Source organism: Carassius gibelio, chromosome A4 (genome assembly GCF_023724105.1).
Source record: "Carassius gibelio isolate Cgi1373 ecotype wild population from Czech Republic chromosome A4, carGib1.2-hapl.c, whole genome shotgun sequence".
In the NCBI taxonomy this organism is placed as follows: domain Eukaryota; kingdom Metazoa; phylum Chordata; class Actinopteri; order Cypriniformes; family Cyprinidae; genus Carassius; species Carassius gibelio.
The window spans coordinates 2,382,842-2,454,930 of NC_068374.1; the positions used below are offsets into that span (position 1 = coordinate 2,382,842).

At 39.9% G+C, this 72,089-nt stretch overlaps 3 protein-coding genes across 6 annotated transcripts; 2 read left to right on the forward strand and 1 right to left on the reverse strand.

Annotated features, from left to right (window-relative positions):
* The first annotated feature begins 4,400 nt into the window (after window positions 1–4,400).
* Window positions 4,401–7,476, forward strand: LOC127968016 (uncharacterized). Its single transcript, XM_052568854.1, has 4 exons — window positions 4,401–4,639; window positions 5,366–5,560; window positions 5,652–5,731; window positions 6,199–7,476. The coding sequence occupies exons 1-4, from the start codon at window positions 4,610–4,612 to the stop codon at window positions 7,166–7,168; spliced, it is 1,275 nt and encodes a 424-aa protein (XP_052424814.1). The 5' UTR covers window positions 4,401–4,609; the 3' UTR covers window positions 7,169–7,476.
* Window positions 7,477–7,559: 83 nt separating this feature from the next.
* On the reverse strand, window positions 7,560–33,510 carry LOC127967841 (gastrula zinc finger protein XlCGF8.2DB). Of its 3 annotated transcripts, XM_052568581.1 has the most exons (6): window positions 33,445–33,510; window positions 31,738–31,859; window positions 21,621–24,835; window positions 9,071–11,923; window positions 8,759–8,876; window positions 7,560–8,487 (listed from the first exon to the last, which is right to left on the reverse strand). In XM_052568581.1, the coding sequence occupies exons 2-3, from the start codon at window positions 31,814–31,816 to the stop codon at window positions 23,820–23,822; spliced, it is 1,095 nt and encodes a 364-aa protein (XP_052424541.1). In that variant the 5' UTR covers window positions 31,817–31,859; window positions 33,445–33,510; the 3' UTR covers window positions 7,560–8,487; window positions 8,759–8,876; window positions 9,071–11,923; window positions 21,621–23,819. The 3 variants fall into 3 exon arrangements, with proteins under 3 accessions (XP_052424541.1, XP_052424549.1, XP_052424534.1); XM_052568589.1 differs by lacking the exon at window positions 8,759–8,876 and having other exon boundaries at window positions 33,445–33,499; XM_052568574.1 differs by lacking the exons at window positions 21,621–24,835; window positions 31,738–31,859; window positions 33,445–33,510 and having other exon boundaries at window positions 9,071–9,977.
* On the forward strand, window positions 11,180–37,797 carry LOC127968179 (gastrula zinc finger protein XlCGF7.1). Of its 2 annotated transcripts, XM_052569179.1 has the most exons (3): window positions 34,235–34,410; window positions 34,500–34,609; window positions 35,960–37,797. In XM_052569179.1, the coding sequence occupies exons 2-3, from the start codon at window positions 34,519–34,521 to the stop codon at window positions 36,772–36,774; spliced, it is 906 nt and encodes a 301-aa protein (XP_052425139.1). In that variant the 5' UTR covers window positions 34,235–34,410; window positions 34,500–34,518; the 3' UTR covers window positions 36,775–37,797. The 2 variants fall into 2 exon arrangements, with proteins under 2 accessions (XP_052425147.1, XP_052425139.1); XM_052569187.1 differs by lacking the exons at window positions 34,235–34,410; window positions 34,500–34,609 and adding an exon at window positions 11,180–11,305.
* The last annotated feature ends 34,292 nt before the right edge of the window (window positions 37,798–72,089 follow it).

Here is a 72,089-nt window from a genome sequence, read left to right on the forward strand (position 1 = left end):
CTGAATGAAACTACAACAGTGTTAGTAGCCTAGTGAGAAGGGGGTGTTGGGGGAATCACCTTTTTTTCTCTATTTCATCAAACTGCAGTTTTCGCAAGTTCTCGCAATATAATTTGGCTCCACTGTCAATTGCTTCGCGCGTTCTTTTGCACTTACTTTTGTTGGCAAATAAGAATGATTTGCACGCTTACCCTGTGGGGTTTGCAGATGATGTTCACGTCACGTAATTACGCCACTTCATAAGGTTCCTATGGCAATAGGGGGAAAATGTTGCTTTACTTGTGTGAAGTAAACGCAACATTTTTCAACTTTCTGCTAATATATATGTGAGTTTTTTGCAACTAAAATACAGGGATTGTGAAATCATGCTAGCCCCGCATATTTTGCTTTCTGAGATCGGCAATTTATGCGGCAAAAGAGCGGCGTATTTGAAAAAATGCGACCCCGCATAAATATGCGGCCTTTGGCTGATTATGCATTAAATCAGGCGATCGTATAATCACGTTTTTCTGGAGGGACTGAAATATACAAGGAGAAAAGCAGAGGACCTAATACAGAGCGCTGTGGCACTTCATGCTTTGTATAAATGAAGAGATGTCTCCTGAAACATGAGTGGTAGGGATCAGATCAATAGATAGGGATTAAATCTTTGGCTTTGGTAGCAGGAAGTGTATAGTGTTGGTGTATGATGCTTAAATTTCTATGTTTTGATGTCTCTTGCTTTGTGCCATTAAACCAAGGTTAACATATATTTGTCTTTTTTGCCTTAGACCAGATTGTGCAGAAAGAGGAGAGTCAAGATTTGAATACAACAAGAGAAATATCTGCATGAGAAACACCCTGATTTCATTACTGGAGAAGAATATTTTTGTTGTTCAGTGAGTCTTCATGCTGGAGAGAATCCTTACACTTATATACTTTGTAGAAAAACATTGAATTGACAAGGAAATCTTAAGACTCACATGAGAACACCGCAGAGAAGCTGTTCACATGTGATCAATGCAGAAAGAGTTCCTCACTTAACTTGATGCCCACATGATGGTTCATCAGAGCTGTTTTAATGTCAGCAGTGTGGAAAGGGCTTCACAGACAAGAGACTCCTAAAAAGCCCCGTGAAAACTCACATCGGACAGGAGACTTTTGTGTCTTCACTGTGGGAAGAGCGTTCTTAACGTTGAAACAGCGTTGATACAACGTTTAATGCTGAACGGTTGAAAACCAGCAAGCACATGACCAATCTTCAATGTTGAAATATGGTTGAAATAAAGACAGTTCAATGATGTTTAATTTATAAATGGTTGAAAAAGATTAACAAAAACACTTGTAAATCAATATAATTTTTTTAAATAAGATAAATGTTATCACCATTAACAATAACACTAAATACATTTTGCTGCGTTATCACACTGAAACAATTCCTGTTTGTAAGAAATGGTAGAAAATGAAATTCTGCTTTTTAAGAACTTGTCATTAAAGCATTTCTTCTTTCCCCTTGTAGAGTCATTAACGATCCAGGTTATTATCTGCACATTGGTAAGGAATTGTTCATCTGCTATATTGCACTGTCACTTCTGGTAAAGAGAGCAAAATGTGTGATCTCGTGATGGAAAGTGTTTGAAGTGCACAAAGAAAAATAAAGACCTTCAAAGATTTACACCTACTGCAAAGAATTTTGTATTCAATTTCTTTATTTTTAAGCCTTATGAAGACTCTTTTTTTTTTTTTTGCAATTTTTTAAATTAGAAAATAATTAGTTTACTCTCAAACACAGTATTTTTGACCCAAAAACAAAAGAAACTCTCTCTCCACCCTAGGGACTTAAATCATGTAACACCAATGGTGGGGTCAACACCATGTATTGACTCAGCCTGCATCATCAAGAGAAAGAGAAGAGAAAACCAAATCTTAAAGTTATCCAATTTATTCACTAAGAGGAATCAATTATCCCCCCCCCCCCCAAATGTATTACCTTGTATGTAATTCTGTTGTTTTCCAAAACCTTAGGATAAGTTTCTTTGCCACAATAAGTCAATAGGACAGCCACTGCTGTTGAGATTTTTGAAGCAACATGATTTTATCAGAACTACTACTACTACTAGTAGTAGAACCCAGAACCTCGCGCAGATACACTACGTAAACAACTGTCAAGCACAACACGAGTAAATGGATATTGGAATAAATTCATTATTTTTGTTTGTTTTTGGCACAAAAAACTATTCTTGTCGCTTGATAAATGGATGGTTGGGCCACTGGAGTCACTTAGACAATTTCAAACAATGTCTTAATACGATTTCTGATCGAGCAAGTTTAAGCCCCTTGGAAGTCAATGGAAGACTTATCCAGCGCTCAGATTCCATAATAAATATAATATTTTGTGATGCGATGGTTAATGGAAGTGTTACTGACTGGACAGCTATGTTGCCCAGAGAAATCTATGTAAAGAAAAAAAAAATCACATTAACATACCAAAAACAAACAAACAAAACATTCTAGTAGGGTCTGTAAAAAATGTAATCTCTAGACTGAACACTGGCTACAATACCTGTCAATCATTTTACAATTAGGCAGTGTCTAAACACAACCATAATAATTTTAAATAAAAATAAAAATTCCATCCAGTGGTTTTGTTTCAATTTATTCATTGTTCCCCTTCATTATATTGAGCAGTTTTATATTGTGACTTCACTATATCAATCCCCCTCCCTCGATTGTTGATTGACAGCAGCGTTTCAACACAGACCCGCCCTGAACGAGCTTGAGCTGTCATCATAGTCCAACATGTTGGTACGTTGGAGCAAAATGGTGTGTAGGCTAATTACCGGTAATAACGAACATATCAGACATTTTGATGTTCCTAAATTTGAACTGAAGACGCAGTGGCTGAGTTTTGTTTTCAAAGGGAATATTCCACAAAATCAACATCAATGCTTTCATGTTTGGGTGAATCATTTATCACCAGACTGCTTTATAAACGAGGGTCAGTATATCGCTGGTTTTGCTAAGAAGCTGCTGCTGAAAAAAAGAATCAGTACCAACTATTTGTGTTCTTGCTGCACCTCCAGAAGTAGTAAGTGTGACGGTTTATTAACCTTTATAATTAATCTTTGCAAATCACTTGCATGCTTCATGATAAATGCGACTAATGTAACTCAGGGTAAGTTACAATACTGCATGTTTTATCTGTACGATGTTCTCAATATAATTCATAATCCCACGTTTATAATGAGCAATGCGTTATGGTTATTAGCTGTGACATCAATGTGTCAATGTACTGACGTTTAAGTTACATCATTAAACAGATAGCGTTCGTATCTCACCACTCTGTCGTTATCTTGCCAGGACGTACATACAAAGTAGGGGTGTAACGGTTCACAAAATGCAAGGTTCTGTTCGATACGATACACTTGTCTCACGGTTCGGTACGTTTTCAATAGGCTAAAGCAAAAAGAAAGAAATGCCAGAGAAATTTGTTTTATTTATTTTTAATTATTTTTTCATTAAAACTACCAACATAAAGTATGATTTTTTTTTTTACTTACAGCTCCATCATTGCTCAAATTTTTTTTTAGGAGCATATATAAACAAAAACAGCTCCTTGAAAAAAATGAAATATAATATTGTAGTAGCCTACAATAAGGTTTATTTTAGTTCAGATTTAACATTTTAGGGCAGCACTGTTGTTGCCTAACTGACTACTTTGTTTAGAGAAGCTGCAAATCACAGCTGTCAATCATGACATAACATTCCCGTTCATATATATACATATATATATATATTTGTTTGTTTTTTGTTTTCTCCATTTTGTATATATTGCAATTCTGACTGTACAATGTTTTTTTTTAAACTGCATTAAAAAACAAACAAAAAATAATAATACTAACTAACTTATTTAAAAACACAAAAATTTACAAGTTAGATGAGAATCTGTTCCTGACTATTACTGCCAAACTTCATGGTTGTAGTTAGTGCTACCACAGTAAATCAAAGGTCAACTGTTGCTGATCTGTGGATGCCACGTCAGCGCTGTTTGATCCGTTAATACATTCTCACAGCATTGTTATTACATTATGAGCACACTTGCAGGCGCGACGTGCCAACATTTGAAATAATGAAATGTTTGTTGGTAGGAAAAATGGTCCAACGAACCATTCGGTTCTTTAATGCGTACCGCGAACCTAACCGAAAGCCTTGTACAGAACGATTCAGTACAAATACGCGTATCGTTAAACCCTTGATACAAAGATAGATCAAAGTGACGTTACGTTAACTAACCATTCAGAAATGTCTTGTTTAAGCCTTAATTGTTGAACTTCTTCGGAGTCGTCATCTTGTTCGGTGTCCAAATTCGTTTTTTAAATTGACACGTTTGTACAGATAATCTGAGAGACTCCCGCTGCAATAGGCTATATGCACACTCACTTCCGCATTCCAAGTCGGCCAGCCAGGTTACATCCGGCGTCGACGGCGCACATAGCGTCAATAACAACTATGGCATTTTTCACTCGGTCCCTTCAAGATGTCCCAAAGGTAACGGTCAACGACGTGAGTCGAATCATACAAAAGTTATGTCACACTTCGACAACCAAGAAAGAGAAGGGCTTCAAATTGTATGTGTCAAGCTACATCCACAATTTTGAAGGTAAGATCTGGACGTGTTCTGTGTTTACATGCCCATAGCATGCATGCTATCTAGTGCTAGCGCAGCAGGTGCAGCGTAGGCTATGTTTACTATTATGTGTCAATCACAGCCAATTTTCCTAACGCCTTTGTCAATGTCAGTTTCAAACAAGGATTCAAGCACAGGAGAGGTAACGATTAGGGCTGAGTGCTACAGATCTATGAGGAAAAGCCAAAAGCCTCACAGCTTAAGCGTAAGAGAAAGTTATACTGCAGGTTCAGCGCAGATTGGTTCATGGTTCATGGTTCATGAGACAGGTTACGTTTGGCAGATCAAAGTTTCTGTGAATCATTGCATCTAATAATGCTAAAGGTTATTTTAAAGACAAATTTCATTTACCATACCATAAATAACACTGGTGTGTTGGAATATTTATCGATATTTAAATATGTACGCTAATCACTGGGATTCACAGAAACTGAGTTCCGTTTTGTCACTGCATTGACACACGTTCTGTGTCCACTGTTGGGGATGATGAGTAAAGTGAGATAAATAATAATATAAATAATATTGTGGCTACAATTTTAGCTCATACAAATTGTTTAGTAGTTATTGTTTTAGTAGTTAATAATTATATGTCGATGGTTCAAATTTGTTTGTTTTGTTAAACATTCTCACTGTACTCATGTATTCTCTTTTTAAAAAACTGCACTTTTATTCTATTATAACAGATTTGTGTATTTTCAGATTGTGCTTGGGGATGCCCGTCCTGTGCAGCTACAAAGCTGCCAGTGTACCTGTGTGGCAGGTACAGCTGTGTGTAATCATGTGGCAGCACTGTTGTACCAGACTGCACATTATTGCCAGCTTAGCATCACCTCTGTTCCCCCAACACACAGCTGCACAGAGACTGAACAGAAGTGGCATAAGCCAAGATCCATGGTAACTAATGTTTTTAACAGGGTACTTTTCTACTTAATTTTCTATTTATGGATGTTTGTGTTTATTGAAAACCTTTTTTGTTCAAATGCAGGGTGTTAAACCTGGTCTTGTAAATGACATGGTGATTCTTTCAGCCAGACCCAAGGAACGAAAACTGATGGAAGGCATTAGGTTAGTATTATTTTTATTATCATTAAAGGAACACTCCACTGTTTTTTCATATTAAACTATGTTATTCCCTTAACTAAGATGAGTTGATGCATACCTCTCTCGTCTCAGTGCGTGCACTTAATTGCTCTGGATAACTATAATGGATAACTATAATGTATGGCAGAATAGCACTTGGGAGCACTTTGACTCGGCGCAGTAATATCATCACTCCTAAAAGGATATTTCTGTGGATATTACTGCGCCGAGTCAAAGTGCTCTCAAGTGCAGATATAGTAGTAATGCATTTTCTGTAGTAATCAGTGAGACCTCAGATAAAGTAATAATCTCATCATATGATACATTGTATGTTTAAATAAATAAAGCTTTTTTTTTTTGTTATTTTGTTCATTCAACTTATATGTAACTTACTTTATGGCTCATTTTAAAAAATTAAATAAAAAAAAAACATTATTTTGTTTTTTCCATAGGAGCAACTTGTATAAGGGTGTCAGTTCAGCTCTGCCTGAACTTTCCACACTCAGGGTGGATGAAGTCTACCATGATGTTCCAAGTGATGTGGCTCCACTGATAACAACTATGGCTATGGACATTAATGTTCCTCTGGTTGACTCTGCATTTGGAAAAGTGCAAGAAGGAAGTGTGTTATCCTATCATATGCCAGCAAAAAGAGTTCCAAAAACCTGTCCCCACACAGATGCTCCTTCTCCCCCACAGCTGCCACTTCAGGGTTACAGGCTGGGACCCGCTACCTGCTCTTTTGTCTGCACTGAACATCAGCAGCACCACATGATGTCCCTGGAAACAACATTAGAGAACGCACACAAAATTGCCAACAGCACAAAAGAGCAGAGTTCCTGCATCGAGTGGCACCAACTGAGGCGGCCCCGCATCACCTCCTCCAAGTTCAGAGAGGTATGTCACACCAGGGCACAGAGCTCTGCTGAAAATCTTGCCAAAAGACTTCTGAGACCTAGCCATCAGACTGCCGACATGAGGAGGGGGCTTGACATGGAACCTGCAGCAGTAGAGGAGTACTGCAGAGTAAGGGAGGTTAACCACTATCCCTGCGGCTTTCTTATCCACCCTGATGCACCCTGGATGGGGTCATCACCTGATGGCATTGTGTACGATCCAAAGGGGCAGACAGTGTTTGGCCTTGTTGAAATTAAATGCCCCAATGTTGCAAGCTATGTTGACTGCCCATATATTAAGATCAGTGAGGGCACACACACATTAAGGAAATCTCATTCCTACTTTTGGCAAATCCAGGGCCAGATGTTGATTTCTGGTTTAGACTGGTGTGACTTTGTTGTCTACACACAGGAGGACATGTTTATTCAGAGGATTCCCAGAGACAATGAAATCACAAAAACAATGAAAGTAAAAATTGATTTTTTTTATTTTTATTGTTACCTCTTTGCTTCCCTAAATAATTAGATTCTGATTGCCTGTCACACTTCTTTATAGAGTGCTGTTAATTTCTCTTTTCTCCATTTCTCTTACTGGCAGTAACTCTTATTAGTTCAATCCATTTCAAAATATTTGTACATATATATTGATTCAAGTTTTTATATTTTTTCTTAATTGTATTACTATGTTTCTTGTTGTATTAATACTAATCTATTATTAAATTACATGTTACATGTTCTTCCGATTAATTTTTTTGATAATTGGTTACCTAAAAATAGTATTTTATAACTGTTGTTTGTAAATTGGGAGCCCTAAATAAATGTTATTCAGTAAATAATTCACTGTGCATTAAAGTATTATTCTTATATTACAGATGGCTTAAAAGCATTGGTGAGGTAAAGTACATATAACATGCAAATAATTCAGTAGTTCTTTATTCAAAGAGTATGTGCAATGTACAGCAGTGCATACATAACATTAATTATAAAATTCAATTTATACAAAGTAATTTACAAAGGTACATTTAAAGAAAGTAGTTATACAAATGGTCATAGGTTATTAATTTTAATTTTTTTCTACTGCTGCTACTCTGGCTTCTTTGCCCAAGCCTTTACAAGAGGCCCGTTTTCATAGTTCGTCAGAAGACATGCAACAGTATACAGCTGATTAATGTTGCCAAAAAGCCGAAGTGGAATCTCTGTGTCAAAGAACTTGTGTTCCTTAACACGCCGTATGAGGCGCTCAACATGCACCCTGAGGCGTGCAATTGCTTGGGTCTCCCTGACCTCACAGGCAGACATCTGGGATCTTCCAGAGAGAAATGCTGGCCTATAAATCTTGCAAGGTACAAGGTCATCAACCAGAAAACCTCGGTCGACCATGATGGCCATTCCAGGTCTCAAAAGGGAGAGAATTCCAGACTCACGCGTGATCTGTTTGTCACTGATGGAACCAGCGTACAGTTGAGAAATAAATGTGACCGCCCCATGAGGAGCCACTCCAAGCAGCCCTTTGAGAGTACAGTGGGACTTGTATGCTGAGAACATTTCACTTTGGAGAAGAGGTGATGAAGGGCACTGGCACCTTAGCTCTGTGCAGTCCAGGATGACTGTAGTGTCTGCATAGTCCTTAAACTCAGCTGGCAGATGTGCCCTTATTTTCTCCTCTGGTATCCAGATCCTCACAGACCCTAGCACAGTGTACAGAAAGTTGCTCCATGTTGTAATGATCCGACTGACTGTGGACTGGTGGACTCCATACCGGTCAGCAAGATCACGCTGTTTTGAACCCAGTGCCAGGTAATTGAGAAACATGAACATCTCATCAATGGGCTGCAGGAAACGAGTCTGTTCAAAAGAAAAACAATTTGCGTTATGTTTCTCTCAACCTCTATTAGCCCTGATCTTTGTTAAAGGGATAGTTCACTTCAAAATGAAAATCATATACTCAGTGAATTTCTTTCTTTCTTCAAAATATCTTCCTTTGTGTTCAGCAGAAGAAAGAAATTCATACAGGTTTGAAACAACTTGAGGGTGAGTATATGATGACAGAATTTTAATTTTGAAGTGAACTATCCCTTTAAGTTTTATTGTATGGGCCATGTAAATAACTACTTACTACAGTGGAACTTGGCTCTGTAAAGGTGCCTCTCTGTGCTTGTGTCACACTGACCATATTTGGCAGTGATGGCTCTATTAAGGCCCAGAATCTCATCAGCAGGTCATAGGATGCAAATCTAAATAAATACAATTCAGATATAATCATTTAAATATTATATCAGTGTATACTATGATATTACTTGGAAGCATTTCAAATATACAACTCTGTTAGCCTTCCTCTCTCCCTCTCTCTCTCACACACACACACACACACACAACTATATCTGTTGTTGCAAAAGTAACGTTACTACAGAACAATCTGATATCTTACCTTGTGAAAAAACGTATGTCCTTGTCTGAGGCAGCAAAACGATGAATTCCAAAGCGCTGATTCATTGTCAGCTTCTCGACGTGTTCCCTCAGCTTGAGAATCTCATCTCTGAGAGACATGTTGTCATCAAGGGCTAAATCAACAACTGCAGGATCTGAAGCCGAAGCGTAGTCGTGGTCCATAGGGATATCAGCTTTCTCGCCTGCGTCGCCGTCATCCTCCGTCATCGGAGGCGGACGCTCTCTCCTCTCCCACACCCCCGGTCGTGAAGTGGGAAGGGTGAAATTGTTCCACTCAAACAGTGCTGGGACAGCTCCCTTGTTTAATAGCCGCCTCCCCGTCTCTGATAAGGGCTCACGAACATCATCCTTGTTAAAATGTCGGCTACATACTCGGGTATGGGGAGTAACTGTGAATTTGTCCCTCCGGATAGCTACAAGCCATTTTCGCCTGATTTCCGCGTCAGATGGAAATGTATGAAAACTAAGTAAACTGTTGTACTTGCTCGAAGCTTGACACAGAGGCACACAACAATGCTCGGCTGTACTATAGATGGTTCGCTGAAATTTGAACGTTTTCTTACTAGTCATATTGTAGTTGCTGTTATATCGCTTTGTAAACAATCGCCTCAGCGCGAGCGGAAATGGCTTAGCAGGCTGAGATTTTAGCGGAAGTACGTCATCACCTCCGTGTGCATATAGCCTATTCTTTCTCCACAATATACACTCAACTGTTGTCATGGCAACACTACATGTGCACTGTTGTAGCCCCACACAGAACAGAGGGGGCAGAGTGAGCAAAGCTCATTAGCATTAAAGGGATATGCACTGAATTGGCATACTGAAAACAGAGCTGTTTTTGACCAAGTAAAATGAGAATATGTTTTCTTACAATACTAATGAGAATGTTAACTTTTACAAAAATGACATTATATGACCCCTATAAGTTGTGCTTGCTTTGAATAATGTCTGCTATAAAGTAAAAAAATATATAAGTATTCAGTTGTTCTATAAAATGGATAAGGCAATAATTAAACTTTAATTTATGAAATGGTGAAAAAAAAAAAATTGTACAAGGTGGAAAAAAAAACTTTTCAACATTTGGCTTCTGCTAAATTTTTTTTATTTTGGTGCATCCCTACTGCAGGGTTAACCAATCAGTGTTAATTTTGTTGACGAAACTAATGATGAAAATTATTCGTCAACGACATTTTTTCACTGACGAAAATAAGAACGATAACTAAATAAAAACCAATTTTAAATGACAAAGACTATGACTAATATGTATTGACGAATAAAAACTAGAAAATGTTAGGGACGGACGATTGGGGAAGAGATCCATTCAGAACTGATTTGAGTGTGTGGTAGATGAGCACATTTGAATTGTAACGTGATCTACCTGGCGGGACAGGAGTTAGCATGCGCTTGATGCATGTCTCATAATCGTTAATCATTGTGTTAATCGACGGCCAATCTCAATCAGTTCGCGACCGCGGCACTCCTCTCATGGGGCTTGCAAGAGATCTCCAAGGAAAAGGTAGATATAAAACTTAATCAGTTAATTTTTAACAGTACTCCTTTATGTGACCCACAACATGTGAGCAGTAACGTTAGCCTGGCACGATAAAAATATAAGTGGGAGAATATTAACATAGCAAAGTAGTCAGGCTAACGTTAATGTTTTGTTTATTCCACAATACTTATGGATAAGCTGTTTGATTTATAATGATTCGATTATTTTCTAATTTCACTTACCCTGCTGTGAATAAACATAGCTTTTCCTGTGTGTTTCAAATTTGAACGGTCAGTGTATATACGAGACGACTGCTGCTTGTGCTGGGACTTAAAAGCTTTAGCTTCAATTTTGATGAAATTATTCTCTAATCGGTTGTATATTATGTCATGAATATATCCCTCGAATGCATACTTCAGTCCATTTTGTTTTGCTCTCTCAGAGTTAGCCAAAAATGACTAATTATCTCCTTGAGAATGTATGAAACCACTGCATACACACTCTAATTCGGTTGTTAAGTCTGACGTCACGTGGCTCTCGTGGGTCCAAGCGCTTCTCCAAAACAATGAAAGAACTTGTACATTTATTTACGATCACGTCCTTCTTACATTACCCTCGGCGGTCAAAAAGGATTTAAACTACTTTAAATCCAACAGAGTGCAGGTGGCATAATTAAGGACAGAGTCCAGGCATCAATGAAAAAGGAAGGTTTATGAGGTTGAGGTGAGTAAGCTAGCATCCATGTTCTTGATGAGGTATTTTAAAAACTGCTGTAACTGTGGATGTAATTGAACGAAGATTAAAAATTAAATATGTGACAGCCAGGTTTTAGATGGTTAGCAGCACCAACTGATGCCAAAGTTTCTTTATTTGTTTAATATTTTTAACTTACGTTATCAACTGCAGCCATTTCCTCTTGTCTTTCTCGTCACAGGGAACAGTAAAATGACTGTTGACAGTCACTTGTTCTTTTAAACTCTGATCTATTTAGACAACACGGGACGCAGCACTACTGTATGGTAAAACCATAGTAAAACTCATGCAAAAGCAGTAGAAAGGCGACGGCCTTAGGACCCGGAAACAGCAGTGGTTACGTCACAACTTAACAACCGAATAGATGTGGCAGGCGTAGCAACAGTATCTAAGGAGGGTGGAGCTTAGCTAAGAGTCAATTACTAGTTAAAATTTTTGTTTTGAATGATTAGTATTTCACAAAACACATACAATAACATACCATCTCTTGGGCTGAGCTGGAAGACCCTGAGCTTGTGCTTGCTGTATCGATCCCTCTGTTCATTGAGGATATTAGTTCCTTGACACACTGCACTAAGGTGGGAATTTCTGCAAAAAAAAGAGGAAATGTATTTTATATACTTTAAAGCTTAAAATGTACTATAACTAACAGATTTTGAGGACATACCAATCATGACAGTCAAGTTAAACTAAACTGCAGCTTGAGTATATGTTGTTTTCTCTAAAGCCCTATTTGCACGGGATTAGTATTATCTGGGGATGATGAGTGATTTTGAAACTGCCCCCACACTAATTTTGTTATGTGCATTCGCACGGGATATGCAAAGCCAGTGATTTTACTCAAATTTAATGTCATAACTCCCGGATAATAGGAATGTCAAGGTTTTGACAGTCCCGTTTCTGGAAATTGTAGCGATATGACAGCACCCAAAATACTATCAAACACTCCCAACGCAGCTCCATTCTGAAAAGGAAAAAGGCAAAGAAAAGGCACACGGGAAACAAAAACCTTAAAAAATGATATATGACCCGCCAAATTACAGAAATGACTATTTATAGTGCATATAGTTTTATATAATTTGTTTATTAATACAATACAAAAATTGGTTTTACTGAACTGTATTTGTGACACTCGAGGACAAATTGCTTCTCTGTCTCGATCTCTCTTGTGCTACAGTGAACACACTATATCTTTCTCTCTCTACCGCGCATGCGAGCACACACACACACACACACACACACACACTCAAGCATTGTAATCAACGCAAACAAAGAAATGCTTAAAATTTCCCATTAGTCCAAAGCGAATAGGACGCGCATCACATATTATGTATCCCCAAAGATCATGCGTATCTAACAATAGTTCTGCTTTCCAGTGTATTTTCTGTGTAAATGCGTGCACCAAAACCGTGACCCTTGTACCAAATTGGTTCAATACGAATACATGTACCGCTCCACTCCTGATGCACACCACAGGTAATACGTGTAAAAACACATCGTAAGTGAGGTAGGAACAAGATGGTTTTTTATCCAGTATTTTTAATGCTTGTTTGTATAATCTTTCTGATGGTTTTATTGTTGTAGAGTGAGTATTAGACCAGCTTATTAAACAATATGTTATGTGGGATAAACTCATGGAAAAGAAATATAATTTAGCAGCTTCTGTTGACATGAAATCTCTAATGAATCTGAAATTCGCTAGATTGAACTTAATCCTATTACTAACTTTTTTGATGTGAGTTTTGAAATTGAGATTTGAATCTATATATAAACCTAAATATTTATATTCTGTGACAACCTGTAACCTTTCTCCAGATATAAAAATGTCAGGTTCTATATTTATATTGTTTTTAGAAAAAAACATGGTAACTGTTTTAGATATATTCAATTGCAGACAGGATTGTTCAAGCCAGATTGAAATCGATGACATGGCCTCAGTTAGTTTAGAAGCAACTTCCTCTGCAGATTTTCCATAGGCCAAAATAACTGTGTCATCTGCATACATCAAAGTGTCACAGTTCTTACACAAAGATGGTAACTCGTTAATGTATAAACTAAAAAGAATTGGACCTAAAATTGAACCCTGTGGAACACCAGTTGATAATAGTAAGGGGGTGGAATTATATTGGTCAATTCTTACACTTTGTGAACGAGATAAAAGATATGAGTTAATAAGACTGATACATTTTAAAGAAAAATTAAATGCATGAAGTTTGTGCAGTAAAACTGAATGGTTAACTGTATCGAATGCTTTACGAAGATCTAAAAATATTCCTCCCACTATCCCTCCTTTGTCTATATTTGATTTAACCTTTTCCAGAAAATAACGTTGCTGTCTCTGTAGAATGATAAGCCCTAACCCCAAACTCCATTGAATGCAAAGGAAAAGAACCGCAATTAAGATGATTGATGATTTGTTTAGCAACCAATTTTTCAAAAACTTTAGATACTGTTGGCAAAATGCTAATCGGTCGGTAATTAGATGTAAGAAGGGAGTTGCCACCTTTATATATAGGAATGACACTAGCAATTTTCCATGGCTCAGGAAATTTCCCTTGATCTAGTGACACATTGATATGTGTTAATGGACCCTTAATTGACTGACCTATTTGTTTTAGCATAAGTGTATCCATCCCATACACATCTTTTGCTCTTGAAGACTAAAGCTCTGTAATTGCCTTTTCCACATCGGATATAGATACAGATTTTGGATATAGTGGGGGCTCAATTAACACATCTAAAGTAATGACAGGTAAGTTGTTATATTTCACAGGGTAACTTTTAGCTATGGTATCCACAGAATCATCAAAATACTTATTTAGTGTCTGTGCCACAGCAGCTGGATCCTGCAAAAGCATGCCATTATTCTTATTCTTATTCTGTATTAAATTATTACTAGAAGAAGTTTTACCTGTTAATTTACTAATCTGATCCCAAGTCGCTGTAGAGTTTCCATGACAATTTTTAATAATTGTGATAAAAAAGTCTGCCTTTGCTTTTCGTAGTTGTCTTATCACTCTTTTTAAGAGCATTGTCTCTGTCTTTCATTAACTGTTTAATATCATCACTGAGCCAGGGAAGTGAACACTTTCTATTTTTATGTTTAACTGTCACTCCAAATTCCTTAATTTTTGTTTGTAAGCATTCAGTAAATTTCTGACTAATTATTTCCAATTCATTGTCCAATAATAGAGTGTCCCAGTTCATATTTCTTATTGCAGAATGAAATTGATCCTGTTTGCTCCTTGGAATGCCAATGAACTCCTTTTTTCCGGAATAAGCTGCCAATCGAGTGGTTATGACGCAATCGTTTGCCTATTTTTTTACAAAAACTGTTTATACGGGGCCATAATGTAACATAGAAGGTAATGGAGCCCTTTATACATTGTCGTGTATCTGTAGAAATAAATAATGGACAAACTGAGTATTTAAAAGCCTCAGATGTAAAGTTATTCGCTGTCAAAGTGACGCCAAAATGAATGGGAGTCAATGGGAATGCTAACGCAAGTGAAGTTCTGCTAAAAGATGGCAGCTCCCACCTGACTTAAACCTCCGGTCGAGTTCCTTGCCCCCTGGAATTACCAAATAGTTTTCAAGGAATTACTAAGAACCTGGAACAGTATTCTAAAGTGAAGACATAAGGAACCCGTTCATAATTAATGAAGAATTACCAAATAGTTCTCAAGGAATTACTAAGAACCTGGAACAGTATTCTAAAGTGAAGACATAAGGAACCCGTTCATAATTAATGAAGAATTACCAAATAGTTCTCAAGGAATTACTAAGAACCTGGAACAGTATTCTAAAGTGAAGACATAAGGAACCCATTTATAATTAATGAAGATGTCGGGTCTCGGGACTAATCACCTGCCTTTTTGGTGTGTGTGTGTTTGTATCACTTGTCAGCTCACCGCGTCTACCTGTTTGAGTTTTCCCCGCCCTCCTTGTTTCTGTGTTGTGAACCTTAATTGCTCGCCACCTGTTTTCTATGTTCTTCTAATTTTTTCCCTTTATCATTCCCTGTGTTTCTCTGTCTATTGTCAGACTGTTGTTACTCGTTTCAATAGCTCCGATCTTCTAGCTGTTCTTGGCACTCACCTTTGTCGTGTCTTGTCCTCAGGCTCCAGTGTGTTTAGCTGATTTCTCTGCCCCCTGTTCTTACAAAGCGCAGAGCTCTTGGAACCTTCCTGTCCTCATCACTCCGGTCTTAGCGGTGATACAAATTACCGTGGAGCGTTACTCATCGGCTGTGATTCATATGCTTTGACTATTCATCCAGTCACTACGAGTAATCCAGTTAACGTGACTCATCTGCTCTGACTGCCCTGCTTTAAATAAAGCTCGGTCACTGATTACGCCATCCAGTTCCAGACTTTAGCGGCAGCGTGTGGATGGAATGAGAGCGCGCTGCGCGCCCGCTTTCTTGAGGAGTTGGATTTCGCCATAATAATAATAATAATAATTCCTTACATTTATATAGCGCTTTTCTAGGCACTCAAAGCGCTTTACATAGTCAGGGGGTATGTCCTCATCCACCACCAGTGTGCAGCATCCACCTGGATGATGCGACGGCAGCCATAGTGCGCCAGAACGCCCACCACACACCAGCTTACTGGTGGAGAGGAGACAGAGTGGTGAAGCCAATCAGCAGATATGGGGATTGTTAGGAGGCCATGATGGTCGGAGGCCAATGGGCGAATTTAGCCAGGATGCCGAGGTCACACCTCTACTCTTCAGTAGTTACGCCATTTCAGCTGAACTCGTGGCCATAGAGCTCCCGCGGGAATTGGATAACCTCATTAGTCTCGCGCTCCGTATTGAGGGCCGTCTCAGCCGCCGCCGCAAGCAACGGCAAACTCCCGCTCCGTGGCGCCACCTAGAGTCCTCTTCAGCCAGTTCAGCCGGCCGACAGCCCTCGGAGGAGGAGCCCATGCAGTTGGGTCGTTTACGGCTTACACCACAAAAGAAGCAGGAGCGTATGTCGTCGGGGGCGTGTCTATACTGCGGCGGGGGAGGTCACTTCGCTCTTCACTGTTCGTTAAAGGGCCAGGGTCCACCAGTGAGGCGGAGCGTCCTGGTGGGCACGGTTCTTAGTTCAAGCTCTCCTGCTGCACAGACTCAGCTGCCATTCCAACTCTCCGTCCAGAGTCAATCTCACACTGGACTCGCCCTTGTGGATTCAGGGGCTGAGGGGAACTTCCTCGATGCTGCTTCTGCTCAACGTTGGAGAATACCGCTTATTCCTTTGGTTAGTCCCGTATCAGCATGGTCATTAGCTGGCCGTCCCCTTACCACCATCACTCACATCACCCCCAAGTTAAACTGTCATATTGCTGATAGCCATAGCGAGCTGATTGAGCTGTTTATTATTGATTCCCCTAAGGCCCCTTTAATTCTGGGACACCCATGGCTACAGAAACACAATCCACACATTGGCTGGGTCAACAATTCCGTGTTAGCCTGGAGTCAGTCTTGTCACGTGTCATGTTTGGGTGCTGTTTTTCCTCCTGTCTCTGTGTCTTGTCTTCCTCAGGAGGATCCCTCTGACCTGTCCGGTGTTCCTTCGGAGTACCATGATCTTCGGGCGGTCTTCAGTAAGGCCCGGGCCACCTCGCTACCCCCGCATCGCCCCTACGACTGTGCCATTGATCTTCTCCCGGGCTCTTCTCCGCCTAAGGGTCGTTTATATTCCCTTTCGGGTCCTGAAAGAGAGGCAATGGACAAGTATATACATGAGTCACTTCAAGCTGGGCTCATCCGCCATTCCTCCTCTCCCGCTGGTGCAGGTTTTTTCTTTGTTCAGAAGAAGGACGGCTCCCTGCGCCCCTGTATTGATTACAGAGGTTTGAATGACATTACTATTAAGAACAGGTACCCCCTACCTTTAATGTCTTCTGCTTTTGAATTATTACAGGGAGCTCGCGTCTTCACCAAGTTAGACCTGCGCAACGCCTACCACTTGGTGCGCATTCGGGAGGGGGATGAGTGGAAGACGGCGTTTAACACCCCTTCGGGACACTAAGAGTACTTGGTTCTTCCGTTTGGTCTTACCAATGCTCCAGCCGTTTTCCAAGGACTCGTCAACAGCATGTTGGGTGACATGATCAATCAATTTGTCTTCGTGTATTTGGATGATATCTTGATTTTCTCCCCTTCTCTCCAATTACACACCCAGCATGTCAGACGGGTTCTCCAGCAGTTACTAGAAAATCAGTTATTTGTCAAGGCGGAGAAGTGCGAATTCCATGCTGAGTCAGTTACGTTCCTTGGCCATATTATTTCTACGGAGGGGATCAAGCCAGATCCCACTAAGATTGAAGCTGTCGCCCAGTGGCCGGTCCCTGAATCCCGGAAGGCTCTGCAGCGATTCCTGGGTTTTGCCAACTTCTACCGGCGATTCATCAGAAATTTTGGTCAGATCGCTGCACCGCTCCCAGCCTTAACCTCCACTAAGGTGTCCTTCAGATGGAACTGGGAGGCGCAGGTAGCCTTTGAAATTTTAAAGTCCCGTTTTGTCTCTGCACCTGTTCTGTGGTTCCAGATCCTGAGGCCCAGTTCATTGTTGAGGTTGATGCTTCGGACGTCGGGGTTGGCGCAGTTCTATCTCAGCGTTCCCTCCACGATGGGAAGCTCCACCCTTGTGCATTTTTCTCTCGTGGTCTCAGCCCTGCAGAACGTAACTACGACATCGGCAATAGAGAACTGTTGGCGGTACGATTGGCCTTGGGTGAGTGGCGTCACTGGTTGGAGGGGTCAGTGCAGCCCTTCTTGGTCTGGACGGATCACAAGAACCTGGAATATGTCCGTTCCGCCAAGAGGCTGAGCTCGCGCCATGCCCGTTTGGGCGCTCTTCTTTGCCAGGTTCAACTTCACCCTCTCGTACCGGCCGGGCTCTAAGAACACCAAACCCGATGCCCTCTCTCGTCTGTTCGGTGCTCCAGGGGGGAAGGTTGCGGCCGAGGCCATCCTTCCTGAGGCGGTGGTGGTCGGGGCTCTTTCATGGGGTATCGAGCAGCGAATTGAGGAGGCCGGTCGAGAGGTGCAGGTGCCAGGAGAGTGCCCGGCGGGCAGGTTGCCGGTGCCGGCTGCGCTGCGCTCTGAGGTCCTTGAGTGGGGTCACTCATCCAGGTTAGTCTGCCATCCAGGTATTCGGAGAATGTTGTCTGCCATCCAACAGCGTTTCTGGTGGCCTACTATGGCCGCCGATGTTAGACAGTTTGTGTTGGCCTGCCCCACATGTGCCCAAAGTAAGCCGGTCAATCGCCCTCCTGATGGTCTGCTAACCCCTCTCCCTATCCCTTCCCACCCTTGGTCACACATTGCCCTTGATTTCGTCTCTGGGCTTCCTCCGTCGAAGGGTAACACTGTTGTTCTCACGGTGGTGGATCGCTTTTCCAAAGCTGTTCATTTTATCCCCCTGCCCAAGCTGCCCTCCGCCCGGGAGACTGCCCAACTGGTGGTGGACCACGTCTTCCGTCTCCATGGGTTTCCGGTGGATGTGGTTTCAGATAGGGGTCCCCAGTTCGTCTCCCGGTTCTGGAGGGAATTTTGTAGACAGATTGGGGCCTCTGCAAGTCTGTCTTCAGGGTTTCATCCCCAGACCAATGGGCAGTGTGAGCGGGCCAACCAGGATCTAGGAAGAATGCTCCGCTGTCTAGCATCCAACAATTTGAGTTCCTGGTGCCAGCAGCTCTCCTGGGCAGAATACGCTCATAACACTCTTCCGGTGGCCGCGTCAGGTATGTCTCCTTTTGAGTGTTCTGTTGGTTATAACCCACCTCTGTTCCCATCACAGGAACCCGACGCAGCGGTTCCATCCGCCCTGGCTTTCGTCCAGCGCTGCTGTCGCACCTGGGAGAAAGTCAGGAGGATTCTGTGTGTGGTCAGCGGGTTTGGCTTTCTACCAAGGATCTGCCTCTCCGGGGGCCTTCTCATAAGCTGGCACCCAGATTCATTGGGCCATTCCGCATCACCAAGGTGGTTAGTCCGGTGGCGATCAGGCTCAAGCTCCCTCCAACTTTTGGTCGGGTTCACCCGGTGTTTCATGTTTCCAGGGTCAAGCCGGTATTCTCCTCCCCCCTTAATCCTGCTTGTAGTCGGCCCACCCCCCCCGCCCCCTCATCTTGTGTATGGATCTCCTACCTATACGGTTAAGAGATTACTCGATGAGCGGCGCCGCGGCAGGGGGTTTCAGTATCTTGTGGACTGGGAGGGGTATGGTCCAGAGGAGAGGTGCTGGGTGCCGTCTCGGGACATTCTGGACCGCTCGTTGATTGAGGACTTCCGGCGGCATCGAGGTAGGGCCCTTCCTAGAGCATCAGGAGACGCTCCTGGGAGGGGGGTACTGTCGGGTCTCGGGACTAATCACCTGCCTTTTTGGTGTGTGTGTTTGTATCACTTGTCAGCTCACCACGTCCACCTGTTTGAGTTTCCCCGCCCTCCTTGTTTCTGTGTTGTGAACCTTAATTGCTCGCCACCTGTTTTCTATGTTCTTCCAATTTTTTCCCTTTATCATTCCCTTTGTTTCTCTGTCTATTGTCAGACTGTTGTTACTCGTTTCAATAGCTCCGATCTTCTAGCTGTTCTTGGCACTCACCTTTGTCGTGTCTTGTCCTCAGGCTCCAGTGTGTTTAGCTGATTTCTCTGCCCCCTGTTCTTACAAAGCGCAGAGCTCTTGGAAGCTTCCTGTCCTCATCACTCCGGTCTCAGCGGTCATACGAATTACCGTGGAGCGTTACTCATCGGCTGTGATTCATATGCTTCGACTATTCATCCAGTCACTACGAGTAATCCAGTGAACGTGACTCATCTGCTCTGACTCCTCTGCTTTAAATAAAGCCTTGTGTAAACCCGCATTTGAATCCTGCCCATTTCTCCTGACAGAAGAATTACCAAATAGTTCTCAAGGAATTACTAAGAACCTGGAACAGTATTCTAAAGTGAAGACATAAGGAACCGTTCATAATTAATGAAGAATTACCAAATAGTTCTCAAGGAATTACTAAGAACCTGGAACAGTATTCTAAAGTGAAGACATAAGGAACCCATTTATAATTAATGATATAATTAATCATTCCAGTTACATCGAATGATTCGGTTGGATCTATGTACAGGGTGAGGAGTTGGATCCAGGTCCAGGGGGCGAAGTTGGATTTATGTACAGGGGGCGGTAAAAAGGTTAAATGGTACGGTTTGTTATGGTTCCCTTTTGGGGGGTTTTCCACTGGTAATTTTTACTGTACCCGATTCTTTTTTTTTTTTTTGTACCACCTCGGTTGAGGTTCCAAGTAAACCGTACCTTTACCAAAACGTGACGTGTAAACTTTGCTGATCACAGATTGGCTAGAGAGAATTGTCACTACCCACGTCACTGAATTTGCAACACAAACACAAAAGAACTGCTAGATTTGAATCAGCGCAGCCAGCGAAGGATCTAATGCAAGTGTTTTACACAAGCACACCTTTTTTAACAACCAAAAAGTTTCATTGTCTGTTGAGGAAGTACAGACGTTCCTTCATTGATGGTAGAGGAGCAGATTTCACACAATCATTAACCTGGACGCAAGTGCACTGAACTCTTTGTTGCATGTGTCAATGTTTATGAATGAAAATGGGACAAATTAATCTTGATAAGCTATATACCATTATAAAGATCGTGTCACGCCACATGTAGGACAACTCGAGGTATTGCACACCGGACGCGCACATTCTATATGCATGAGCTCAATTTCACAGCAAGATGGGAGAGTTTTAACTTCATCTATTATTATTATTTTAAATATATGATTTTAATTGATAAAAGCTGAGTTTTGAACGTTAATTAATGAAAAGAATCTGTGTTATAATAAGTCTGTTATTGTTATGTTGTATCTGTTGTCTAGGCAACTGTGCAGCCTGACTAAAACGTAACCAAACACTTTGTAATGTTTTATTTGAATGAAACAAATGTACTGTATTTTAGTTTCAGTTTCAGTTTATAACATCTGGGTTTTTTAATATAAAACTATGCAGATGGCGCTCTGTGGCGCGGCAGAAATTTGAACAGCGTTCTGAGTTGTAGCTGGGCGCCACAGACAGATGCCGAATGGCGCCACCGGTGTGTGTACACTCATAGAGAATAATGTGTTCGCATTTTAAAGACGTGGCGTGACGCGGCGCTTCTCGTCCGGTGTGCGATCCCCTTAAGCCTTAAGCATTTTCAATGGAAAGCTTATAAAGACTGTATTTGCTACATTTGTGTAAGCAGTACACATAAAAACATGAACATTAGAAACTCAGGACATACCAGATTCGTCGTAATAACGAGTCAGAAACACATCCACAGCTGTAAATCCCAGTTTAGTTAGAAAGGTTAGGGTCCACTGAACGACATCTGATGAAGCACGTGTAGTCCAACGAAGCAATAACGTTGTAATATGGATCATAATTCCTTTGTTTACGTTTCAGTTCTTCAGTGACAGAACTGTTTGCGTCCGTTATGGATTAACTCATGGTCAGAAAATGCATCTTGGTAGTAAAAACACGGCATGGTTTTGCAGCGTACAGTGTCACAAACAGAATGAGACGATCCACTGAAAAAAATGAAAGATCGGCAGAAGATTGTTTATTTGAATTACAGCTCCATCACGATCATGGGAGCTGATAATGGCCACTCTAGTATGTGCTTGGGTTTATAGTGACCACACCATATGTTACAAAATCGGCTCTTTGCTCTGCATTGCAAAAAAAAAAAAAAAAAAAGCATTTTACTCCTCCAATAAAAAAAAAAAAAAATGGATGCTGATATTTCTTCGTGGTTTATGCGTGAGACGGTATTGTGCCTCAACATCCCACAGACTTTAGCTCCAACCAGCTTCAGCACACTTGCCTATTAGTTTCTAGTGGGTCTGAACAATAATTAGCTGATTCGGGTGTGTCCAATAAGGGTAGTGGCTAATCTTCCTTTAACAGGCACTTGCTGGTAAAAATACTGACAAAGAACTACCTTGTTGGATTAAAGTACACCATTTATGAAACAATGTCACTTAAAGTATTATTATACCACTAAAATCCATCACAATGTATTTACATTACTCTCCAAACACCAATTATTCAAAGAGCATTGGCAGAGGATACATGGGTGTTACCATACAAAACATATAAATAGATATATAAATGAAGGATTTTTTTTTTGACTGCAAAGGCAGATCTCCTGAGCCCCGAAGTGATTAATTACAGTCACATATGCATGTGTGAGGGTTTATAAAACTATAATAAATATACAATTGCAATAAAATATATAATGTACATAGTTTGCTTTCCTATTACAATGAAAATATGCAGCTATAATAGAAGATTGGCTTGATACAGAAACCTTTCAGTCACATATCTTTTCATCCAGATTTGCAGGACAGAGTTTACCAAACTGGAATAATGGAGAGGGACCACAGAGTGAGATACTGCAGATTAAAAGTGCACCCAAAAAAGAAAAACCTGTCATCATTTACTCTCCCTCAAAAGTTCCATTCTTCTGCTGAACACAAAATAAAATATTTTTTGAAGTAATAGTTTCAAGAATTAGAAAATGGGGTCCAGAAATGGTTTGGGTGCCCACATTATTCAAAATATCTAATTTTGCGTTCAACAGAATAAAAATGTTGGGGCATTTTGTACAATGCAATACAATTTTTTTTTCTTACCTTTATTTTATAGACAGAATTAAGAAGAAAAAAGTTGGGACAGAATCAAAATAAAAGTTATGTGATTATAGAATATCCTAGTTAAACTGTTTTAAAACATTTGACAATAAGCAGATGAACTGGTAATATGAGGGAATTATACTGAACAAAATTATAAACGCAACACTTTTGTTTTTGCCCCCATTTGTATTGAGATGAACTCAAAGATCTATGCCATTTATGATTTTGTTCAGTGTATGATTTGGTACATAAACAGGCATCCACCACAGTCCCAGTCTTTTCAAGCAAAGATAAGTTGTGGATTAACCCTTTCTGAAAAACGTAATGTAATAATTATCAAACTGTTCAAAATTAACAATTTTCAACAAGACTTCAAAGAATATGTCTTTCACCATCTACTATACATAATACGGTAAATAATGGGGGCAGTTGTGGCCCAATGGTTAGAGAGTAACTGGGCAGACTTGTAACCCGAAGGTTGCGGGTTCGAGTCTCATTTCCGGCAGGGATTGTCGATGGGGGAGAGAATGTACACTGCTTTCTTCCATCCTCAATACCAATACTGAGGTTATCTTGTTGTGCAAGACACCAATCCCGGTCACCTGCTCACCGGTACACCCAACAATATGGCCGCCCGCTGCTGTTTGTTCACTACTGTGTGTGTACACTTGGATTCTGAGTATAGGTCATTATACTTGGCCACATTAACATTTAATATTGTGAAAAGATTCAGGGAATCTGGAGAAATCTATCTATAAATGTAAAGACAGGAAACCTCTGTTGAATGTGTGAAGCTCTTTCTACAGTTAGCAGGTGTATGGCTTCTCTCTGGTGTGAATCCTCATGTGCCTGTTAAAGCTTCCGTGCTGAGTGAAACTGATTCCACACTGAGGGCATACGTAAGGCTTCTCGCCGGTGTGGACGCTCATGTGGCTTTTAAGGGTTCCTTTTACTGAAAAACATTTTCCACACTGAGGACAGGTGAAAGGTTTCTCTCCAGTGTGAATCCTCATGTGGACTTTAAGGTTTCCATGTTCAATGAAATACTTTCCACACTGTTGACAGGTGAAAGGCTTCTCTCCATCATGAATCCTCATGTGGACTTTAAGGTTTCCATGTTGAGTGAAGCTCTTTCCACACTGCTGGCAAGTGTAAGGCTTCTCTCCTGTGTGTATTCTCTTATGGACTGTAAGGGTCTGTCTGTGTGTAAAACTCCTTCCACAATGAGGGCAGATGTAAGACTGCTCTCCGGTGTGAATTTTCATGTGGCTTTTAAGGTCTCCTATTCGAATAAAACAGTTTCCACACTGTTTGCAGGTGTATGGCTTCTCACCAGTGTGAATTCTCATGTGACTTTTGAGGTCTCCTATTCGAATGAAACAATTTCCACACAGTGAGCAGGTGAAAGGCTTCTCTCCAGTGTGAATTCTTATGTGGACAGTAAGAGTCTGTCTGTGTGTAAAACTCCTTCCACAATGAGGGCAGGTGTAAGACCTCTCACCAGTGTGAATATTCATGTGGCTTTTAAGATCTCCTTTTCGAATGAAACTATTTCCACACTGTTTGCAGATGTATGTCTTCTCTCCACTGTGAATCCTCATGTGGATTGTAAGGTTTCCACGTTGATAAAAACTCTGTCCACACTCTTGGCAGGTGAAATTGTTTCTAGTTCCAGTCTTTTGAGCTTTTTTTTGTGAGGAAGTCTTTCCAGTCTGTGGGCAACTAAATGATGTTCGTCCAGTTATAAGATCATGTTTCTTATTCAGATCTGTATCTTGCATTACATTTAGTTCTTCATTTTCCTCTTTCAGCGGCATCATTTCTAGGATGAAAGGAGACAGATGCAAGTTAACCCTTGTTTAAAAGCAGTAGGCAACAATAGCTGAATCTGCCATTAATGTCTAAAACTGAAGTGACAAACTCAGCTTTCGGAGGGTCACAGACCTGCTTCGTTTAGCTTCAACCTGCTCCAACACCTACTGTATCTTTAGTTTTCAAGCAATGAAAACCTAAATTCAGGTGTGTTCAGTTAAAGTAGAAACTAAACTCTGAAGGGTTGTGAGTTTGACATTCCTGGACTAAAGCATTAAATGAATATCGTCCTATCAACAACGTTCAGTTTTGCAGAGAAACTGTATTTGTGAACAATATCAGTCAGGATTTAAGCCCAATTTTAACACAGAAACTTTGTTCTCTCCTAGAACTGTAACATCTTTAAAAACATAGACCACAGCATTCACTTGGATAGTTTGATAATTGTGTAGGCACTTATAAACAAGAATTAGGATGATTTATTTTTTTATCTCTTTGACTGCTACCACTTTGTTTAAAAAAGACCATCTCATCAGAAACAAGTATGGAGTGCCACAGGGCTCAGTATTAGGACTTCTGATTTTCATGTATCTACCGATGCTGGTCATATAATTAGAATATCATCAAAAAGTTTAATTATTTCACTAATTCCATTCATTACACACAGATTGATATATTTCAAATGTTTTTTTTTCTTTTTATGTTGATGACTATAACCGACAACAACATTCCTAAATTCAGTATCTCAGAAAATTATAATATTGTGAAAAGGTTCAATACTGAAGACACCTGGTGCCACACTCTAATCAGCTAATTAACTCAAAGTTCTCTGTCCAAGCACATTAACAGAGAGGCAAAGGGAAAGAAAAGTGTACAAGCAATAGGGATTACCGCACCCTGGAGATGATTGTGAAACAAAACCAATTCAAAAATGTGGGGGAGATTCACAAAGAGTGGACTGCAGCTGGAGTCAGTGCTTCAAGAACCACTACACACAGACGTATGCAAGACATGGGTTTCAGCTGTCGCACTCCTGTCAAGACACTCTTGAACAACAGACAGCATCAGAAGCCTCTCGCTTCAAAAAGGACTGGACTGCTGCTGAGTGGTCCAAAGTTATGTTCTCTGATGAAAGTAAGTTTGCATTTCCTTTGAATATCAGGATCCCAGAGTCTGGAGGAAGAGAGGAGAGTCACACAATCCACGTTGCTTGAGGTCCAGTGTAAAGTTTCCACAGTCAGTGATGGTTTGGGGTGCCATGTCATCTGCTGGTGTTGGTTCACTGTGTTTTCTGAGGTCAAAGGTCAACACAGTCATATACCAGGAAGTTTTAGAGCACCTAATGCTTCCTGCTGCTGACCAACTTTATGGAGATGCAGATTTCATTTTCCAACATGACTTGGCACCTGCACACAGTGCCAAAGCTTCCTGTACCTGGTTTAAGGACCATGCTATCCCTGTTCTTAATTGTCCAGCAAACTCGCCTGACCTGTGGTCCTAAATCTATGGGGTATTGTGAAGAGGAAGATGCGATATGCCAGACCCAACAATGCAGAAGAGCTGAAGGCCACTATCAGAGCAACCTGTGCTCTCATAACACCTGAGCAGTGCCACAGACTGATCAACTCCATGCCTCGCCGCATTGCTGCAGTAAATCAGACAAAAAGGAGCCCCAACTAAGTATTGAGTGCTGTACATGCTCATACTTTTCATGTTCATACTTTTCAGTTGGCCAAGATCTCTAAAAATAATTTCATTGTATTTTGTCACTTATTAGGATTACTATGCTACCATTATCCATTTACATCCAGTCTTTGTGCTAAGCTAGGCTAGCGGTGGGTGCGTCAAATAACACTTACAGAACGCACAGAAATGAAAAAGGTATGTATGGACTTATCTAACTCTGGGGGATACTGTGAATAAGCTAAAGTCCCAAAAAGTCGTAGTGTTCCTTTAAGTTTTATTCAAATTTTCTGAGATAATGAATTTGGCATTTTCCTTAATAGTCAGTTATAATTATCAAAATTACAAGAAATAAACACGAAATATATCAGTGTGTTAAATGGATAAATATAATATACAAATGTCACTTTTTGAATGGAATTAGTGAAATCAACTGTATAGGTCTTCTAAGAGACATTAACATTAGATTTCACTATCATGCCAGTAACAGTTTTATTATTTCTTCATAACCCTAAGGAACAACACAATTCTCCAAGGTATATTGAAAATATCAAATGTGGGATTGCTAGTAATGTACTTGCAATTAATTAATTCTATGGAAAATGTTAAATTCTCAATCCTGGTTTTGTAGAACAACCTTATTACATGCTAGAAATGCTGCAGGGTCAACAAATGAGGCCTAGTTTATTTAAAATACAGTGGCTAAAGAGCTTATGACACACTGGGCCTCATTTACTGAAAATTTGGCGTATGGTCGATTAAACTCAAAACTTGGAATTTATCGATATGGATGTGAGCAGTGGATACCATCAAGTCTCACGTCTGGTCTTACCTTTTGTACAATATTTTTTTTTTATCCTGAACTTGTGCGCAGCATATACATCTGGTCAAGAATTGTAGAATGACAGCATTATTTTCATTTAGGTTATTTTCCTGACCAATTATCAAATTTCATTAGTCAATCACAGACCGGTAAGATTATAATGTTTTTATTGTTTGTTTGTTTTATTAAGGGCTTTAGCTTTATATGCATGAATAGCGTAAACAGCAGACCATGAGGATACACACACCATATCTCATCACACACCTGCAGAGCTTCTGTGAAGGGAGAAAAACGAACGAATTTTATAAAATGAATAGAATCATACAAAATACGTAACAGGCTATAACATGCCTGCTTCTCAGAAAAGTAGAATGTTGTGGAAAAGTTCATTAATTTTAGCAATTCAACTCAAATTGTGAAACTTGTGTACTAAATAAATTAAATGCACACCAACTAAATTTTAAGTCTTTGGTTCTTTTAATTTTGGCTCACATTTAACAAAAACCCACCAATTCACTATCTCAAGTTAGAATCCTTCATTAGACCAATAAAATATATATATATATATATATTAGTGAATTGTTGTACTTCTGGAAAGTATGTTCATTTACTGCACATGTACTCAATACTTGGTACTCAATACAATTCTTGTACAACAGTTTGTGTGTCACGATCGGGACACAGGAAAACACAGCGAGAGAGATCCAAATGCAGGTTTGTATTTATTTAGGGGTAATCCAAATCGTAATCAGTCCAGGCATGATCAAAACCAAAGTAGCAATCCAAACAATCATAAACAGACAAGAAAACACATGGCAGGAACAAGACTTGAATGGACGTGAATATCATATCAAATATTTAGACAGACAGGGTATAAATACACAGGGAGATGACAAACGCTAATGGGGAACTGGCTGAGTGCAATGATTAATGATTAGTAACAGCTGAGTGCAATGAGAAGACAGAGATCGTGGGGAATGTGGTTCAGGAAGTGACAGACACCGTGGGGAAGGAGGACATCTAGTGGATACCCAGGGAACACAAACCAGACACTGTGACAATACCCGCTCACTACGGAGCGGCTACCAGACGCTTCAAGACATGACTGACAAAACAAGACCAGGAGGGAGGTGTACAGGTGGAGGCTCAGGGGACGGAGGGCCAGGTAAATTATTATTTTTTTTAATGGGGAAACCAGAGACGAGGAACATGTAAAGCGGGGAACAGAGACCAGAAGTGCAACAGAAAACAGGGAGACCAGGAGGGAGGTGGACCGGTGGAGGATCAGGGGAGGGACGGAGGGCCAGGCTCACAGAGGGGAGCAGGAACAGGAAGTGAACAAACAACCAAAAAACAACAACAACACAACAGGAGATCAGGGTGGGTCAGGGCGTTCAGGGACCCAGGACAGTGCCGACCGGGCAGGATTCCAGGGCGGAGCAGAAGACCACCATGTCCTTGTGGTCGAGACAGAGGCCCACCCGGGAGGCGCAGAGGACCACAAGTAGTTCAGCAGAGAGGTGAACAAATTGCATTTGTTCATGAAGATCATTGGTGACTTGCCTTAGCCCATGAAGAACACTGGTGACTTGACTTTGCCCATGGAGATCGATGGTGACTTGACCTTGTTCATGAAGAATACTGGTGACTTGCATTTGTTCATGAAGATCAATGGTGACTTGAATTTGTTCATGAAGATCAATGGTGACTTACCTTTGTCCATGAAGATAGTCGGTGACTTGACCTTGCTCATGAAGAATACTGGTGACTGGACGCTGCCTGTGAATTTCATTGGTGACTTGCCCTTGTCCATGAATTTCACCAGGGACTTGACTTGACTCCGGAATGTCAACGGTGACTAGCCCCGACTCTGGAGGGTCAACGGTGACTAGCCCTGACTCTGGAGGGTCAACGGTGACTAGCCCCGACTCTGGAGGGTCAACGGTGACTAGCCCCGACTCTGGAGGGTCAACGGTGACTAGCCCCGACTCTGGAGGGTCAACGGTGACTAGCCCCGACTCTGGAGGGTCAACGGTGACTAGCCCCGACTCTGGAGGGTCAACGGTGACTAGCCCCGACTCTGGAGGGTCATCGGTGACTAGCCCTGACTCTAGAAAAACTCTGGAGGGTCCACGGGAACCTGACTTGACTCTGGAAAGTCAACAGGAGCCTGACTCGATTCTGGAGGGTCAACTGTGGCTGTCATTCTGTGCAGAGGTGCTGGACAAGCAGCTATCTTGTGCAATGACTCTGGACTGGCGGCCATCTTGGGCAGTATCTCTGGGTTGGCAGCCACCTTGTGCAGTGGCAATGGGCTGGCGGCAATTTTGTACTGTGGCGCTGGCTCAGCAGACGTAACATGAACAGTCTCTGGATCAGCAGACGTGACCTGAATACTCCTGGGAATCAGTCACAATCCTTCAGAAATCTTTCTAATTTGCTGATTTGATGCTCAATAAACATTTCTGATTATTATAAATGTTAGAAACAGTTTTGATGCTTATTATTTTTGTGGAAACAATGATACTACTTAAACATTTGTTTAAGATTTAATAAAGAGATTTATAATATTATTCATTTTATATTATTCAGTCTTTTCATGCATGTAAGTGATAAAAAGTGAGTGGAGACATTTACAATTAATAAATGCATTAACAAATTGAATTAATAAATTTGATAAATGCAAATAAATAATGTTCATTAAACTTTATATTTATCAGAAAATCCTGAAAAAATAAAGTGCATCATTTCTACACAAAATATGAAGCAGCAAAATAGTTTTCAACATTGCAAATAATCTGAAATGTTTCTTGATAGTCAAATAAGTTATAATAATTTCTAAAATATGATGTGACCCTGAAAACTGGAGTAATGATGAAGAACATTCAGCTTTGTTTCAAGGAATAACATTACATTTTAAAATATATTAAAATTGAAAACTTATTTGTTATAATATTAACTTTTTACTTAATTTTGATCAAATAAATTCATTCTCGATGAACACAACATAGTTATTTTAAAATGATTAATACTTGTAATGTTTTCCACAATTTTTGGCAGGTACTTTAATAATAATAATTCTATATACTTTACTATAATACATTATGGTACTTTATTATATTATATTGTTATCATGATTATTAAATGCTGCTTTTTATTTTATTTAAAGGACAGTATGTACTTGTACAATATATTTGTAATAATGAGTGCTGGGGGTATGGTCAGATTTTCCTTCTTTTATGTCTCTAGCTGATCACAGGCCTGAATTTGTGAGTACAGTGAAGGACATTGCATCGGGAGCTGATTAGAAAAAAAAACACTATAAAAATTCCTACAAAAGTAAAAGAAGTAATCATAATAACATCTTCATCAAACAAAAAAATAAAAAGAGATTAACTTGGATAAAGTTTGATTAATATGTACATACAGTAGCGTTCAAAAGTTTGGACCCATCACTATTTTTAATGTTTTTGAGAGAATTTTCTAATGCTCATCAAGCCTGCATTTATTTGACCAAAAATACAGAGAAAATAAAAACTAAAAACTTAATATTCATCAAAGACTATTATCATTATTTTTAAACATCTTAACAAATCCTGAATAATTATCAAAGGTTACACAATCAAAATTAAGCACGAACACTGATGATAAATCAGCATATTAGAAGGAAAGTATAGATGATTTCATTGGGGATCTTCAGATGTGATTTGTGAGTTAAGACACATGGGCATGATTTAGTTTAGAGACACAAGGCAGAAGCGTCTGCAATATTTGAGATTTTGAAAAGCCGATTACAGTTTAAGGTGATTTTGGAAGTTTTTGCAAACATTTTGTAAACATTTGTTTCTTATTTAATTGGTTCCACAGTGTTTGCTGATTTTGACTTTAAACTTTGTGTCATTTATTTATTTTATTTGACATCAAGGAAAGCTTTCTTATTTGTTATTTAAATGGAAAGCAAGGGAACGCCCCACCCCCCAGTGATACCACACATCATTTAGTCTGATGCACGGGGAAACTAGAACATAACTGCATGGACACGGTAAACAGGAAGGAAACATGACAGTAGATTACAGACTCGCAAATATTTGAAAATAAGAGGAATTTTTAATTGTGATTCAGGCCAGGGAAAAAAAGAATCTAACATTTGAAATAAATATGTAATTTTTGCTAGTGAACCTTAACTGACGTCTGGTTCAGTAAACAACACTAAGTGATGTGTCTTAGGAAGCTGACAGAAGCAATGATCCCATGTGTGAGAAGGAATACGCCATTTTATTCAAGTACTATAATTAAACAAAGGATACAGAATGGGTTTACTATTGGCTTCTCACTCATTTCTGTAGAGCTGGTCGTTTTAATAAGGATCAAATCAAATGAGTTCAGCTTTGAGAAGGAAAACCAACCTGTTTGTTCCTCCGTCTCTTCATGTTTGACTGTTTCTTCAATCTGTATTTCTTCTCTCTCCTCTTTAATAAACTCCATCTTTATAACAGTGTGTGTCTCAGTCTCTTCAACAGGAGCTTCTCTGTGTTTAAGATCAGAATAATAAAAACAAATGGAGGTATTTCAGACTCAGAATAGACTTTTCTAAGAACAGACCTTGTCTGTTTAACTGAAACACCATACAAAGAATCTGAACGTCTTCTTTTTAATGAACTGACTCCTTACATTTTTCCATTTGGCCAACTCTTGAGAACTCTTGGTCTTAACTTACACTTTTATACCGATGACACTCAGATCTACATTCAAAACCTGATGCCTGTGTCTCTTCTCTCTCAACGTTTTACTGAGATTAAAACATGGACGTCTGAAAATTGGATCTGTGTAAACAGTGACAAGACTGGGGTGATGCTTATTGGTTCAGATAGTTTTCATATTGGTTTTAAAAGTCTCATGCTCACGTATGGCCTTGATTCATTTGGCTCCTCAATATTTGTGTGAGCTTTTAACCCTCTAGACTCCTAAACGAGCTCTACGCTCTTCTGAAGCTGGTCTTTTAACTGTCCGAACAACACATTTTATAATCTATGGGGGATTGGGCTTTCTCTTCTTTGGCTCCTAAACTGTGTAATTCCCTGCCCTCTGAGATTAGGAACGCAGAATCCCTTAGTGATTTAAATCATCCCTTAAAACACACTATTTTAGGATAGCTTTTATGTGATTCATGTCATTACTTTGTAGGGGTGCTCCGATCACGATCGGCCGATCGTTATGTGCATCTCGTCAGTAAAGCCGGTTTTCTAATCAGCGGTTAATTCCATCAGGTGCGTGATTTCTCATAGAGCAGCTGTTACTACACAGAGCCGTTGTTAATAGAGAAGATGCGCAAATCACGTTAATTTTCAGCGTTTATCGGCCCATCTTCTCAGTTAACAACGGCTCTGTGTAGTAACAGCTGCTCTATGAGAAATCACGCACCTGATGGAATTAACCGCTGATTAGAAAACCGGCTTTACTGACGAGATGCGCATAACGATCGGCCGATCGTGATCGGAGCACCCCTATTACTTTGTTATTAAATTGGATTTTTATTTTATTTTTTCCATTTCATTCGTTTTTTTTTTTTTACTGCCTGCACTGTTACGTGTATCTTTTAATTTCATATTTTTATGTAAAGTGCTTTGAGATGCTATTTTTAAAGGCGCTATATAAAATAAATAATAATAATAAACTTGTTTCACACTATGTATTCCGATTTGCAGATTACGTTTAACAGATTAAACTCTTTAATGCTAATATTTGCTGTGATTTGTAATGTTTGTGTTTGTTGTTGACTGTTCTGAGCCGCGTGCGCTGATTCGAATCACTGAATCATTTCACTGAATCATTTCAAGAAGCGACTGATTCAGTGACTCGTGGTTTAAAAGTTGAGTTTCTCCGTCATAGGTTCTTACCATAGACTGAATTAGTGTTTATGACAAACGACATGAGACGCACATTTCCTGTTGTTTGTCAGTGGATGCGCTATACGAGTACAACATGTCCTTCATTAATGTCAGAGAAAGCATTACTATACATGCATTAACAACAAATAACAGCTGCTGTAAAAACAACCAACTGGACTAAATGGTTTGGTGTCTAAACCATTTAAATGCTTTCAAATCACAAACCTTTCTTCCTCCGATTCACAGCAGATGCAGGAGCGCGCGCAGCCCTATGACGTCACGTCACCAAACCAAAATAAAAGTCTCGTTCACGCGCTGATCTGTAATAACACTAAGTGAGTGAGTGAAGTGACATTCAGCCAAGTATGGTGACCCATACTCAGAATTTGTTCTCTGCATTTAACCCATCCGAAATGTAAATAATCCTAATTTAATCCATGCATTTAATCCATCCTAACCATGTAAATAATAAAATTTAGGAAAACAAAGTTTGTTTACTGTGTTTATATATATATATATATATATATATATATATATATATATATATATATATATATTATAATACATGTCGTTCAGTTGTGTGATGGACATTTGGCCATTTTGACAGCCCTTACGTAAACATAATATATATATATATATATATATATATATATATATATATATATATATATATGTATATGTATACATACATACATACATACATACATATATATATATATATATATATATATATATACATATATATATATATATATATATATATATATATATATATATATATATATATATATATATATATATATGTATGTATATATGTAATATGTAAATATATATATATATATATATATATATATATATATATATATATATATATTATGTTTACGTAAGGGCTGTCAAAATGGCCAAAAAAAATGTCCATCACACAACTGAACGACATGTATTTTAATATGTATTTCCTTTTTTGTGTTCGTGAGTAAACAAGACTTTTATTCTGGTTTGGCTCCGTGAGGTCACAGGGCTGCGCCGCGCTCGGCGTTTGTTGTGATTCGACTAAAGACAGATTATGGTTTTAAAGCGTTTAAATCAATGCAGTCCGCTTAAACCGTTTTATAAAATGGCTGTAAAATGGCTTCGTTGTTATTGAATGTGACATTGTAATACTTTATCTGTCGTTAAAGCTTGTTATTTTGTGTGAGTAAAGGAAAAGATGCGTCAGTTTATACACTAATCCAGAGACTCAGTGTGCAGTATTTATTATTACTCTCATCTCAAACACACAGAGATCCACGTGACAGAGTTATGAAGATGGCGTGTATTAAAGAGGAGAGTGAAGACATCAGGATTGAAGAAGTGTTCAGTCTGAAACAAGAAGAGACTGAGGAAGATATCGGTCGGTTTTCACTCATTTGATCCTTGATATAAAGTCCAGCTCTGATTTCCTAATGGAAATGTGTTGAGCTCACATGACCAGTAATGCAGCATTACATTAGGGAAAACAACAGAGAAGCAGGCCAAACAAATGATGGAGTCTAACATTACATCCAAAATGTCCTTTTTGTCTTAAAACAGTATAAAAATATTTTCTATCACTTAAGTATGAAACTAATAAACGTTTTAATAGGCAAACCATGAAAATATGACTGATCAACTGTCTGTAGTTATCTTTTTTGGATCAGTTCTGTATGTGAAAACACATTTCTTATGCATGTACTACTTCAGCTGTCACTCTTTCTATTGAGCTTTTATTGGTAATTTTGTGTTTCAGAAATGAGATACATTTGAGTACACTTCAGGTTACTTGAATGTGATATGATTTTATTATTTTTTTTATATTTAACAGCATTAACTTACAATAGTCAAACACGACTTGCCTTTGTGATCATGCATGTTTTCTTACGTGGCTGGATGAACAATAAACACTTTATTTGCATTCGTCAAACCTGATTGCTGAAATAAAGACGAAGATGGTGAAATGCAGTTGCCATTAGCACTTGCTGCAAAGCAGGAGCGACTGACTGATTTGTGAAGAAACAATGATTAATTCTCACTTCAGAGCTTGTTGTATGTTGTCAAACTGTATAGGTCTGCGTATACAAGACAAACTCCAACCCGGATGGCTTTCACATGGTGACCTGATGATTTTATATTGTGATCAATCTACTTTTCAAGTGGTTTGTAGATACATATATCATTTTATATCCTCATAATAATGTTAAAATCACAGCAGTGACTGGCCAAATTAAAGGAAAAGGAAAGGAAATTACCAACCTTATCATAACCTGGAAATTTGTGTTTCTTCAAGCTGAGAGGAAATCTAATTAAAATGTCTCTGAGGGGAAACACATACAAGGAGAAAAGCAGAGGGCCCAATACCGAGCCTTGTGGCACTCCATATGTGTGTTTCATCACTCTCTTCATTTACACAAACAAAGTGGTCATAATCTTATTAGGACATGAACCATTCATGAGACTGTTGTTATCTATGTATAGCTCTGGAAAAATATAACTTGAGTTAGCAGTTTCTGTTTACAATGGGGCTTAGATCCTGACTGGTACAGTTCACAAATACAATTCTTCAGCATTGTTGAAAGGACAATATTTAAAGTATATATATATTAAGAGTTTAGCTCCAACTCTAATCAAATGAAGGTCTTCAAAATTACAAGCAGGTCGGACCTAAACTCAAAATATTTTTTTCCTTCTTCAGGGTTTAACTTGTATTTGTCTCTTTTCATTCTAGGCCTGATGACGCTGGTAGAGAAGAGTAAAGATCGGTATAAAAATCATGAATTCAGTAATGAAGAAAATTCTGTTAGTTGTTCACAGACTGAAGAGACTTCCTCACAAAAAAAACCTAAAAGGACCCGGATTAGAAAACGTGTCATCTGCTCAGAGTGTGGAAAGTGGATCAGCAACCAAAGAAACCTCACCGTCCACATGAGGACTCACACTGGAGAGAAGCCTTTCACCTGTCCTCAGTGTGGAAGCCGGTTCAGTCAACAGGGAAGCTTTGACAGACACATGAGAGTTCACAGCGGAGAGAAGCCTTACAGCTGTCAACTGTGTGGAAAGAGCTTCACAGCACAGATAAACCTTGACTATCACATAAACAGTCACACCGGTGAAAAGCCGTTTTCATGTGATCAGTGTGGAAAGCGCTTCAGACACAAAGCAACCGTTAGAAATCACAAGAAGATTCATTCGAGACAGGAGTGTTTTATATGTGGTCAGTGTGGATTGAGTTTCACAGATGCAAACCACCTGAAGAATCACGTAACAACTCACTCTGGAGAGAAGCCTAACATGTGCGATCACTGTGGAAAGTGTTTCGTAAACAAGAGGACTCTTAAGGTCCACATGATAATTCACACAGGAGAGAGGCCTTTCGCCTGCCTTGAGTGTGGACAGAGTTTCAAACTGAAAACCTCCCTTCAGACTCACATGAGCGTTCACAGTGAAGAAAGGCCTTTCACCTGCCCGATGTGTGGCAAGAGATGCAAACTGAAGGGAAACCTTAGGCTTCACATGAGAATTCACACTGGAGAGAGATCTTAAATGTGTTTTACATTTCAGAAAGACCTGCAACCACATTCACAAACTCATTCTGTGACATTTTCATGTTCCTCAGTTTGACAAGGTTTCCAAACGGTTCTGGGGGACAAATCAACAAAAGTATTTAGAGCTGCATCCATGTTTCCTCTTCTTCATTTTTCACATTTGACTGCCACCATTTAGTTCATGCACAAAACGTAGACTAAAATAGGTAAACGTCACTATATTAGTAATTGTGTGGGCCAGGTGGGGCCCCAGTGGGCAAACTCTCACAAACTCTCTACTGATTGGCTCCTGCAGGCTAAAAACTGGTCTGTCCTGATCCACCCTCCTTTGACTCTCATTTCATGTATCCTTCACCCCTAGACGGGGTGTAACATGGACTTTCTGTGGGCCAAATCTGTGGGATGTGGGCAGATTTTGGGCTGACTGTGGGTCCTTATGTGGGCCATTGTTTAGTCTTTTAGTAAATGCAGAATACCACTTATTACTGTGCATATGCTGAATAGTTGCACTTCGTAATTAATCATAATAATAATAATAATTCCTTACATTTATATAGCGCTTTTCTAGCACTCAAAGCGCTTTACATAGACAGGGGGTATCTCCTCATCCACCACCAGTGTGCAGCATCCACCTGGATGATGCGATGGCAGCCATAGTGCGCCAGAACGCCCACCACACACCAGCTTACTGGTGGAGAGGATCCTTAATCCTTAGTTAATCATAAACTCAGTCATAGAAAGGCTAAAGTAGATTTTTCAAAATGCTCTTAACATCCTATAAACTACAACTGGGTGATCTGAACCTGTGTCTTCTTAATGTAGTAACTCACCCAAAACATTTAGTTCATGCTTCAGAACATAGTTATTGTGTCAGTGACTTGGCCAAAAACACCACACTAGTCAAAATGTGTAGATTTTTGTTCACCATGGAAATATTTCTTGTATGCAAATACAATTATAGTTAATTTCGTGTTAAATGTAATTTCACTTCATATTTATTAAATGCAGTTTTTCCTACTCATTTTGTTGACAGACTACTTTTATACTATCCAAGTTTTTTCTGCATTACACTGAGCATTTTAAAATGAAATGTCAACAATGGTAGTGGATTGTGCTGGGCAAACTCCAAACAAGTTTGTGATTCGTAGTTCATTACCGGGGCAAGCCATTTGCCAACTTAGCAGACATTACAACCAGGGCTTGACATTAAGTAGCACATGCACACAGTGTTGCCTTGTGCTTAAGGTAATGTGCAAACGAGAAATCCCATTGGTTGGCCCTCACCTATTATCATCCCTGTGATCCCAATATATTTTCCCCTCAAATTTTAATGAAGATTAAAGCAACTTTGTCCGAACCATGGCATGCATTTTTCGTGAGGTTTCGAGACTGACCTACTTTCCATTGCAACCGTAACAAAGAATTTCCCAGTGTGGTTCAATAAAGTAATTCTGAGTCTGATTCTGATATTTAAACAGACAGTGTTTCTAATGCCAAAGGTTTCCTTTTCTGTTTAGTTTTTTATATTTTTTATTAATCTTCTACATCCATGCACCACTTTTATTATGCAATAAGAAGCTACTTTGTTATGTCTTTATCTTAATACATGGTTTTATTTAAAAAAGGAGATTTACACACAACATTATCAGAGCTAATGACAATGTAATGACCTGTGTATTGTCATACATTTATGTAATCTTCATTTGGGTGTGTCCAGTGGTTTTACATTTAAAAGCGTAAATCTAGTTCAAGAAAATATTAGCACGCCATAGTCAACTTTTATCAGGTAATTTCACAACAACAAAAATGTGGCTAGTAAAAATGCTGTGTGGCTAGTAACTTTGGAAAACCACTAGCCACATTGGCTAGTGATCAAAAAAGTTAATGTCAAGCCCTGATTACAACCACTTTTAATGTCAGAAACGAGACCAGGATCCAACAGCAGGCGAATAAAAATTCAACATTTATTAATCTGTGACAAAACTCTGTAGACTCATCAGCCGGATAGCAAAACTGCCAGCACTCAGTGAGCATGATCAGCGCGGAGGTCAAACCTGCTTCTGCTGAACCAGCAGTGAAGTACAGCACCGAGCGTGAGCAGAGAGGAATCGGCTGCCTGGAGGACACAAGCTTACTTGAGGACAGCGAAAGACAGGTGGAGAGATCCCCAGAGTCCTAGAGGGGCAGGTAGTTTGTTTTATGGTGTCTCCTTTATCTATACACCTTTCACCTATTTATTTATTATTCTCAGGTAGGTAAGAAAAGTTGACTCTGGACAAAACTATAAGTATTCTGAAAGTACTTACAATTTGCTCAGTAGACTTCCCTGTGGTCAGTTCTTGCTTACGGCTCTTAAATTACTCCTCTTGCAGACCATAACTTGTCAATAATATGTATTTTATTAATATGTGTTTTATTAAAGTTAACAAGTTATATCAACGTACAATAGTAAAGTTACAAAATCAAGGTATAATCAGCTGGTATCAGGCGTCGAGGGATACTGTGCTTGTTCATTATCCGTCCGTCGAGTCTCTCTCTCAGTCTTTTATACACAGACGTCGAACGCTGGCTCTTCTGATGTCATCACCTGGAGTGCTGCCAACTCCTCTGTCGAGGCTTTCATTTGTTTACTTCACATTGCTTTAGCCCTTTTCCTCTTCTTTTTCCTCTTAACCATCTGTGAAATACACCTTAACTACTATACTATATCGTCCATTTATCATAAAAACTATTTCTAATACAGAAGTGTTTCTACTCTAAATCAGTCACTACATACATTTCATGTAAGTAAGCAGTTTTCTTAATGTTAATGAAGTTACACAATACATTTTCCATATAGCATTAAAGCTGCGGTAGGTAACTTTTGATGCTCTAGCGGTTAATAAACAGAACTGCTGGCGTCTTGTGTTCAAGTCCCACTGAAATTTTTTCAGAGGCTCCTGGGGCATATGGTGGCCGCAGCATTTCACAACTCGCCCACCACCTCCTCCTTTGGAGTCTTAAGGTTCAGAGGTCACTTTGTGCCGTTCACATTGCGGGCCTGCTCAACCATACAGCTGACGAGCTGTCTCGAGCAATGCTCCCAGGAGAATGGTGACTCCATCCCCTGATGGTCCAGCTGATTTGGAGATGGTTCGGAGCCGTTCAGGTAGACCTGTTTGCTTCTCCAGAGACCTCTCACTGCCAGTTGTTCTACTCCCTGACCGAGAGATCTCTCGGCACGGCCGCAGAGGCACACAGCTGGCCGTGGGGCTTACGCAAGTGTGCGTTTCTTATCAAGAAGAATTTATATAAGAATTTATATGAATTATCTCAAGAGACAACATTTATTTAATATTTTATGGAACACAGCAAGAAAAATTTTTATTTATTTTAATTCGTCTCGTCAGGATACAATTAATCTAACATTTACAACACAATAGGAAAAAGTGTCGTAAAGAGAAAAACATTTTTTACATTTAGGTTGTTCAAAAAATATAATAACAGTAATTGTTTAATTTATATAGCTCCAAGTGTAATGATGTTTTACAATGACAGAAAATAAACAATCATGTCATATGTAGATGGACGACATTTTGCAAGACCAGAAAATGTGATTGCAGGTACATACCACAGTAATAATAAAGTATCATAATCACATAAACACACGAAAATATATATATTTATATATTAATAGCTTTTTCGCTAGCTTAACCAGCTTGTTCGAAGAGCCAGAGGCAATGTGTTATAAAGTTTAGGAGCCATAACAGAATATTTATTTGCCTCTCATAGATGATAGGCGAAATCTCAGAATACAAAGACGTTCACCTCCAGATGATCGAAGTGGACGAGAGGGAATATTTGGACACAACGTTAGAATGTGTGGGCATCACTGTAGTGTTGTCAACAAAAATGAAGTTTAATATTGTCACTTCATATAATCCCCCTCACATGGTGTTTCGTTTGTACAAGGATTTAGATGACTTAAACAGTTAAATCTTCCAAGGAGATTTTAACATAAATTGGTTAAGTAATAGTTATAGGCAAAAGTTAAAAATAATCTACTCAAAACATAATTTCCACCAAATAATCAAAGAACCGACAAGATTAACAGAAAGCAGTAAAGCTCTAATTGACTTGATCTTCACAAATAGAAATGAGCGAGTGAGTAAAACGTACAACTTATTCAAATCTTTCTGATCACAATATGATTTGAATTGTTAGAAAGCTCTCCAAAAAACGTCTACAATCCTTCTGTAATATTCGGCATAAATTTGAATTTACAGGTATTCCCAAGAATAAAATAACCCAACTTGAAGATGAAATGCAGAATATAAATTGGAATAATGTAAAGCAAACTCATGATTTAGATACCTGCTATACTAATAATGATGAAAACATTAACAGATGTGATTCAGAAATATACTGAAGTATTGACAATGTACAAAGGCTTTACCATGGCAGAGTAAAGGATATTTTTCAGCTGATGAAAAAAAGAGACCTTGCGCTCAAACACTCATTATTAACAAAAACTAACACAGATATATTTGTTTTTAAATGATTAAGAAATAAAGTATTTAGGGAGCTATGCAAAGCAAAAACAAACTACTTTATGAAATTGATTGCTGAATCAGGAGGGAAAAGTTCAGAACTTTTTGTATAAAAGAGGTAGACCAGAGAGAAACTGCTGAAGTTTTTAGACAGTTACAGCAATCAAGGCCAAGGATAACTTTGGCTTGGAAACAACTTAAATAAAAAAATAATGCCAGTTACACATGTAGTAAATTTATCCATAAGATTGTTCCTGGTTACTTAACTGTAACCTTGTTCCCTGAGAAAGCGGAACGAGATGCTGCGCTGCTCAGCACATTGGGAAACGTCTTATTCGTGACCAGCTGTGAATAATGTGTATAACACGTCGATAGAATTGACCCGGTGGTAATATAGCCTCTGATGACGTCATCGAGGCGCACGCCCTCAACAGAGGGCTATAAATAGGCTGCGGCGCAGCATCTCGTTCCGCTTTCTCAGGGAACAAGGTTACAGTTAACTAACCGGGAACATTCCCTTTCAAAAGCTTCAGTCGATGCTGCGCTGCTCAGCACATTGGGAACGAGAATACCCATGCCGCTGTACTTGAAAAATGTCTGGACCCCTAAGGTTGTGCAGGTGTGATATCAAACCCCAAGAAGGCCTCAGACATTAGCTTGTGATGTTAACTCAAGGACACGAGAGCCGGGAGTAGCATGGTCATCCAAACTATAAAATCTTATGAATGTGTGCGGAGAGGACCAACCTGCCGCATCACAAACCTGTAGGGGGCACCCCTTGCTAAAGCACTAGAGGAAGCCACCCTTGTGGAGTGAGCTCTAAGACCTATAGGCGAAGCTTGACCGCGCGTCTCATAAGCCAAAGCAATAGCATCCCTGACACAGTGAGACATGGTCTGCCTGGTGGCAGCTGCTCCTCTGTTACTACCACCATAACAGACGAACAGATGCTCCGACTTACGCCACTGGCTAGTGCGGTGGACGTAAGCCAGAAGAGCACGGACTGGACACTGGACAACTCCTGCTCCGGCGTTGTGAACGGCGGAGGGCAGAAGGCCTCTAGAATGACCGGATGTACAGGAACCATAAGCAGATAATCAGGATGAGGAGGCAAAATCACTTTTACTCTCCCTGGGGCAAAGTCTAAGCATGATGGTGAGACAGACAGAGCCTGCATATCCCCAATTCTCTTCAAATAAGCTAATGCCATGAGAAAAACCATTTTCAAAGTCAGAAGTTTATCGGACGCTGACTCTAAAGGTTCTAAGGGGGTTTCAACCAGACCCTCGAGAAATATAGCAAAGTCCCAAGAAGGCATCCTGGTTTTCAGTGCAGGCCTCAGCCGTCTGGCCCAACGAAGGAATCGAGAGAGCAGAGGGTGTCTCCCGTGTGGCATCCGTCAATCAAGGCGTGGCAAGCCGGAATAGCGGCCAAATAAACCTTAAGAGTAGCAGGGCATGTGCCTGTTGACAATTTCTCTTGCATGAAGTCCAGGGATGAAGCAATGTGGCAGTTGACTGGATCAACATTGTGTACCATACACCACCTGTCAAAGACACCCCATTTACCGGCATAACTCTGTCTGGTGGAGGGAGCTTTAGCACTAAGAATGGTATCAATAACCTCCGGCGACAGCCCTGTATTCCTCAGTTGGTACTCTTCAGGGGCCAAACGTGAAGATTCCACAGGTCGGGCCTGGGATGGAATATTGTGCCCCCTGCCTGAGACAGAAGGTCCCTCTTCTATCAGCATGAGGCAAGACCTTTGTTGGCGAATTCTGGCTAGGACTCCCGGGAGCAGAGAGACTGGAGGAAATGCATACATTCTCATTTTGAGCCATGAGTGTGCCATCGCATCCAGACCCAGGGGGGCTGAGTGACTCAGAGAGAAGTAGAGAGGACATTGCGCTGTCTGATGGGAGGCGAAGAGGTCCACCTCTGCTTTGTAAAATTTTCTCCAAATCTTTTTCACTACCTCCGGGTGGAGTTTCCATTCCCCTGTCGGTGGTGCCTGTCTGGACAGTAAATCTACTCCCACATTCAAGCCCTGGAATGTAAACTGCCCTGAGTGACAGGAGCCTGTCCTGGGCCCAAAGAAAAATCTGCCTCGCTATCTTGGTCAGATTGCGTGACACCCCTGGTGATTTATATAAGAGACTGTCGCTGTGTTGTCCACCCGCACTAGGACATGACAGCCTCTTAAATGATGGAGGAAATATTTCAGAAATATGGCCATCAGCTCGAGGCAATTGATGTGCCAATCGAGCTGATGACCCATCCAAGACTGCTCCCCAGCCCATCAGGGAGGCATCTGTCATTAGCAATCTGCGATGACACAGTGCCCCTAGAGTGGGACCCAAGGCAAGGAACCGGGGTCTGATCCACAGAGATAGTGTACGAAGCCAACGGCGCGTCACTTTGAAATCCTCTCGCTTTTAGCCACAACTGAAATGGTCCCATGTGTGAAGCCATGAAACCTAGCACCTTTTGATACTGACGAACAGTGTGATCCTGGCCTAGCCTGACCTTGCTCATGGTCTGCCGAATGGTCTCGATCTGAGCGGGAGACAGTTGTGCCCGCATTGTGATCGAATCCCAAACGATCCCGAGATAAGTCATTCTCTGGGCCGGACAGAGAACACTTTTCTCTGTGTTGAGTCTCACAGAGAAATTAGATGAGCTAACACGATGTCTCTGTGTTGTGGTGCCATCTCCTGCGATTGTGTTAGTATTAGACAATCTGTGATGTTATTCAAAATGCGAATGCCCTGGAGTCGTAATGGAGCCAGTGCTGCATCCATGCATTTTGTGTTAATGCGGGGTGATAAGGCTAGGCCAAATGGAAGAACCCGAAATTGGTACACTTCGCCTTCGAAAGCGAACCTCAGGAATTTCCTGTGTTGTGGCAACATTTCTAAATGAAAATATGCGTCCTTCAGATCGATCGTGATGAACCAATCGCAATGCCGAATTTAATCTTGATGGTTAACATCTTGAACTTGAGCGCTTTGACTTTACGGTTCAAGCATCGAAGATCCAAGATTGGACGCAGTCCCCACCCTTTTTGGGAACCAGGAAGTATCTGCTGTAATAGCCCGACTCTCCTTGGAAGAGGAACATGTTCTATGGCCTCATTGCCCAGAAGAGTTTGTAGCTCCTGAGACAGTACCTGCATCAGCTCCGGCTTCACGGAAGTGGAGACCACGCCGTTGAAACGTGGAGAATGATGAATAAATTGGATCCTGTATCCTATCTGTACTATGCCCAGCACCCATGCAGAAATGCCCGGCAGAAGTTTCCACGCTGCCAGACTCTCTGAGAGTGGTACCAATTTTAATACTTCCTTTTGAGGGGATGTTAGATGTTCCATGTCCTGAATGACGTCAGAAAACACTGGAACATCTAATACCTTGCTGGCAACCGCCTCCCCCCGAATCACACAAAGTGGCGGGAGGAGGAGTTGGAGATGGAGGAGTTTTGTGAGGGTACAGGGGGCGGGGCGAAAAGCTCTCGAGTGCGCACCATCCCGTGAGGGACTACCCCCACCAGCAAGGGTGCCAGAGCATCAGAAATTTTTTCTTATCAAGGACAGCCCTGATGTCTGGCTGAGGACGGCGAACCTGTCCCCAATCCCTACGAGAGGGAGCACGGTTCGCCACGCTCTGCTTCTTAACCTCCCTGGTTTTTGAAGGACCATCTCGCGAGATGAACGCTCAGAGGCAGGCTGCTCATGGCCCGAAGACCCAAGAGATATATCATCCTCCTCGTGAACCGAAGAAGCACCACAGCGCACTTAGAGATCACAAGAGGGGATGTGCGGATCTGGTGACACCACAAGCGAAAGGGCAATGCAAATCAGCACGAGAGCCCTCCGATGAAAAGGTGGGTGCAGTCTGAATATTTCAGATGAGCACGAAGCATCTTCACTGAGAGCAGTTCACAATGCTCGCACTCGCCTGTCTCTAAAGCCAGAACCGCGTGCTCTTCCCCCAAACAAAAGAAACAGTAAACATGAAAATAGAAGCAGTCAGGTCAACAATAGAACAACAACAGTATACAAGTGCCATGACAAGTCTCAGTTAGTCTAGTATAGAACACATAGCCAGGTTTTATTTGTTTATTTATTTATTTATTTTTTATGAAAAGACAAGAGAAGGAAAAGTTCTAGTGTTAGTTGGTTAAGTGCAGGCGAAAAAGATGAGTCTTTAGATGTTTCCTGAAAATGAGTAAAGACTCAGCTGTACGAAATTGAGATTGGGAGGTCATTCCACCAGCTGGGCACAGTCCAGGAAAAGGTCCGTGAGAGTGATTTTGAACTTCTATGGGATGGCACCACAAGACATCGTTCACTTGCAGAGTGCAAACTTTATCTGAGTTGTTTGTAGATGATTTTCCAAGAGCAGCTGCACTCACAAGAAGCCTGGGAGAGATGATTGTGAGGGACCTCCATCCCATAGATGTAGTAGAAGATGAGGGATTCCAGGCATTTGTAAAAGCTCTTGACCCAAGATACAAACTCCCTAATAGAAAGAAAATGACTGAAACATATCTTTTTAGATATGTTTGATGACTGCAAAGACAAAGTTAAAGCAACTTTGCAAAATGCTCCAAGTGTTGTACTTACAACTGATATGTGGACTTCAGTGTCCACAGAGGCGTACTTGACTTTCACATGTCATGTAATTGAAGGGTCCCACATGGAAAGAACCTATAAGTGGATATATGCGTATATATGAAACCTATATGCAGTGTATATGCACATATATGCTGCATATATGTGTATATATACTCCATAAATGCTGCATATGTGTATATACTCCATATATGCTGCATATATACATATATATGCCACATATAGGCAAAATTGAGGTGCATATATGTGCATATACAGGAAATATAGGTCTCCTGTATTGCTTCTTCATATCCACATATAAGCCCTATACATACAAGATATGTCTTTTATATAGCTAATGGCAGGATCTGGTCATTTTGTAGCTCATATCTCATTTTTGACTGTCATACATGATGCTAACTAAGAATTTACTAAAAAAAATTATGCAAGAAATTATGTATGTGCGAACATGTGAAATTGGTATCACACGTTATTGGCACGTTATGGAATTTAACTATGGCAATATATTAACATGATATACAGAGCTGGACAGTAACAGAGTACATTTATTTGAGTATAGTACTTAAGTAAAATTTTGAGTGATCTGTACTTTACTGGAGTATCATTTTTGGGGAGTACTCATGACTTTACTCAAGTACATTTAAAGGGCAAATATTGTACTCTTTACTCCGCTACATTTCTATCCATAACCGTAAGAACCCGTTACTTCTTTGGCCCCGTCCACACGGAGACCGACCCCCGATCTTTTTTTCCCTCGAAATATCCGCGTCCACACGAAACCGATGTAGTATACATGCCAGACCAGCATGTGGCGCTTTAATTCTTCCACAGAGATACACTTAAAACGGAGAAGAAGACATGGATTTGCTGATAAACCTTGCACGTGGTACACAAACGAACATGGAACAATACATTTATTAATCCGTCTTTATGTTAGTTAAAAAAATATATAATCGTCCAGTGTTTGTTCATGTTTTTGTTTCTGTTACGAGATGTAGTGGTATTTGACTAGGGGCGAGACGTGGGCTGATGACGTTATATTTTCAGAAAATGTACGGATTCGCCGTCCAGACGAAACGCAAAGGCAGCGTCTTCAAATATATCCACTCTGGGACCCGGTTTCAAAACATCGGTTTCACTCTTCCAAAATGGCAGATCCGTGTGGATGAAAATGCCTATCCGCTAAAAAAATTGTGCGCCGAAAAATATATATATTATAATAAAAAACCTATATTGAAACATATATGTTTATATAGGTTTTTTCCATGTGGGCGTGACCAGACGTCCCGTTTTTCCCAGGACAGTCCCGTATTTCAGCTCAAATTTTAGTGTCCCGACTTATTATGAAAAAATAATGTTCTGACCCATATTTCATCGTTAATATATATATATATATATATATATATATATATATATATATATATATATATATATATACATACAGAATAACCTAATAAAACTAGCAAATCACCTCATAGTATATTTTAGAGAAAAACAAATTTCATCCAATAAGAGAAGGCAGAAGGACAATTCCACACAATCACAATTCCCATAATCAACGTACCATTAGTGAAGCCGGAATCTGACGTCACAGTTAAGTGTACATGAGATGAGAGGATTGATAAGCTTGCCTCAGGTGCAAAGATGTCAAAGAAGTGTGCGTGTATATTTAATGATGATCTTCAAAAAGAGATTACATTTCTCAAAAGAGAGTCAGTATCAGAGGCAAGTAAATTAGGATGCAACATTTGCGGGGCTCGCTTTTCCATTGCTCACGGAGGCCGAGGCGACATTACGCAGCATATGCACACAAAAAGCACATGGATGTTGCTAAAACTAAGTGTGCTACTCCAAGTGTCAGCAATTTTTTTTGAAGCAAAGTTGCAAATCTGATAAAATGCATGCAAGTGAAGGACTTTTTGTATATCATTCTGTTATTCATTGCCATAGTTTTTGGTCAGCTGACTGCACTGCAAAATTAAGAAATCGTATGATCCGAAATTTTCTTCTGCTCGCACTAAATCTGAGGTTATAATATGCAACGTTCTTGGATCTTTGTCAGAGGAAGACGTTCAGCATGATTTGGAGAAGAGTTAGAGCAGCACTGTGCTTGCATGCAGTAGTTTCACAGAGTTGGTTATGACAAATTCTAACGTACAAACAAGAAAAGTTAATTTGTTTGTAATCGAGCCAAATCTTAATTTTATTAGTCACTTTATTATCTCATTAGCTTTACCTCTTTGAGGACTTGATTTTTTTTCTCTTCACGCTGCTGACCCACAACTGCAATGCCAAGTTTACCTCCAACCACACCATCAAGTTTGCTTGAAAAACCTTACAGAAAGGAAGTGTCACAACTTGTTGAAAGGTGTAGTGCAAACAACCCGTCCCTCAATGCGAGTAAGACAAAAGAGTTTGTGATTTACTTTAGAAGAAGTGCTAAATTCCTGGGCTTGCACATAACTGAAGACCTCACCTAGACCACTGACACCATGTCACTCTCCATGAAGGCACAAAAGTGGCTCCATTTCCTGCACTGACTTAATAGAGCAAGTTTCCTTCCACCCATCCTCACCACATTCTATAGGGACACCACTGAGAGCGTGCTGACCAGCTGCATCACTGTCTGGTATGGGAACTGTAGTCCATCAAGACCTGCCTGCAGACGGTGAACACAGATGCAAACAGTGCTCCAGAAAAGCCAACAGTATTGTGAAGGACCTCGGCCCATACCTCGCACAGTCTCTTTTAGCTCTTGCCATCAGTAAGACGGTACCACAGCATCAGGGTCCACTCTGCAAGACTTCTCAACATCTTTTTCCCCTAGGCTTTGAAAGCACTCAATTTCAATCATCTAACCCCCCACCGAAACCTCATCCACAACCCTAGCTCCTGAAACAATTACCCTTTCCTACAATAAATTTTGTTCTACTGTATATCCACACATGTAGCGGAATGACAGCAAATCTCAACTTGACTTGAACATGACTTGAACTGACACAGATATGAGGAGATACGCAGTTAACCAGGGTGAGTAATTTCACATGAAAAATAAGATCAGCAGCAAACAATGAAAGATTTCGAAACGCTCAAATGGAAGCCAGCCTCAGGTATTATGCATGTTCCAACAGTAGTGGTGCAACAGATCATAAAACTCATGGCTCAGATCATATTATGGATTTTGAGTTACAGATATGATTTGATTTTTCAGATCAGCAAAAAATAAATACATAAATAAATAAATAAAATAATAATCTGGAATAGGACGTGTGTCTCTATGGTCCTAATTCACAGTGAGGAGAGTTTGAGTTACCAAAGACTCTCCAAGGATCACAGCTGGAGAATTGCAGAGATTATTTTAATCTTGGGGTCAGAAAACCTTAAAAAAAATTCTGCCGGAGGTACATAACTCGACTTCTTTACTCATATTTGTTATGTTTCAATAAAGCAGGGTTTTAGCTCCAACTCTGATCAACCTCACCTATCTCTGATCTACATGAACTCATGAATGACATGATACTTCTCATAGGATAAAACCTTTTGGTCAGCTACCACAGACATAATAATCAAAATGCATCATTACTCAGAGGAAAAACTGTCCCACTAAACATATGCTGTTAATGCTTTGATATTGAAAAGAATAAAAAAGATATATGTGATCTTCTCATTCGTGAACGAGTTGAATGAACTGATACATCTCATTCATGAATTAACCCCTTACTAGTAACCCCCCTTTTTTGGCATGGAGACCGAAATTACATACCCAAAATAAAAAGGTTTCTGCTCATGATTCTTTCTGACTAGATAAATAATCAACCTTTGTTCACAAAGCTGACACTTTAAAGTTTACTGTTCAGGAATCAGAATCACTCAGACTGTTATGATAATAGAGATATATAAGCTCAAACATAAAAACAAAAATAAAAATATTAAAAACATATGTTTTAAATGTATTTAAAAAAATGTTGATGTAGGAAATGAGTTTGAAAACACAGTGTAGCTAAGGCCACAAGTCTTCCAAGACTTCATAAAAAATTTCATAATCGAATCTGTAAAACTGTGAATTTTATGAAATATTTTCTAAGGCCATGTCATGTGTGTTTTTAGAGAAGGCTAATCAGATTGATTTATGGCCCTTGTCATCTCTGTAAGATCTCACATGTAAACTTTCCTGTGCTCTTTGTGTATGTTTCACTGTTGAAAACTGCCCGAATCATGATTGTATTGTTCTCACCAAACGGTTCTTTCACACCTCCGCCAAGTATGACACATTATCCGCATTATTCTTTTATCATTATTCTTTTGTTTTTATTCCACCTTTATTAGCCTTGATTGTGGTTTTTCAGGCTTTACAAAGCAACAAAGCAGCGATCTCACTTCAGTCTCTCTTTGCATTTAGCCCTTATTTATCAAAAGTCTTACTATAAAAATACAACAAAACATTTTCTTACGACCTTACGTGAATTATTGAGACAAAAATGCATTATGAAGAAGAAAAGCACCTGCTATTAGTAGCATTGGTGCTAACGTTAGCATCAAGCTACATCTGACAATTTATGAAATTATTAGTACACTTTTACTCAAAACTCACTTTAAACCCCGATCGAGTGTTTATAATAACTTCCTTTAGCGATCAGGGGTGGAATTTGGTCGTTTACTGTTGTAAAAATATGTTATTTGTAGCCTTTTTCATCGCTGCACAAGTTAGCATTTCCGATGTACATTTTCGATTTTTTTTATAAAAACGCCCCAGATCTCAATAAATTCTCATACCAAGCTTTACTATCGTAATCGCGGCTTTATTATTCGGATATTTTGTGTGTACAGAGGTGTTTCAGTGTTGTTTTGGCCAGATAACTACCAGGAAGTGTGCAGGAAGCATGTGACACGATGGGGCGGTGTCCAGATATGAAACTCTAAGATTGATGTTTGAAAGACCCAATCAGAGTCTGAGTCACACACCGCACGAGCTGTGACTACTGCACGCACACAGAGATCGCTGGGAGAGGCTGTTTATCATCTGATCGCGTAAATCCGTGGAAAATGAATAGAAATGACGATTCTGTCTGAAGAAATATGAAGTAAACATCAGTAAATATATCCATATATCTCCGCAGATATGCATCTTTGGTCTGTAAATCCTTATTGACGCTGTTCAGTGAGTCTATGTGAACACAAATAAACCGCTCTTGACGTGACTTTATATGAGTGAGTTGTGAATTTCTATTCAAAATGTGGCATAATACGGATTTATTATTTTGCACTCCTGACATAAATCACTAAATATCTGTCACTGCAACAATGTTTTATCAAAATATTGGTCAAATATCGAAGCTTGAGTCTTTAAACTTTCCATTGATGCACAGTTTGTCCAGATGAAGTAAGACAGTGATGTTTAATGTGCTGTGAAAGTGAAACAATAATAAACTGGGGCCGTCAGCGATGTTTGCACGCAAAGGGGTTAAATGAAAGAGTATACAGGGTCAGTCGGGCAAGCATGTAAATCTCGATCAGCAATCAGCAGATACAAAGCACAGTTATTAGTGCACATACGCTTGTTTTCATATTTAGAATACAGAACATAACTCCACGTTGTTGATCTGAACAATTTCTTTAGACTATTTAATGTGATCATACACACTTTAATAAAGCCAAATCAGTTTTGTCACAAGTAAATACGTTCGTTGAAGTCAAACATAACACATAAAACACTCTTTTTCGCCAACTGCTGGCATATTTGTGTAATATGAAGAAATGGTCAGTGAACGAATCAGTGAGCGAATCATTTTGGTGAACGAACTGAAAATTGAAATTCCATGCAACATAAATTGATTTTTTTAAATTTAGTTTTTAGTGACCTGCCCCGCAATAAAGTACCAATTTATTAACCTGCCCCAACCCGACCCGCGTGTTATGAGATGACCCGCGCATCACTAAAGTGAACACAGATGCAAACAGTGCTCCAGAAAAGCCAACAGTATTGTGAAGGACCTCGGCCCATACCTCGCACAGTCTCTTTTAGCTCTTGCCATCAGGAAGACGGTACCACAGCATCAGGGTCCACTCTGCAAGACTTCTCAACATCTTTTTCCCCTAGGCTTTGATAGAAGTCAATTTCAATCACCTAACCGCCCACCGAAACCTCATCCAAAACCCTAGCTCCTGAAACAAGGATCCTTTCCTACAATAAATTTTGTTCTACTCTATATCCACACATGTAGCTTAATGACAGTAAATCTCAACTTGACTTGAAGTGACTTGAACTGACACAGATATGAGGAGATACGCAATGTAGCGTATCTGAGCCAAATTCCAAAAGGAAGGCAACAGGTTGTACATCATTCCGTGCCACAAGTCTCAAGCAAGATAACCAACCAACCAACCCTTTCACAGAACAGCTTTCAACATTAACCTCACTAGAACAATTATTGGCAATTTCAATTCGGAGAAGAGATTGTCAAATTTGGGGCAAGTAATCAAGATGCAACGCCGGACATCACATGTAAATCCATTAGTGTAATAAACACTTCCCCCCACCCAGCAGAACCAGACTGACATGCCTAAGGGGACCTTTTAACCTCTGGTCCCCACAGAACATCTTTTTTCAGAGTATGGCACAAGAACTCTCTTTTAATGAACTCATAAAGACTTATAAATTAATGTCAGTCCATCGCTTCACTCCATATTCATTTATGTGTAATCCACACATTTGACTATCATGTTTATAATCACTTATTGTGATAAATATAGAGATTTGCCAAGATGGTAAATTGGCGTGTTGATGCTTTCAAATTTTTGAATAAACTTTAGCTAAATCCGTGATTTATCGGTTAAAACTGATCATTATTGCAATTATAAAGTTTACACCTTCGCTCTGTGGGGTGAAGTGCCTAATTTTGGACAAAATTATGGGGGATCAAGACAAACAAGGGCGAACCTCCAGAAACAGCAACAAAAATGACACACCGAGTGTTGCAGCAGTGCTGCGGTGATGAAAGAACTGAAAGCAATTAACGCAAGATTGGACCACATAAAGATTGACATGGGAAAGCAAGTCAACGCTAGAATTGATAGCATGGAAAAGCAAGTAAATTCTAGAGTTGTTAAGTTGTGTGAATCGATGGAGAAGATGATGTCTGAAAGTCAGAACGTTGTGCTGAAAGAGATAGAGGACGCAATAAAAGACATGAAGACAAATCTTGACACTGAGGTGGGAATTCTGTGTGCACGAATGGCAAATATCGAGCAGAAAAATGTCTAAGAAAGAGGCGAAGAAGAAGAGTTTTTATCCAGATATTTTGCTGATTGTTGTGGGGCTTCCTCATTCAGAGGGAGAGGATTTAATGGCTAAAGTGAATGACCTGCTACGCATTAGCCTTAGATGTGACACTGCGCTCTGCCCCGCTGCGGTGGAGCGGATGCGGGCGCGTGGAGATCGACCGGGACTTGTTAAAGTGGAGCTGAGCTCGTTTCAGGAGTAAGTGGCCGTGTTGCGCAGAAAATCGGAGCTAAAAGATAACGACAGCTTTAAGGACGTATACGTGTCTTCAGCGAAATCACATGCCGAACGGATGATGGACATTAATTTTAGAACTTTGATCCGTGAAAATGCAGTTGGGAGGGACTTCTACTTGGCAGCCAATGGATGCATGGCGAAGCGGACGCAGTTACCTCGACGTGGGACGAGAGAGGGATTGGCAGCTGATGGCGGTCATGCTTGAGAAGGGCTTTTCCAGCCCGTCAGGTTTGTTAATGAACAGTTTTTGTTAGCCCACTGGAATGTTAATGGGTGGACGTTGTCAAACTGTGAACTCAGGAGACTGCTACTTAAATCTTTAGACCCTGACTTTATTTCCCTTAATGAAACTCACTCATGCAATGATAAACTTGACTTTGTTGGATTTACTTGGTTTGGACATAACCGTATTGCTCATAAGAGGGCTGTTAAAGCCTCGGGTGGAGTTGGATTCTTGGTTAAAAATGCTGTGTTGGAGCGGTATTCAGTTAACATTGTTGATAAAACATTTGATGGAATATTTTGTTTACGCTTTGAGCATAGAGAATCGCAATATTCTTTTATTTTAATTTCATGTTACCTGTCCCCAGAATCATCTGTCTGGGGAAGGAATGCAGATTTCTACTTGAGCCATTTAATGGCATTGCTATGTACTGTTTCCAACCAGGTGGATTCAATTTAATATATGTGGGGATGTTAACAGCCGAACCGGGGCGCTTAAGGACTATGTGGAAGGAGATGACCTTGCTCCTTGAATAGTTTTGGACACAAATGTAAATAAGCATGGTCATACCTTAATGGAATTTTTGAAGGACTCTAGATGTTGTATACTTAATGGGAGGTTAAATCCTGAAAATGACAACTTCTATTTCTGTAAGGGGCAAAGCTGTTGTTGATTACATAGTGACACCTCATGTTGATTTGAAAACATGTCTTGAATTCAATGTTTATTCCCCTTCTGAGCTTATTGACAGGGTTGGTCCAGAAAGTTTTAATTTGATTGGTGATCATAGTAGACTCCCTGACCATTCAGTTCTTTGTTTACGTTTTCTAGCTGGGGAGGTAGTTAATATTCAGAATAATTTTGACTGTTTACAGCATGCAAAAAGACGAGACAGGAATTACCCTGTTGATTTTATGTCTTCAAAGATGTGTTGTAGGGCCCTATTGGAGGTAATAGGTCAGTTACTGTCGTGTCTTCTTCACTTAACAAGCAATAATGAACTCTGACGACTTGAATTAAAACAAAGAACTTGTTTACTGTAGTTTCAGGCAGTTTACAGGGGAATGAATTCTCTTTAGCAGCATATAAAATACTAAGTTCCCTTCTTAGGGAGCTCTCAATCAGAATAGCATTATGGGCAAATGAATTCTTAAAGGGGAACAGCCCAATTAATTACTATATATATCGTTAATGTTCTTATTATTGAAAACAATTAATTAAACATTGTACTAAACATTTATGACTCTCATTAATCTAATTTAAGTTACAACATCCTCCCCCCCGATGAACGACTGTTCATCAACTTAAATCTCTAATGCATAAAGCAACTGAACGGGTCTTCTTAATACAGTTCCTGTGGATGTGCGAACAGCACAGGATCTAACTTTGCCATCTCTGCCTGGAAACAGCTCTTCAATTTTTCCTAATTTCCAGGTTTGTCTTGGCATGTTGGCATCTCCTATGAGAACAATGTCACCTGTTTTCAGCACAGTGGGTTTCTGTGTGCTGCAAGAATGTGCAGATTTCAAGTCTAGCAGATAGTCTTTCCTCCAACGATTCCACAGATTGGTCATGAGTCTGTTTTTGTATCCCCACCTCCTTGTCATCTCTTCCTTACTCACAGTGGTATGATCATGGTCTGCAGGAAATGGTTTTGGCGGCAGTGAAGTTAGTCGTTCACCAACCAGGAAGTGAGCAGGTGTCAGTGGCTGTGGCTCGTCAGCTTCATTGTGGACAAAGGTAAGGGGTCTGGAATTCAGTGTAGCTTCTACTTCTGTGAGGAGTGTAGTCATTTCTTCAAAGGTGAGCGATGCTCTTCCTAGCACCTTTCTCAGGCACGTCTTTACAGACCTCACTAGCCTTTCCCAAAATCCACCCCACCAGGCCGCTCGCTCTACGATGAAGCGCCAGCTGATGCCCTTCCCTGAGAAGTATTCCAGCAGTTGTGGATCTTTGATGGCATGCCACAGCTCACTGAGGTCTTGGTTTGCTCTTTTGAAAGTTTTGGCATTGTCTGAATAAATGACCTTGCACAATCCTCTTCTAGAAACAAATCGCTTAAGTGCTAACAGGAAGCTTTCTGTTGACTGACTTGATACAAGCTCCAAATGCACTGCTCTGGTGACTGCACATGTGAACAGAGCAACATAAGCCTTGCATAGCACATGATCATTCTTCACATACAGTGGACCTGCAAAGTCTATACCAGTCACTGCGAATGGAGGGCTCTCTATTATTCTGTCTCGTGGGAGTGGAGCCGTGTCCTGTTGTGCGGGTTTTGCTTTAAATCTTTTGCAAACAGTACATTTTGACAGGATACCCTTTACGAGTTGTCTGCCTCGCAAAATCCAGTGTCTACTTCTTATTTGTACAAGAGTGTCTCTTAGACCAGAATGCATGGTAACTTCATGGTTGTACTGGACCAGCAGCTCACAATATCTGCCTTTGCTAGGTAGAATCCATGGGTGTTTTTCTCTGTAACTGAAGTCTGACTGTTGCAATCTGCCTCCAACACAGAGCAATTCATCAGCATCAAGGAAAGGTTTCAGATCTCTGATTTTGGAATCTGAATTCAGGGTTTTTCCAGCTTTCATCAAACTAATCTCATGACTAAAACTGCAAACTTGTGTCACTTTGGTCCAGTACTTCTCAGCCTCAAACATTTCTTCAGCAGTCAACTCACCTCTTCTCCTTGAGTTTGAACTTGTGTTGTGCACGAACCTCTTAATCCAAGCAGTAACCCGCAATACCCTTTTCAGTTTACTGTACTTCGGTAAATCTAGCACAGGTTCTGTTTCACTTTGGTCACTGCTGCTGCTGAGTTGCACACTGATCTGCTGAACTTGTTTTAGCTCATTAGTCACGTCTTCAACACTCTGATCTTCATCACTTTCCTCAGACAGATTTGGAGTAGTCAGAAATGGGGGTCCTTTCCACCACAGTCCGCTTTCTTTCAGATTAGCTACGGTCTGACCTCTGGTTGGGAGATCTGCTGGATTGGCCTTGCCTTTGCAGTGAAACCACATTGCCGGGTTGGTTAAAGACTGTATTTCAGCTACTCTGTTTGACACAAACTGTTTCCATCTGTAAGCTGGACTGCGAATCCACTGTAGTACGATCATTGAATCTGTCCAAAGGTGAACCTGTTGTAGCTCCATATTCAGAGGCTTTAGCAAGTTGTTTCCTAGTCTTGCTCCAATGACTGCTCCCATCAACTCAAGACGTGGCAGGGACATCTTTTTCAGCGGGGCTACCCTGGACTTTGAAGCAACGAGGCATGTAGACTTTGTTCCATCATCCGCCCCTCGCAGCAAGTATGCAACTGTACTGTAAGCTTTCTCACTTGCGTCACAGAACACATGAAGTTGTTGTGCATCATGCTTGTGCTCAGATTTTATTCCATACCAGCGGGGAATGACTATGTGGTGGATCTGTGGAAGTTCTGAACACCAGCTTTGCCATTCTTTTGCAAGATCTGTAGGCAGCTCCTCATCCCAGCCAAGGCCTCGTATCCACATCTCTTGAAAAAGGCATTTCACCCGCACAGTGAAAGGAGTCAGAAAGCCTATTGGGTCGAATATGCGAGCAGAGAGTTTCAGAACGCTCCTTTTGGTGTTCTCTCTTTTTGCTACAGCGTCCAGCAATGCAGTCAGATCAAAGACGAAATCATCCTTTTCAGTCCTCCACACCAAGCCTAGCACCTTCAGTACAGCTCCTGGTGTCTCTGTCTCTGGCGCAAGCTCATTCATCATCATTTTCCATTTCTCCTTCAACTCTGGACAGTTCGTTGTCCATTTGCAAAGGTCCATGCCAGCTGTGGACATAATCTGTTTGGCATTAGCAGTTATGGAGAAAGCATTCTCTACGTCACTTGCACTTGAGATAAAGTCATCGACATAAAGTGATTCCTTTATTATCTTTACTACCTCAGGAAGTTGGGCTTCATATTTCTTCAAATGTTTTCTCACTGTAGCTGCGAGGAGAAATGGGCTGGGAGATACTCCAAACACCACCCTCGTCATCCGTAGCACACGCAGCTTCTCACCTCTGACTTCATGAGGCAGTGCATCAAGCCAGAGGAATCGCACAGCATCTCGGTCCTTCTCAGCAAGAGAAATTTGCAAGAAAGCCTTTTTGATATCTGCTGTAAATGCAATCGCATGCAGTCTGAACTTGATTAATATACTGAGCAGATCTGGATTCAGGTTAGGACCAGTAAGCAGACAGTCATTAAGTGATGGAGAGTCTGTGTCATGTGATGAGGCATCAAACACTACTCTGAGTTTTGTTGTTACCTTGTCTTCGCGGAGAACAGCATGATGAGGCATATAGTATTTCACAGTGGTCGGAGATGACTCCTCCTCCACTGCATCTTCGACAATGCCCTGCTCAAGGTAATCGTTCACAACTTCATTATATCGGTGACACATCACTACATCTGACTGCAACTTTCTCTTAAGGCCTTCAAATCTTTTCCTTGCTATTCTGTAGTTATCTGGAAGTTCTGGCTTGTCAGGTCGCCACGGCAGTTCAACTTCATATCTTCCATCTTTGTACAGAGTTGTCTTTTCAAACTTGTGAAGAGCCTCCTCATCCTCAGGACTGTCTGTCTGCTTCATGGTGATACCGAGAGACTCTATTTCCCAGAAGGCTTTCAGGCGCTCTGAAACCAGTGTGTCTTCAGTAACTTGTACTTGCATGCAGGCTGAATCAGCAACACTGGACATTTTGACTGGGCCTTGCACTGACCATCCAAAGATGCTCTCAATGGCTACAAGTGCATCTGTAATTCTTTCTACTCGGCCTGACACTATACGCCAGTAGTAATCGGCACCAATCAGCATTGACAACTCTGTATCATAAGTGCCGTCGTCTGTATGATCTGCTAACTGCAAGCCTTTTCGTTCCAGCTCCGCTTGGATGTGCTCACCTGGGATCTTCATCACGGCAGTGCACACTTGGGGTGTCTCGAGTGCTTCTATTTCAATTTTCTGCTCCTTCTTCCAGATGTTCTGCAGAGTTAATTTGACTGTGTTGCGCTTTGCTGTAACTGGTGCTGTAGAGCCAAAAGTATGAAGAGTGACTGTTTCTTGCTTGATCACAGGTAACTTTAAAGCTCTCACTGTGTTTTCACTGATGAAGCTTCTCTGACTGCCTCCATCCAGTAAGCAGCGAATATTTCTACATCCACCAGGTCCTTCTGCACATGCTCTTACAGTCTGCAGAAGCACAGTGTTGTTCTGTTTAGCGGGCTGTATCTTTACTGAATGGGAAGCAAAAGAAGAAACTACATTGTCCTTGTTATCATCAGTGTCAGAATTGCGTGTCTCTCTTCTTTCACATACAGCACTGTGGTGTCGGCTTCCACATACATTACAGCACATTTTAGTCTTACAGAATCTTGCGATGTGCTTTGGCCCAAGACACACAAAGCATCTTCCCATCTTCATCAGTTTGTCCTTTCGTGCAGCAATATCAGTTTCGGGACACAGTTCTGTTTTGTGTGCTGCACTATCACAGAAAAGGCAGTTCTGTATTCTTTGACTGGTGGTTTGCAGCACTGCAGCTGATGGCATGTTGTGTTTTCTGTGCTTCATTTCAAATGATGTGTCTTGTCTTTTAACTGGTTTCTGATAACTTTGACTGTCTCTTGAATTACTTGGCTTAATCAGCTGCATGGTTCTTTCTCTGCTCAGAATCTCTTTCTGCAGGAATTCCATAACTTCTGAGACTTTCCATTCATCGCTGGCTCCTCTCTGTCGACTGTACTGGAGAGTAATGTCATCTGGAATCATCTGTAGCAGAACAGGGCACAACAAGCTGCCATAAGCCTCTGATGCGACACCCAGCGATTCTAAGCTGCGGATATGTACTTCACATTCATCATAAAGTTGTCTCAAAGCAGTGACATCGTTTGATTTCTTTACTGGGCAGAGATTCAGCAGTTTGGTCATATGAGCGTTAACAAGCAGGTCTTTTCTTCCGAACCGATTCTGCAGCAGCTCGATCGCGTGATCATAATTACTGTCTGTTAACATCAGTCCCGCTATTGCCTTTGAAGCAGCGCCGGTTAGGTACGTCTTTAAATAATTGAACTTCTCTGTTTTGCTCAGCGCATCGTTCTTGTGAATAGCGGTTTCAAACTGATTCCAAAAGTCTTGCCACTGACTAATTTCACCGTTAAACTTGTTTATAATCAACTTGGGCAACTTAACTGTTTGTCTGTGCAGCGAGGGCTCTGTGCTGCTCGGTCTGCTACTTTCCCGGTTTCTCTGTATCACTCGGTGCGCGCGTGATTTCGCGGTTATGACTCGCTCTTTATACTCCTCAACATCAGCGATTTCATTCTCCAAATCATCGGTGTCCGTCCCTTCCTCGATTCCAACATCCAACTCCAGCAGCGTTTCCCCCTTTTCAGATAACAGGGCTAACAGTTCACGTAATCGTTCAATGACTGGATCTTCTTTGTCTACCTCTGTTTCGATGTCTTGTAAAAGTCTCGTTGTGGAAGCGCGTACAGCTCTCCGTTTTCTGATTAGTCTTTCAAGTCGCTCCGCCATTTCGGGTCTTGCTTGCTAGTATCCCGGGTTTCGGCACCAAACAATTGTCGTGTCTTCTTCACTTAACAAGCAATAATGAACTCTGACGACTTGAATTAAAACAAAGAACTTGTTTACTGTAGTTTCAGGCAGTTTACAGGGGAATGAATTCTCTTTAGCAGCATATAAAATACTAAGTTCCCTTCTTAGGGAGCTCTCAATCAGAATAGCATTATGGGCAAATGAATTCTTAAAGGGGAACAGCCCAATTAATTACTATATATATCGTTAATGTTCTTATTATTGAAAACAATTAATTAAACATTGTACTAAACATTTATGACTCTCATTAATCTAATTTAAGTTACAACAGTTACAGATTGTACAGGAAAATCAGAAAAAGATGGATCAGTGTTATACTAATCTCTGTAATATTTTAAATATTGAGATGGAGAAATATTGTCTTGTAAAAAAAATGGGTCCTACAAAGAAATATTACAGAGTTAAACAACCTTATTGGAATAATGAATTAAATGAGTTATGGTTGAAGTTGCGTTCTGCAGAGAGAATATTTCTTAAATGTGGTCCTGGGGAACCTTGGAAGAGGAAGAGGGCCTTGCATAGTGAATTCATAGAATGTCAGACTCATTTTGATAGAAAGCTTAGGTTCTTCAAAAGAAGGTTTAAAAGAGGCCAAGCTCTCAAATTAGAACCGTTACAAACCGGTAATCCTCAGCAATTCTGGAGGGAAATACATAAGTTAGGCCCAAAAAAGAAAACATTAATACCCATGGAGGTTTTATTGGAAAGTGGTGGATCTTCTTCTGAATTTGGTCAAATATTAAAAAAGTGGGAAAAAGATTACAGTGAATTATATGGTTATAGTAGTTCAACTTTATTTGATGATCATTTCTTAGAAGAAATTTGTAAAGTAAAACTAGAGCTGGAAATGGGTATGAATACAATATACTATCAAAATGATATACTGAACAGTGATATTACATTAGATTAGGTACTTAAATTGCTAGACAAAGCCAAGGAAAATATAGCTGTGGGCATTGAAGATCTCCCTAACGAGGTCCTTAAGAACCCTAACTTGTGTAATTTTCTACATTTTTTGTGTCACATACGTTTTCAAAATGGTATTATCCCATCTGAGTGGAATAGATCAATTATCAAACCCATCCCGAAATCTATAAAAGATGACCCTAGAGTCCTGTTGAACTATAGAGGGATTAGTTTGATCAGCACAGTCTATAAAATTTACTCTGGAGTCCTTAACAACAGACTTAATACTTTTTTGGAGGTTTATGGAGGGTTGGTAGATGAACAGAATGGTTTTAGGAAGAATAGGGCATGTATTGATCATATTTATGTGTTATCCTCTGTGGTGAGAGCTTGTTTGGACAAGGGTAAAAGTACTTTTGCCTGCTTTGTTGACTTCAAAAAGGCGTTTGATTGTGTTAACCGAGATCTTTTGCCGTTTAAATTGCTTTCATCGGGTATCAATGGAAAATGTTATAATGCTATAAAAGCCCTTTATAAAGACCCCATTGCTTGTGTACAAATCAATAATTTAAGAATGGATTGGTTCCCAACACCTTTTGGGGTGAAACAGGGAGACTAACTCTCCCCTTCCTTATTTGCTTTTTATATAAATGATCTAGCTCAAGAAATTATGCAGGGTAATTTTGGTGTGCCAATTGAGGACATGAATCTAAGTATTCTACTTTATGCAGATTACATTGTTTTGATAGCATAAAATGAAGTGAATTTACAAAATATGAAAGCTTTGAAAGCACTCAATTTCAATCATCTAACCCCCCACCGAAACCTCATCCACAACCCTAGCTCCTGAAACAATGACCCTTTCCTACAATAAATTTTGTTCTACTGTATATCCACACATGTAGCGGAATGACAGCAAATCTCAACTTGACTTGAACATGACTTGAACTGACACAGATATGAGGAGATACGCAGTTAACCAGGGTGAGTAATTTCACATGAAAAATAAGATCAGCAGCAAACAATGAAAGATTTCGAAACGCTCAAATGGAAGCCAGCCTCAGGTATTATGCATGTTCCAACTTTAGTGGTGCAACAGATCATAAAACTCATGGCTCAGATCATATTATGGATTTTGAGTTACAGATATGATTTGATTTTTCAGATCAGCAAAAAATAAATACATAAATAAATAAATAAAATAATAATCTGGAATAGGACGTGTGTCTCTATGGTCCTAATTCACAGTGAGGAGAGTTTGAGTTACCAAAGACTCTCCAAGGATCACAGCTGGAGAATTGCAGAGATTATTTTAATCTTGGGGTCAGAAAACCTTAAAAAAATTCAACAGCCCCTACATCCCCTACAGCCCCTTTGTCTTACCAGTACTTATCTATTCTGTATAGTCAGTGTACATATTGTAGACCGTGTATATTCTGTACTTACTGCTTATTGCACTTCTGGTTAGATGCTAACTGCATTTCGTTGCCTTGTACCTACATGTGCAGTGACAATAAAGTTGAATCTAATCTAATCAGCACGTTGTTTTGCGAGGGTTTCCTCTTAACTCATTCCAAAACAAACTCCAGCATATTCAGTTGTCAGACACATCTGGAATCATCATACAGGACAATGTTCTATGATCAGATGAAACTTAATAGTGATATGTTCAGGGTTAATTATACTGCTGGATCTTTAGTGTTATGTTTCAATAAAGCAGGGTTTTAGCTCCAACTCTGATCAACCTCACCTATCTCTGATCTACATGAACTCATGAATGACATGATACTTCTCATAGGATAAAACCTTTTGGTCAGCTACCACAGACATAATAATCAAAATGCATCATTACTCAGAGGAAAAACTGTCCCACTAAACATATGCTGTTAATGCTTTGATATTGAAAAGAATAAAAAAGATATATGTGATCTTCTCATTCGTGAACGAGTTGAATGAACTGATACATCTCATTCATGAATTAAATGAAAGAGTATACAGGGTCAGTCGGGCAAGCATGTAAATCTCGATCAGCAATCAGCAGATACAAAGCACAGTTATTAGTGCACATACGCTTGTTTTCATATTTAGAATACAGAACATAACTCCACGTTGTTGATCTGAACAATTTCTTTAGACTATTTAATGCGATCATGCACACACTTTAATAAAGCCAAATCAGTTTTGTCACAAGTAAATACGTTCGTTGAATTCAAACATAACACATAAAACACTCTTTTTCGCCAACTGCTGGCATATTTGTGTAATATGAAGAAATGGTCAGTGAACGAATCAGTGAGCGAATCATTTTGGTGAACGAACTGAAAATTGAAATTCCATGCAACATAAATTGATTTTTTTAAATTTAGTTTTTAGTGACCTGCCCCGCAATAAAGTACCAATTTATTAACCTGCCCCAACCCGACCCGCGTGTTATGAGATGACCCGCGCATCACTAAAGTGAACACAGATGCAAACAGTGCTCCAGAAAAGCCAACAGTATTGTGAAGGACCTCGGCCCATACCTCGCACAGTCTCTTTTAGCTCTTGCCATCAGGAAGACGGTACCACAGCATCAGGGTCCACTCTGCAAGACTTCTCAACATCTTTTTCCCCTAGGCTTTGATAGAAGTCAATTTCAATCACCTAACCGCCCACCGAAACCTCATCCAAAACCCTAGCTCCTGAAACAAGGATCCTTTCCTACAATAAATTTTGTTCTACTCTATATCCACACATGTAGCTTAATGACAGTAAATCTCAACTTGACTTGAAGTGACTTGAACTGACACAGATATGAGGAGATACGCAATGTAGCGTATCTGAGCCAAATTCCAAAAGGAAGGCAACAGGTTGTACATCATTCCGTGCCACAAGTCTCAAGCAAGATAACCAACCAACCAACCCTTTCACAGAACAGCTTTCAACATTAACCTCACTAGAACAATTATTGGCAATTTCAATTCGGAGAAGAGATTGTCAAATTTGGGGCAAGTAATCAAGATGCAACGCCGGACATCACATGTAAACCCATTAGTGTAATAAACACTTCCCCCCACCCAGCAGAACCAGACTGACATGCCTAAGGGGACCTTTTAACCTCTGGTCCCCACAGAACATCTTTTTTCAGAGTATGGCACAAGAACTCTCTTTTAATGAACTCATAAAGACTTATAAATTAATGTCAGTCCATCGCTTCACTCCATATTCATTTATGTGTAATCCACACATTTGACTATCATGTTTATAATCACTTATTGTGATAAATATAGAGATTTGCCAAGATGGCCGCGTGAGCGTTTTGGCGTGTTGATGCTTTCAAATTTTTGAATAAACTTTAGCTAAATCCGTGATTTATCGGTTAAAACGGATCATTATTGCAATTATAAAGTTTACACCTTCGCTGTGTGGGGTTGAAGTGCCTAATTTTGGACAAAATTATGGGGGATCAAGACAAACAAGGGCGAACCTCCAGAAACAGCAACAAAAATGACACACCGAGTGTTGCAGCAGTGCTGCGGTGATGAAAGAACTGAAAGCAATTAACGCAAGATTGGACCACATAAAGATTGACATGGGAAAGCAAGTCAACGCTAGAATTGATAGCATGGAAAAGCAAGTAAATTCTAGAGTTGTTAAGTTGTGTGAATCGATGGAGAAGATGATGTCTGAAAGTCAGAACGTTGTGCTGAAAGAGATAGAGGACGCAATAAAAGACATGAAGACAAATCTTGACACTGAGGTGGGAATTCTGAGTGCACGAATGGCAAATATCGAGCAGAAAATGTCTAAGAAAGAGGCGAAGAAGAAGAGTTTTTATCCAGATATTTTGCTGATTGTTGTGGGGCTTCCTCATTCAGAGGGAGAGGATTTAATGGCTAAAGTGAATGACCTGCTACGCATTGGCCTTAGATGTGACACTGCGCTCTGCCCCGCTGCGGTGGAGCGGATGCGGGCGCGTGGAGATCGACCGGAACTTGTTAAAGTGGAGCTGAGCTCGTTTCAGGAGTAAGTGGCCGTGTTGCGCAGAAAATCGGAGCTAAAAGATAACGACAGCTTTAAGGACGTATACGTGTCTTCAGCGAAATCACATGCCGAACGGATGATGGACATTAATTTTAGAACTTTGATCCGTGAAAATGCAGTTGGGAGGGACTTCTACTTGGCAGCCAATGGATGCATGGCGAAGCGGACGCAGTTACCTCGACGTGGGACGAGAGAGGGATTGGCAGCTGATGGCGGTCATGCTTGAGAAGGGCTTGTCCAGCCCGTCAGGTTTGTTAATGAACAGTTTTTGTTAGCCCACTGGAATGTTAATGGGTGGACGTTGTCAAACTGTGAACTCAGGAGACTGCTAATTAAGTCTTTAGACCCTGACTTTATTTCCCTTAATGAAACTCACTTATGCAATGATACACTGGACTTTGTTGGATTTACTTGGTTTGGACATAACCGTATTGCTCATAAGAGGGCTGTTAAAGCCTCGGGTGGAGTTGGATTCTTGGTTAAAAATGCTGTGTTGGAGCGGTATTCAGTTAACATTGTTGATAAAACATTTGATGGAATATTTTGTTTACGCTTTGAGCATAGAGAATCGCAATATTCTTTTATTTTAATTTCATGTTACCTGTCCCCAGAATCATCTGTCTGGGGAAGGAATGCAGATTTCTACTTGAGCCATTTACTGGCATTGCTATGTACTGTTTACAACCAGGTGGATTCAATTTAATATATGTGGGGATGTTAACAGCCGAACCGGGGCGCTTAAGGACTATGTGGAAGGAGATGACCTTGCTCCTTGAATAGTTTTGGACACAAATGTAAATAAGCATGGTCATACCTTAATGGAATTTTTTGAAGGACTCTAGATGTTGTATACTTAAAGGGAGGTTAAATCCTGTTAATGACAACTTTACTTCTATTTCTGTAAGGGGCAAAGCTGTTGTTGATGACATAGTGACACCTCACAGTCTTTGTTGACTTCAAAAAGGCGTTTGATTGTGTTAACCGAGATCTTTTGCCGTTTAAATTACTTTCATCGGGTATCAATGGAAAATTTGGTTGCACTTTATTTTACAGTACATGTACTAACATGTACTTATGATGTACTTACAGTGTATTTATCTAAGAAAGTTCTGGTAATACAAGGTAACTACATGGGGTAGGGTTAGGTTTAGGGGTAGGTTCAGGGTTAGTACCTAGTTATTACATAGTTATTGTAATTAATATAATAAGTAAATAGTATGTACATGAGGAACAGGACTGTAAAATAAAGTGCTACCGAAAATTTAATAATGCTATAAAAGCCCTTTATAAAGACCCCATTGCTTGTGTACAAATCAATAATTTAAGAATGGATTGGTTCCCAACGCCTTTTGGGGTGAAACAGGGAGACTAACTCTCCCCTTCCTTATTTGCTTTTTATATAAATGATCTAACTCAAGAAATTATGCAGGGTAATTTTGGTGTGCCAATTGAGGACATGAATCTAAATATTCTGCTTTATGCAGATGACATTGTTTTGATAGCATAAAATGAAGTGAATTTACAAAATATGCTGAATATAATGAGTTTATGGTGTAGTAAATGGCGTCTTACTATTAATAGCGAAAAAACACAAGTTGTTCATTTTCGGGGAAAAGGTGAATTACAGAGTATTCATACATTTCAGTTTGGCCATGTGCCCTTAAAGTATACCCGTCATTATAAATATCTCGGTTTTGTTTTTGATGAAAATATGAAGTTTATAGAGGGAAGGAAAATACTAGCAGAGTCTGCGGGAAGAGCATTAGGTTCTGTGTTGAGCAAAATGAAACTATTTACAGATCTTGTTTTTTCTACATTTACACAATTGTATAAATCTTTGGTTAACTCAGTTTTGTTTTATGCTGCCGGAGTGTGGGGTTTTGAAGAGGTTTTTGATTGTAACTCAATCAAAGGTGCTTTAAGGTGTTTTCTTGGTGTGCATAAATATGCAGCAAAGGTAGCTGTTAATGGGGATGCAGGATGGGATCCATGTATTGTAAAACAAAGGTGTGAAATGGTGCAATTGTGGAACCGTCTTGTCAGTCTGCCAGAGGAAAGGCTAACTAGGAAAATGTTTAATTGGGACAGAGTAAAGCATCACCCCTGGTCTGCAGAGGTTTCAATAATACTGTTTGCATCTGACTTGCATATAATGTATCAAAATAATCTCCAATGTAATACAAATGTTGTCAGACAAGGATTGTTAAGTAAATTTGAAGATCATTGGAAACAGGATATATGGAAGAAGCCAAAATTAAGACATTATGTTCAGTTTCAGAATGATTATGTTACAGAACCTTATATTTCCCTTAATCTAAAGAGAAAGGAAGAGGTCCCTCTGTGCTCAATTGAGAACTAGTACCTTACCTCTGGCAGTGGAAGTGGGTCGATTTAAAGGTACACCAGCATATTTACGTTTGTGTGAATTCTGTGATCTCCAAGTTGTGGAAGATGAATTTCATTTTGTTTTTTATTGTCCTTTATATATTGTGACTTAAGGAACTCTCTTTTTGAATCAATTCATTTAAAAAATCCTGATATATTTTGGAAATATGAAGGGGAGATTTTGTTTTGGCCGTTTGAAAATGATGTTTTTGCTTTGGCAAAATTTATAGAAAAAGCCTGGTATTTGCGGCAAAGTATTTTGTATCCCATATGACAAGCCATCTCTATTTGTATGTGCACTTATTTTTATTGGTTTAGTTATGTTATGTTGGGTTCTGTTACGTTATGTGGCTATCTGGAGATAATTATTAAATTATTACTGTAGTGTCTAATAAGTCCATGAGGGCTGGGCACCTTGGTGTTTGACACTTATATAAACAAATCAATCAATCAAAAAAAAATATATATATATATTGTGTATGTCTTTTAATAACTATTGGATAGCTTAAGGATACATATTCATGTTTTGTATGTAATTTGAATCTGTTTTCTGAGTGTGTTCTGAGTTAAGTTTTTTGTAATGCCGTGTTTCCAAGTCTGACCTCGAGTGCCCGTTCAACTTCAACCAGCCCACACAAATCCACATCGTCAGCCAGCGCCCAACCACGGGCTTCCCAAGACGTCACTTCAGCGACTACCTTGGGATACCCCCTTTCAACGACAACAAAGGGGACCCCTTTACACAGGAGACACGAGTAGTACCTCCAGACTCTCATCTGTACTGGTGTATCTAATATAATTTTAACCTCATTGAGAAATTAATTGATTAATGGCTGTTAATGCAGATGCAATTTCACGTATTGCTGTAAATTTGGGATTCCAAATTTTCATTCTCTTAAACTCATCTTTTCCTAACTTTCGATCTTCCTGCATCTTGTGTGAATGTGTGAGTGCATGCGTTTATGTGTTAGATTAGTTTATATGTCTTAGATTTATCTAATAAAGCCTTATTCATATTGAAAGGAGAAGTATCTTGTGTTTTGTGCTTACAAGTTAATGTCTTAAACTGCCGATCTTGTTACTGTGCTAATTGAGTGTTTTCACTATAGTTTGGATATTAATATCCAGCGCAGATTTGATGTTAAATGGCTCTTTCAGTGAATCGCTGAGCGTCTCAGTGATCAGCCGTGAAACAGTGATTCTGTTCAAATTCCCTTTAAATTATTAAATGATTCCCTTTGAGCTAAATTGAAGAAAGGAAGCACGCATGACCCCATCCACATTAACGGGGTGGTTGTTGAACGTGTCTCCAGCTTCAAGTTCCTGGGAATCACCATCTCGGAGGACCTGTCCTGGGCCACAAACATCTCCAGCCTGGTCAAGAAGGCTCACCAGCGCCTTTTCTTCCTCAGGAAACAGAAGAAGAACCAGCTGTCTTCATCCATCCTGGTGAACTTCTACCGGTGTGCGATCGAGAGCATCCTGACCAGTTGCATCACAGTCTGGTGTGGGAACTGCTCAGTAGCTGACCGCAAGGCACTGCAGAGGGTGGTGAAAACTGCCCAACGCATCACAGGGACACCACTTCCTGCTCTTGAGGACATCCAGAGGAAACGCTGTCTACGTCGAGCTCGCAGCATTCTCAAGGACTCCTCTCACCCTGACCATGGACTGTTTAAGACTGTGACCTCCTGCCCTCCGGGAGGCTCTTTAGGAGAAAAATATAAATATTTTCTATGCACTTTACTGTCCATAGCAATAGTGTAATTATGTTCATATGTTCATAGTCCTGCCTATAGTGTACATACAGTTTTACATAATCCATCTGTATAGTATGTTCATAGTAAACCTATCTGTATATCATGCTGATAGTAAAAAAATCTCTAAATTATGTCCATAATACTTATCTATTCTGTATAGTTATTGTACATACACTCTCAGAAATAAAGGTACAAAAAAAAAGGTACAAATGCTCATTGCTGGGGAAGTACCGCCAAGGGGAACAAACTTGTACCATATTAATGAGTACAAAGAAGTACCCCTACAGTTTTTGCCTTTTAGGTACAAATATGTACCTTTGAGAGTACAAATGAATCATCGCTGGGGTGGTACCCTCGAGGTACAGCAATGGTACCCTTGCCATAGGTACAGAGTTGTACCCTTTTATACTGTACCTTTTGAGAGACAATTTGGTACCCTAGCAATACATTTGTACCTTAATCCACATTAGAAAAATGTACCCCATTAGATGATACCAATTTGTTCTCGTTAGGGTTACCACCCCAGTGACGATGCCATTGTACCTATAAAGTGGCAAAAATGTCCTTGATAAAAAGAAAAGAATGAGAGCAAAAGAAAGCAAGGTTTTTTTTTTTTTTCACAATCAATGATTTAAAAGTTAAACAGTACAAATTCTGGAAAGAAAATAACGACAACACACCACAATCTTCGTTTGCAATAAACTTGAATAAACAAAGTTTTTCACATTTAAACAACTTTAATAAAGAATCACTTTATGAATGCATTACTTACTGCAATGTAAGAACATAACCTAACTCTTTATATTGACTAAAAGCTACTGTGAGTGTTCATTGTATGATTAAAGGATTATTTAACCCCAAAATGAAAATTTCCTTATAATTTACTCACCAAATGCCATCCAAGATATCCATGTCTTTCTTTCCTCAGTGGGAGAGAAATTATGTTTTTTGAGGAAAACATTTCTGGATTTTCTTCTAATAATGGACTTCATTGGTTACCATCATTTTTATGTCCAAATCAATGCAGTTTGAAAAGTCTTTGAAGTGTTTAAATGGGCTGTACATGATCAAAGCTGAAGAAGAGGTTGTTTTTTGTAAAAGAAGATTTTTGTTGTACAAAGAACTTCTTACTGGAAAATAGGTTGTGATTCCTGAATTCCATGTTGATCTCAATGCACTGAGGCAGAGCTCTGTCTATCAAATGAATGCACATAAATGGGACAGCACATAAAATAAATGATAGTGCAAGCATACCAAAAAAATCATATCTAATTTGTAGTTCATGCTACCCATGTGTCATACGCCAAGTCTTGTGAGGGCACAAATTCACTTTGAATGGTGAACAATTTAACTCATGCAGTATAGAGTTTGAGTACCGTTTATTGAAAAGTTATTTACAAATATATAAAAATGAATATATATGAAAATATATAAATATATGAAACAAGCACGTACATACATATACAGTATATATATATATATATATATATATATATATATATATATATATATATATATATATATATATACGTACAACACATCAACATTATGAAAACGTATTAAATTAATGCTTAATGTAATCACAAAATTTGGTCACAAGACAGACATGCAAGAAACAACTAACTTAACTTACAGTAATGATATTGCTATTTTAGATTTGGGTTTGATTTGACATCAAATTTAATCTGTGAGAAATGTTTCAGATTGTTTAGGCACACACAGCATAACAATATCATTATTACATTATATTATTTTATGAAATACATACAGTAAATGCAGTACATACAAATAAAACACTTATTTTCAGTGTTTTCCTTGTTAAAAACCAATTTCCACTACTCCTCCGCTTCGAGTGAAAGTGTAGGAGCACATAACATATTAATGTTCCTATAAATCAATCTAATGTTATAAAATAGATATTTTAAATGAGGTAAAACACTTAAGTTACTTCTGGTCTCTCCCTTCCCTGAGCAGCCTCCGCGTCTGCACAGCAGTTCACATCTGTGAGACGGTTAGGCTTGTTTAGGCGCGCACAGCATTTAAATATTGTCATAAAATTAAAAATTATCTTATAAAATACATGTAAACAAGGTAAAAGACTTACTTATGGTGTTTTCCTTTGATAAAACCAAATTCCCCATCTTCTTCCCATCGTGAGTGAAAAAATATCTCTCTTGAGAAAAAGTTTTGGAAAACAGCACATAAATATCGCTATAAATCAATATACATGTGTCACGGGGTGACGAAAGAGAAGCAGAACTAAGTCCCACCGGAATTTTGTGTTCCCCTCGGGACGGTGTCGCGGTAACACCGGTCCACTTCCGGGTTGCGCCCGATGTCACAATAAACAACGCTAATGACAGATTGACATCTGGTGTGGGGAGTTTGATGTGGCGATCTGTGAGAGGATTATGGAGGCGGAGTAACCACATAAAAAGAGAAGTGCAGAGACCATGAGGGAGTGATTCTTTTTGGTCGTTCGTTCTCCCGGCTATTCTTCCTGGTTGGCTTGCCCCCGTGTGTGGTTCTTCTCTTTGGATGTGTTCCCCTAGGAGAGGTGAATTCCTGGGACGTTTGGGGCTGGCGTGTGGAGGTATTTGAGGACTATTGTGGGGATTCGGCTATCTGGCTGTGCAACAGATATATCAGCGATCGAGTGGAGATATTCAGGACAGAAAGAGTGTGAGTTCTGGAAAGC

Excerpts from the sequence above, each read along its gene's own strand:
- LOC127968016 (XM_052568854.1), top strand. The coding sequence starts at position 4,610 with ATGTGTCAAGCTACATCCACAATTTTGAAG. Across the intron at positions 5,561-5,651 it reads GGCATAAGCCAAGATCCATG|GGTGTTAAACCTGGTCTTGT; the intron begins GTAACTAATGTT and ends GTTCAAATGCAG. Across the intron at positions 5,732-6,198 it reads AAACTGATGGAAGGCATTAG|GAGCAACTTGTATAAGGGTG; the intron begins GTTAGTATTATT and ends TTTTTTCCATAG.
- LOC127967841 (XM_052568574.1), bottom strand. The coding sequence starts at position 9,810 with ATGACAACAGTTGAGTGTATATTGTGGAGAAAGAATAGGCTATATGCA. Across the intron at positions 8,877-9,070 it reads GACATACGTTTTTTCACAAG|ATTTGCATCCTATGACCTGC; the intron begins GTAAGATATCAG and ends GTATTTATTTAG. Across the intron at positions 8,488-8,758 it reads CAGAGCCAAGTTCCACTGTA|ACTCGTTTCCTGCAGCCCAT; the intron begins GTAAGTAGTTAT and ends TCTTTTGAACAG.
- LOC127968179 (XM_052569179.1), top strand. The coding sequence starts at position 34,519 with ATGAAGATGGCGTGTATTAAAGAGGAGAGTGAAGACATCAGGATTGAA. Across the intron at positions 34,610-35,959 it reads AGAGACTGAGGAAGATATCG|GCCTGATGACGCTGGTAGAG; the intron begins GTCGGTTTTCAC and ends TTTTCATTCTAG.